Raw genomic sequence first — 72,089 nt, 5'->3', positions numbered from 1 at the left:
AAGAGAAAGCTTGTCTACTGTAGTAAGGAAAACGACTGAAATCAAATGGTAAAACACACCATTTTCTAACTAACTGTTGAGAGACTATGCTTCAAAAAGAATGCTAAGTTAACATGTTTGTAATCCTACTGTCTTAAGCATGTAAATTCAAAACATCAAACATTCTACTACTGTGCATATAAATGGCTAAAATAAATCTATTTTTCTTTTTCTCTTTTTTATGGAAAAGTGTAAAAGCTAATCTCTTTTGGTGATGTGGAAGGTGGCTTAGGGATGCTGGTGAATGGTTAGAAGGTTGGGGAGACCATTAAGTGACATTTTTTAGCTTCCTAGAGGCTTTTCCCTCAATTCAGCCTCAAAACAAGCCACTACAGGAAAACCTACACGATGTCCTAAAAACCTACAGGATTCCCTGTATTTCTATAGGATACAACCGAGAGCAAAATGATGGGTGTTGAAGGTGATGGAAGGCTTAGGGAAGGTGGGTGGAGGATGGAATGAGGCAAGGAAATACCTAGGATCACTCAGAACTCAAAACCAAGGTTGGAAGATGGTTGGATTTTCTCAACAAGCTTGGAGAAGTTTCCTTGTAAAATGATGAAATTGGTGAGGGTCTTAGTGAAAGCAAGGAATGATCATGGATGGATGAAGTTGGAAGGAGGTTTCTGACTATGAGATCTCTTTGTACTTCTGAAACACCTACACTGCATCAAACATTGACATTTACCCAAAAATCATGTAAACAAGAAGAATTTCAATGATCTAGGAAAACAAAGTTTAATGAGCTAGTTGTCTACTTCATGCATGAGGAAAACTTGTAGAATAAAATGGAATCATTGATGGGATCTAATGTAAGACTAAATATGGAAGAAATGATAACTAAATCCTACTCTTGTAAACTTATCAAATGCTGGCTTTAATACAGAAAACCCTAAATTCTATGAGAAAGTAGAATTCTGTCTTTTTGGGGATGCATAAGAGTCCTTTCCTCAAATCATGATCCCTGAAGGAAGAAGTGAGGTCAAGACACCTATTGAAAACTTTTTGATGTTCCTTTATCTCTTCTAAACTACTGTTGAAGTAAAACACAAATTGAAGCAAACTAATAAGCAAACTTATCAAATCTACACTACTTGCAATGAAATACTTCTAAGGACAATTCAACTATGAAATCAATCTAAGTATGCAGATACAAGAAGAGGAGCCTTTTCTGCTAGGGTTGGGCCCTAACCCAAGAGCTTCAGCCCTCTGAGTTAACTCATTGCTAGATCAAGAAAATTCTCATTCTCATTATCAAAACAAGAAATTACATAGCAATGTCTTCCACAAGTCTTGAACTCGAAAATGACTAGTGTTTTTACATCCTAAATTCAAATCCTAATGAGGCTCCAGGCCTCTTTATTTATACAACAGAAGTCTCCAATGAATTACTTAAATATAGGGAGGCTCGGCTCCCAAACTCAAGATAAACTAACTCTTTGATTGTCACTTGCTTGGCTGCCTCTTGATCTCCATGACTTGGCTACTTGTACTCGGAGCTACAGTGATTGATGGAGGAATATTCGAATGAGGGAGGAGTTAATGAGGAGGATTTACCTCCTACAATCTCTCATCCTTGTCCCATTCGAGTTTCAACCCTTAATCTTGCCAAAATTCCTTGATTTTCTCTCACAAACCTGCATTCAATGCACATTAGTCCGCTATGCATAATATCTCACTTTGACTCATCTCATTAAACAAAATACAATCAAAATATGTAATAAATTGTGAGAAGAGTTGATTTGATCAAGCTAGGAGGGGAATTAAGGTCCATATAGCTACCCAATGATGAGGCTCATCATCAACCCCCTACTGAAAGTGTTGCTGATCCTCTGAGAAACTCAATCAATATCCATGTCTTTCATAGCTCTAGTGGCCTCCTTGATATCCCATGCTTTTGTTCTTGTTTCCTCTTCTTGCGTATAGAATCCTACCTTCCTTTATATCTCCTCCCACTGCTTTCTTACTTCTTCTTCATTCATTCCTTCTAACATCCCTAAGAGTAGTGGTGGACTGAGTTTCAAGCCAATCCAATTGACTTTGAGTCTTTGGAGGGTTTTCTTGTACATGGGTGTCCTATTCAGTGCTTCTCTCAGTCTTTGAAAAGAATGGTACTCTCTGATTTTCGAACTGTATAGCAAAGTATTCCATCTCCTTTGGCAAGCTTGCATGTTGTCATCCCGTAACAGCTTGAACATATCCTCAAAATGTGTAATTTCTTGCTCTTGGGCATCAAGATACCTGGGTGCAAGTTGAGGATCATTTGCAATTAAGTTATGTGTGCTGATGACATCCATTAGATTTGATTGCTCAGCTCTTATCGTGAGAGGCTCTGTTTTTTCCCTTGCCATTATCTTCTTCATTTCTGCAGGATTTGCTTTGTCATGGTTCATCCATGATACCAAATCCATCAATTTTAAATCCCCTAGTTTTTCATTAGGGTCCCATACATTCAGATCTGTCATGGCTAAGTTATGTAGGTAGAACTCAGACATCTTTGCCCTATCCTCCAGTGTGCTTTGATCACAAATATCAATGAAATGTCTATAATCCTGGAATGGCATAGTGCCTCTCTATGCTAGGGTCTTGATTTGGAACTGCATCCACTATTCCTTAAGGTATAATGCATAGGACTTAGCTGGCATCCTGCACTAGATTGCCTCTAAGGACAGACTGGCCATGGATGCCAATTGATTCTCTCTTTCTTGTACTTTCCTTTCAACCATGCATTCAATGCCTCCAACTGAGCTTTCATTATGGCCTCTCTGTCCCTCAGGTTGCTCAGTTCTCTGTCCATCTCCTTAAGCTTTTCCTCCATGTGATCTATGTCCTCCACTATCTTGGACTTGGAAATATGCAACCATCTATGTGTTCTTTCTCTCTCTTTCTCGAGCTCAAAGAATAATGGGATGGAAAATTTTTGTGGAATGACCCTACCCCCGTCAATAAACCTATAGTAGGAGTCAAGGTTAGGTTGAGGACTAGGTTCCCTTAGCTCTAGATCCTCCTTCTTTGTTTCTTTCTGCATACTCCCTTATTTATCCAATTTCTAAGTTTCTTGTAGGTTTATAAGAGTTTCCTATAGGATTGCTTCTGTTTCCTGTAGGTCCTACTATGTATCCTGTAGGATGTCGTTTCCTTTGGATGAGGCAAATCTAGTGTTTCCGGGAAAACTAGTGTCTTTTCGATCGACTAGCCCTCTAGGATTGGCAGCTATCCTAGAAACAAATAGTTTAAAGCAATTTGTGATTTACTCTATGTATGATAGATAAGAGAGAGGCAAAGGAACCAACCTGGATCTTCGGCTTAACTCCTTGCTTGATCTCTCTCCTCCTTGAGAAAGCTTGCACCTCTTCTCCTACTTATCCCGCTTAGAGAATACCTATAGAGACAAAGTAACAAAACACTATCAAAGCAACTTGATCTACTATATCATAAGCATTGTAGAATCAAAAATACAATGAACATATAATAGCATGCACAAATAACGACATTCACAAATACACAATTGTATGGAGGAAAACTCAAAGAACTTTATTAAAATAGAAGGGAAAATTACAACCCAGCTATCTAATCCAACATCATCCTCCCAGCATCAAAGCCCTCTTCACCTCATGAAAAGCAAGATCACCCAACAATACAATGCTCTTTCTCATATACAAACTATCAGCACTTCCTTACAAATTACAATATTCCAGCCTCTAGATCTCTCAAATGAGGGATCCATTTATAGATGTCTGCAAGGGTGTGAGTCATCTCTGGGTTTTTGATTAATGTCATTCCACTTGTTGTTTTTGGTTCCACTTGGAGATTTCTTGGATCTCTTACTCATCCTTGGGCGAATTCAGAGAAACAAGTGTCATAGGAGAAGTTTCTAGAAGATTCCATGAGCATCCACTTAACAAACTGTCTCGGACATTTGTCCATTCTCACTCATCGCATCCTACAGAAGGCCTCTTCAGTATGCATCGCACTTGGCTAGTGTAGAAGTCAATATGCATCGCACCTTGACAGTGGAGCTTTCAGTATGGTCCAGTTTAAGCCAGTTCTGGATGGTTTTTCAGGTGGAGCTTTTAGGGCATGATGTAATCAGTTGACCATGATCTTTTAGGGTATGAAATAACACTTTTAGGGGTTAAAGAGCCCTAGTTTATTGACATATAAGATTGGGGTTGAAGTGCCCAAATATGTCTATAACAGTTGCCCCCTAAAGCATGAAGTCGTAAATATTTGATATTGGGTGAAATGCTTTAACATGAGGATCCGAGGGTTCAACATTGGAAGCTGACCTATATAAGATACAATACAATACATCATCATCATATAATTTTCATGATCTAGCTGAGGTGGGCATTCCCATGCTCAGCTTTATAAATTCATTTCATGTACATAGAATAGATAATCGTCTGTAGTTGCAAACTGGTGATTCTTCATATGTAGGGTCATCGTCCCTGGCTTAGATGACCATCTGTGTAGCTTCTGTGTACATTTGATGTCTTTATATTCCTGAATATATCGCAGCCCGGATGGATGAAACTAGATCCAGGGTCTTCAAACTCGTTCAATCTTCGCCCGATGTACAAGTCGATCCATGTGAAAAGATGTTCTAAAGTCGAACATGGAAAGACATCGCCTGATTACCAACCAATAATGTGAGTTGTTAACAGACGCGAGAGGAATCACCGATAATGATAATGACCCTCAAGGTACTACAGTACAATTCACGTGGTGTGAATATATGATCTGATGTCGAACACCATGCAAAATCTTTCGGTCGAAGGCCATTGATGTCAACCTGTCGCCGGAAGTGAGAAACTTGCCATTAAGGCATGCAAGCTTCAAAGTAATGAAAGGGTTGTTTCTAAGTCAACTTCTTGGATAATGAGCTGATGTCGACAATAAGTGACCCGTCGTAGGAGGGCATTAATGTATCCCACATCTACGACACGAAACGAAGAAAATGATTTTCTGGAGGTGAAAACGATCGACGATACAAGGTTCAGGAATGGCGGTCATGAAAAATGGAGTTTGAAGGTATTGCAGTGGATGAGACATTAACTGGATGGTGAAGTCTCAACTCAATGACTTCTCTTGAACATATCGGCGACACTGAGATGGATTGGTAGCGTTAACCCCAAAAATGGATGGTGTGAAAGACCAATGGTGAAATGACCAGTGAACGGAATAACCCAACCCGACTCAATCATGGTGATGGAGTAAAAGTGTCATGTTCAAGAGCGACCTGCTACCATAAAATTCTTCAAGTTTTCTTCCCTTTTTCCCTAGTCATTGCTGACCAGTACCTCTTTATTTTTGTCAAGCTTGAGGAGGATAACATGTGCTTGTTCTATAATTTTCCCTTCGGGCAAACCTGTCGCTATGTTTTAGCGAGTCTAGCGACAGTGAAACTCGTTCTTGTCTGGGTGGACAAGTTTGTTGCTATTGTTTTAACGAGTTTAACGACAAAGATAACTCGGTCCTTTTCATGTTTAGAGAGTTTGAAAAGGGATGAAAATAAAACTCCAGCAGTTCTTTTTCGTAGCATAATCCCTTAAGTCCGAAAAAGATTAAATAATACAAAATGGATGACTTTTGCGATCGCTTTAGTGAGCCGAAAAAGACAAGCACTCAAACTTTTTCGTGAGATAATCCCTCAGGTCCGAAAAAGATTAAAATATACAGGAAGGATGGCACTTCCAATCACTTTAACAAGCTGGAGAGGCCAATTGCTCGACAATCTTTTCATATTTAATGATTCTGAAAAGGGTTTAAAGGAGACTCGTTTTTGAGGAATGAGTGGCATCCGGGGTAGCAACTGGTTCCGGGTAATCTTGGAACTTCTCAAAACATGGTGGTGTGAAGAGGGTGGCTAATAGGACCACTCATCACAGCTGTTCCTCAAAAGGGTAAACAATCAAGTGGAAGCGTATGATCGGCCAAAAGAATGGAGGTGATGGCAGGAACACAACTAACACTCAAAAGGCTTATGTAATGGCAATCACAAAGGTTATTTACCGAAGGTAGGTTCATTTTTTAAAGAGCTTGAACTCTGGGGGAACATATGCTCTGTTTGGGTGCGGGTTCATTTTTTAATGAGCTTGAACCTTGCGAAAACTATGCTCAGTGAAGTGGTTTATCTTTTTATGCGAACTAGAAATGACCAAACTAAAAGCTAGAAAAACGAAAAAAGCTAAGGAACTGCTAAAGTTAGGTAGGATGGTTTCATCAGTGGTTAGACAAAAAAATTCTTTTGCTTCATCCGCAGAACAGATGAAGGTGAATGGTGTGTCGGACCAATCACCTGACCTCAGGAGTAAAAAAAAAAAACTAAAAAGCTAAAAATATAAAAAGAGAAAAAGCTAAAAAGTAAAAAAAAAAACTAGGAAATGAAATTGGTCGTTTTTAGCTTGCATAAAAAGGTTTGCATGCCCCCAGCATGATGAAAAGGAGAGTCTCGAGTAGCCATATGGAAACTTACTATGGTTAAGCAGGATGGTTTTTTGTCAGCGGTTAGACAAAACATTTCCTGCACTTCGTCCGCAGAATAGACGAAGGTGAAAGGTGTCTTAGACCAATCACATAACTCATAGGGAAACTTATTTTTTCGGCTAGGTTCATCCGCCAAATAGACAAGGGTGCATGCCCCCTAAGCTTCGTTACATTCACCAGACTACTCGCGGTAATTAGGCGGACGAAATGAAGGTTGAAGATACACCGTGGATATAAAAGGACCATTTAGGGATGATGGTTGACTTGGAGCTATGCTTGAACTGGGAAATGAAAGCTGGTCAATGGTGACAATTTTGCCTTCAAGCGGGAAACACATCTTTCGGAAGAGTGTTGAAACAATAGCTTCCATGTTGTAAACATAGTCACGTCCAAGGAGTAGATTGTAATCTAACGGTCCTGGGACTACCATCACGTTTAGGTGAACGATTTTCCTTCCTAAAGTTATCGGTAACTTAGGAAGGATCCCTAACGGTCAACTGGTTCCTTTGTTAAATCCTGACAAATTTTGTGTAACAGGCATAAGCGATGGCAAACCAAGTGCTTTCCAAACAGTTTATGAAAGGATACTCACTGACGCACCCTCATCTATGATAGTGCTTGACACGATCATTTTTTAAACTTGTACTATGATCCGGAAAGGTACATAAGAAGGAAGGTGAGATCTTGCTAGTCGATTCCAATCAAAGGAAGCAATTAGACTGCTTGGAGGGGGTACCGAATAAACGGGTGAAATATCCCCTTAAGTAGTGGGAACTGGGGGATTCTCTTCCTGTTGTGAAGGAATGGGTGGATTTCCCCCAAGTTCATCAGACTCTGAAGTAACAAAGAGAATTTGAACAGTATCGTTCTCACTCTCTTGAGGATGGATATGATCTTCTGAAGGTAAAACTGGGTCGACTGCCATCTCGACCTGTTGACTTTGGTTCGATATGGACTCAGAAGATTCACTTTCAACGATAGGTGTTTCGACCGACGGTTCAGTTAAGTCAGTCAGATTTTCAACTAGTAAAGGACTTGGGGAGAGTTTCCTGTATCCAGGTGGAAGTCGTTGCGGTGAAGCAGGACGGTTATGCAAGACTCTTTTGGCCTCACCCAAAAAAGGACAACAGGGAAGTGTATGGTTCCCTTCACATAACTCACATGGAACTTTGACTTTTCCTTTCTGTCCGTGGACTTCACTATCACTAGTTGATGGTGTATTATCAACATGATCAGCAGAGGTTGATGACACCAGTTGGTGTGAACGGGGGGACCATTCTCTCAAGATCCGAGGAATGCATGGACAATCTCGATGAAAATGGTCTCCTCTACAGATTATGCATGGATATCTGGGTTTATGAGCTTTAATGCGCGGATTTTCACTAGCTGATGCATCCAAATCTATGGTTGGTTGGTTGCCCCCTTGCTGAATTGGCTTCTTCTTCTTCTCCTTACCTTTCTTCTTCTTCTTAGCCACTTGGTTATTAGCATCACTACTTTCACCAAGCAAAGAGGAAGAAGGGGAGGGAGAAACAAACGAAGAAGAAGGCGAGGGGTCAACCTTAGCATCAACTGGATGTTGATTCAATTGCTGAGGAATCACATTATTTTGAACCACAGAGGTTGCGAATAGCCATACTGTCAGGCCAATAGTGAGTCCCGGAAGGGAAAATGTGGCCATATGAGGAGCACCAATATTTCCCAAAGATGCAAAAGGACTAGGATTCCCCTCAACAGGGATTCCATGATTGGTGGACTCCATTATCTCAACCTAAGATCAACGAAGGAACAGGGATGTTATTCTGAAATTAATAAATTTTAATGACGCTTTGACACAACTTTGCTTTTTCAATTTTTAAGAGTAAAGAAAAAGCTAAAGATGACTCTATTCCCCTTTGATTTTTAATGAGCCTGAAGTTAGAAGTGCTCAGATGGACCTTTCTTTTAAAGAGTCAAAAAGGAACGAAAGTGACTGCTCTGGAGATCTAGACAGAGGGATTACCAAACCAATCGCAAAACTGCAAAATACACCTTGGTGATAAATTAAAGAGAAATTACCAAGGATTTATGTACGGCAGTCAATATTCCCGAATGCTGTGTTCAGTGCATTGCGATCGATAGGGCGGCAGGCACGGATTCCTATGGATAAAGGATATAAGCCTATTATGGTCTCCCAATATATACGTGACGGTACGGGGAGCACAAGTCCGTGCTAGCACTTGTCGTATCAAGGAGGAGGAATCACCCAACCTTCAATGAAAATGACAATTACTAGATTTTACGACGCCAGAACACGTCTCTAGCCTAGACCTCTAGATGTGTTGCGTTAGGTTCCAAAGCGTTGTTAAGTTCATTGAAATTTATTTTAGAGTTGATCTTGTTTAAAAGTTTGCCTTTCAATGGTTCACCGCGTGATGTAGATTTAAAATTCCTAAATATGCAGTCTACAATGATAAACAATCGTTGTTTATTTTGATCAATGAAAATCCTAGCTACTAAGGAAAGAAGATTACGATTCTTTCAAACAAAGAGCAAAGAGCACACACTAAATGCACTTTTCCTAAATCATTTTTCGCACACAGTCTAAATGCAAATGCAAATGCATGTATTTGTTTTTTGTTCTCTTTAATGTGAAAATGCCAAAAAAGAAAACTAAATGTAGTAAAGATCTGAAATATTTTTACTCAAAGCGACATTTCGACAATTTCTTTTTCAAAATAGAAAGGAAGACTAAACGACACTTTTCGATTTCGAATAGAAAATGCTTTCGACACTTCAAATATCAAAAAATCAAATCAAATACATGACAAAAAGTTCAATCGACTATCCAAGGAAGGAAGACTCAACGACACTTCTCTTTTTGACACAAAACGACAGTTATGACACTTTTTGCACCAAAACGACAGTTCGATTTAAGCAACTTTTCAACAAAGGATCGTAAATGATGGAAAAATACATAAAAATACTTACTAATCCTAATAAATGGAGGCTGATCTATCTGACGCAAGGAGGCTTCAATAATGAGGTACTGTTCATAAGTAGGAAAACAACTAAACAGAGCTGAAAACAAGGACAAAACCCCCAAATTTCAAGAAGGGAAATAGGCTCAGTCAGTCATCGCACTTGGGCTTCACAGAAACAAGGATGCATCACACTTTTCAGACTCGGGAGGAGTGATGCATACTGGCAGACAGTGATAGACAGTGCGATGGGCCAGGGAGCGCAACTGAGATGGGTTTTGGCTCAGATTTGCAGCTGATTTCAGTGAGTTAAGCTGAGCTATGATAGACAGTAAAAAGCAAAGTACAAAGGTATGATCTTGGGAGGTTACTGAGCTACCACAAGGGCATCTAGAATGTTTGTAAGTCAGATGTTCAGTTCATAAACTAAACCGGAGATTGACTGAAGCAACATTCATCTACTATGCAATTGCAGAGCAAAAGCAGTTCGAAGGCTATCTGGCTAACTTCAGGCTCCGTCTATAGTTTATAAAACAAACAAAAATAACTAACAGACATCTATTTGATCCCCAGTGGAGTCGCCATTTTGTTTCTGGGAAAACTAGTGTCTTTTCGATCGACTAGCCCTCTAGGATTGGCAGCTATCCTAGAAACAAACAGTTTAAAGCAATTTGTGATTTCCTCTATGTATGATAGATAAGAGAGAGGAAAAGGAACCAACCTGGATCTTCTGCTTAACTCCTTGCTTGATCTCTCTCCTCCTTGACAGAGCTTGCACCTCTTCTCCTACTTATCCCGCTTAGAGAATACCTATAGAGACAAAGTAACAAAACACTATCAAAGCATCTTGATCTACTATATCATAAGCATTGCAGAATTAGAAATACAATGAACATACAATAGCATTCACAAATAACGACATTCACAAATACACAATTGTATGGAGGAAAACTCAAAGAACTTTATTAAAATAGAAGGGAGAATTACAACCCAGCTGTCTGATCCAGCATCATCCTCCCAGCATCAAAGCCCTCTTCACCTCATGAAAAGCAAGATCACCCAACAATACAATGCTCTTTCTTAGATACAAACTATCAACACTTCCTTACAAATTACAATATTCCAGCCTCTAGATCTCTCAGATGAGGGATCCATTTATAGATGTCTGCAAGGGTGTGAGTCATCTCTGGGTTTTTGATTAGTGTCATTCCACTTGTTGTTTTTGGTTCCACTTGGAGATTTCTTGGATCTCTTACTCATCCTTGGGCAAATTCAGAGAAACAAGTGTCATAGGAGAAGTTTCTAGAAGATTCCATGAGCATCCATTTAGCAAACTGTCTCGGACATTTGTCCATCCTCGCTCATCGCACCCTATAGAAGGCCTCTTCAGTATGCATCGCGCCTGGCTAGTGTAGAAGTCACTATGCATCGCACCCTGACAGTGGAGCTTTCAGTATGGTCTAGTTTAGGCCAGTTCTGGATGGTTTTTCAGGTGGAGCTTTTGGGGAATGATGTAATCAGTTGACCATGATCTTTTAGGGTATGAACCAACACTTTTAGGGGTTAAAGAGCCCTAGTTTATTGACATATAAGATTGGGGTTGAAGTGCCCAAATATGTCTATAACATCTAGTCACAGGCCTTCTCACATAAGTAATAGGAGACTTATGGGAGGCTTGTCCGGAGGATCCTTCTCCTCGAGTCTAAATAAGAGGAGCCATCTTCTCCTGCTGCTTAGGTGAGTCTTCAATAACAATAGGAACCTTGGTGGGAGTTTGAGGTTTTCCCTGCCTTATTCTTGTACTTTTTCTTGTCCTAAAGTACAATGGAGTTTGTCTTTGTCTTTTGCCTTTTTGTTTGATAGGGGTGCTAAGGGCAGTGAGGGAAGTTGCTGCCTCTCTCTCAGTGGGTTCTGGAGACACCCTGGGTGACTCCTCCTTGTCTTCTACCTCCTCTTTTCCATTCCCCTTTTCATCTTTGTCTTTCTCCTCTTCTTCTCCCTCTAGTTCCTCACTTTGTTCATCAGTTTCCTCCTTGGCATCTCCTTCTGTCTCTTCACCACTTTCCTTCTCTTTTTCTTCTTCTTCTTCCTCATCTATTTCCTCTTCATCCCTCTCTTTTTCTTCTTCCTCTTTTTCAGTTTATTCTTCATCCTCTTCACTGGAAGTGGGGCTCTTTTCATATTCAAGGGCTTTTATATCTCCCTCTATTTGCATGTCTCTAAAAGTTTCCCATGTGATAGGAATTTTGAGGTGTTGGAGGGCATCTTCTATGATGAGTCTAATTAACCCATGATGGGCTAGATTTTGATGGTTTCCTTCCTTAATCTTCATGCTCATATCTATTATTGATTGGAGAAGGAAGTAGGGTATGCTGAGTCTATGTTGAGGAGGTGTGTCTACCCCAAACCTCAATTCTTCAAGAAGCCTAAAGTGGTATCCATATACCACACTATACCTACCTTCACATGATATATATTTTATAAGGTGGTAGCTTATTTCATTCCAGGGATATGGTAGGCTGGCTCTTCTCACTCCATTTTTGTCTTCCATGGCCTCCTCTCCCTCCAAAAAGAATTTATTCTTTGTAGTTTGGCTATTTCCCTTGTCCTCCTTTCTCCAAGGCGCTCCTAAGGGAAGTGTGGTAATTCTTCCTATGATTTCATGGGTGAGTTCTATGGTGAGGCCTCTCACCACAATAATGGCATGGGTCCTAGTCAGTGGAATGAGGGAGAGAGAAAAATCTCTGGCTACTTCGTCATCATACCCCTTCAATTTCTCAAAGATCCAATTATGCCTTGTGAATATATCTTAGCACAGGAGGGTGCTGATGAATCCTCACGATGTTGATGGTCTCCCTTATATTAAACCTCCCATGTAATTTTGTCTGATGGATGGAGGAGTATATATGTCTGATACAAAATTTTAATGAGGAAATTTAACTAAAATTTATGTGGATACAATTCCCTTGTACTGCAATCAATTTCAACAACTAGAAGATTTGTTATGTTCCTTTCACTTGGATAAATGTGGGGAAATGTAGAGCCTACCTCCTTAAAATGCTTGATGTAGCCAACCCCTATTTTCCTCCCTCCTAAACTGCTCACTGCCAATCCTGTAGAATGCCTAACTGTACCCTGTAGTATCCTGTAGGTGGTCCTGTGTAGGGAAAAAATGAAATTTGTCTCTCCTGTAGATTGCTTCAGGGTTGATAGCGAATTCGATAGTGTGAGCCTCGATAATGTGAATGCTTCTATGCATAAGGATCAACGTTTATTTCCTATTATGGTTGATTTGAGTGAGGTGGTGTGTTGGTAGTCGAGGTACGAATATCTATTTTTGGACCGTTGTTCCCACTACCACATCATCATTCTCCTCACCTCGTAATCAACTCCCACTTTGGGCATCTGTAGCTTAACTGCTTTCAACCTCATCCTCCTTTTCTTTGACTTGAATGCTACCACGTGTGTGAGGACTAACTGTTTTGTCCTCATTGACTGAATGAAGGTGGCCAAGTTAATTGGCCACCTTTCGCTTATAAACCAACTCGTTCACAACTTTTACATCTTTTGATCACATTATGCTAATGAGAGAGTGGAAGCGAGATACTTACCTATGGTAATAATACCTTGTTGTAGTTTGTTGAAGAAATGAAGTCTTTGCTGTGTGTTGGCTGCATGTTATTTTCTCCCCTTTTTTATTTATTTATTGTCCTTTGATGATTTTCTTTGATGTGTAGGTACCTGGTGTTGATGATGATGATGTTGATGTTGCTGCTAGGCTCTGGAGGAGCTTCTTCTACCTTTGGATCTCCATGCTTGAAGTTGGCTGCAACCTATGATTTCTGTTTTGTGGGATAGGCTGCTATAGGATTTCCTACAGGATGTCCTGTAGCTGCTTCTCCCTCAAAAATTTTAGTCATTTTCTACTGTTGGGACCTGAGGATGATTGGCATGGGTAGAGAAGGGGTCTAGGGATTTTTGCATGAGGACAAATAAACTTTAGGTGTTTTCCCCTTACTCTCTATCTTCATCCTCTTTCCTCTATGTTTTTTCTTGAAAACTGTAATTTTTTTGAAAACTGACTTTTGTGATGAATGCAGGGGTGATCATGGTGGAGAGAGGTATGGTGAGGAGATGGTGAAGTAGGGATTTATTTTTTTGACATGGGCAGGTCATTCCCTTGCTCTAGGGTTACTTCCTTTAGGATTCCCAAGCCACTGTAAATCCTACAGGATCATCCTGTAGGTTTTCAGGGAATCCTGTAGAAAACACAGAACCCTTGTAAACTGAGGCAAATGAGTGGAAAAATGGAAGGAATGATGGAATGATGAAGGATAATGAATGGAGAAATAAAACATGATCTGGACATGTCCATTTTGATTCTCCATTGTTTCTCTAATCGTCCTCCTGTTAACCCTGCAAACAATACTTTATTAATTTTTCTTTTCTCCCCTTTTTTATTTTTTTTTCTTTGAAAACAACTAGTCTGCCTCCAAGATGTTTTCATCCTAGCTGCTCGCCCTGGGCGCCTCAAGAGAGGTCTTCACTGAGAGATCTTTTTATTTCTCTCTTTTTTCTTTTGTTTTGACACCATTGGGCCGCCTCAATAGGTTTTCAACCCAACAGTGGGACTCAGGCGCCTCATGGAGGTTTTCACCTGAGTCTCCTTATTTTTTTTTCTCTTCAATGACTTGATGAGGTAGGAGCATCTATGGTTCTAATTTGCACTGAACCATTATCATGACATTTATCTTTGACATAAGGCCCTAACCACCTAGTCCTTAACTTACCCTTAAAGTCTTTATATCTGGAATCATATAACAAGGGCCAATGACCTTCTTGAAATTGCTTGTCCTTAATGTTCTTGTCATGCCAGATCTTCCTCTGAATTTGAGTCGCCTTTGTGTGTAGGAGGGCTTGCATTCTAAACTCATCTAACCCATTCAACTGGAGCAATCTCTCTTTTTGGGCACCGCTCAGATCTAGATCTAGTTGGGCTGCCATCCTCAATGTATTGTACTCAAATTCAATGGACAGCAGGGCCTTCTTCCCATAGACCAAATCATTGGGTGTGAATGCAGTGGTGGTCTTCTAGGTGGTATTGTAGGTTGAGGTGGCCTCAACTAATCTATCTGCCCAATCTTTTCTGCTGCTGCTAACCACTTTGGTCAAAATGCCTTCCAGCGCTCTGTTGGTCACCTCCACTTTCCCATTATCTTGTGGGTGATAGGGAGTGGAGGTTCTGTGCTTGATCTTGTGCTGGCTTAACAAGTCTTCAATCATGTTGGATGTAAATTAGCTGCCTTGGTCAGTGACCAGTTCTCTAGGGTACCCAAACTTGTAAAAGACATTTTCCCTTAAGAACTCAACCACCTCCTCCTCTATTTCTACCTTGATTTCCTTGGTTTCAGCCCACTTAGTCAGATAGCCAGTGCACACAATGATATACTTCTTTTGCTTGGAAGGAGGGTCAATAAGTCCAATGAAATCCATGCCCCACTTGTCAAATGGCTCAAAAGTCACTTGGGGTTGCACAGGCATTTCTTCCCTCAGAGTAGGCTTTTCCATCCTTTGGCACCGATCACACTGACTAGTATATCTTCTCACATCCTGATGAAGAGTAGGCTAATAATAACTAGCTTGTAACACCTTGAATGTTGTCCTATTTTCTGCAAAGTGACCTCCACAAGGCCCAACCTGAGAGGTCAGAAGGATGTCAAAGACTTCCTCCTCCTTGACACATCTTCTCAGAATTTGATCCGGGCCTAGTTTAAAGAGGTTGCCCCCAATCCAAGTGAATGGGGCGCTCTTCCTCACAATCTTGCTTTTCTCTTTAGAGGACAAATTCGGTGGGAACTGTGAAGATACCAAATAGTTTTCTATGTTAGAAAACCATGGAGAGAGAACTGAAATGGCGAATAAGTGTTCATCTGGTAACTGATCTTCAACCATTCCTTTCTCATCTGTAGGCAAAGTTAATTTGGACAAAAAATCTGCAACAACATTTTCCTTGTCGAGTTTATCAACAATAGTTAGATCAAACTACTATAATAAAAGTAACCATCTAATAATCTGGGCATTCACATCGAGTTTATTCATTAAATATTTAATTGTAGCATGTTCAGTATGTACAAATGTTTGATAACCTGTAATGTAATTCCTAAATTTGTTCAATCAATGCACAACATCTGGGAGCTCCTTTTCAATCACAATGTAGTTTAGTTCGGCCTTTCATAGATTCTTACTGATAAAGTAAATGGCATAAGGCAATTTCTCATCTATCTGGCCTAGAGCTATTCCTATGGATTTGTGTGAGGCATCAACATGTATATGAAAAGGAAGGGCACAATTTGTGCCTCAGAGAATTGGTGCAGTGGTCAACTTGTCCTTAAGGGTGTCCAGGGCCTCTTGACAACTTTTTGACCATACAAACTCAGAGTCTTTGGCCAAAAACCCAAATAAAAAAGAAGCTAACTTGCTGAAGTCTTTTATAAACCTCTGATAGTATCCGGCTAAACCTAGGAAACTTCTAACATCTGTATGATTTTGCGGAGGTGGGACCCTTTGGATGATAGCTTTTTTTTTGGGTCCACCTGTAGTTCTTGTTGGGATATTGAATGACCTAGCACAGTCCCTACAGTCATCAAGAACTCATATTTTTTGGGACTAAGAGATAGGTTCATTTCAATGCATTTGTTCAACACCTTACCTAAGTTGGACAGAGCCTCCTCGAAATCACACCCATAAGTTGTAAAATCATCCATATAAATCTCTACTACATCATGGACTAGCTTGGCAAAGATACTCAAGACTGCTCTCTAGAAAGTGGAAGGAGCATTGCATAGGCCAAAATGAAGGACCCTATAGGTGAAAGTACCCCAAGGACAAGTGAAGGTGGTTTTATCCTGGTCTTCCGGGCTAGTTTGGATTTGATTGTACCCGTTGAATCCATCTAGGAAAGAGAAAAACCTTTTCCCTGTCAGGCCATCTAGCACTTTGTCGATGAAAGGTAGAGGAAAATGGTCCTTCTTTGTGGCTTTGTTTAACTCTATGTAATCGACACAAATCCTCCACTTACCAATTTTCTTTGGAATGATCACTAAATGAGAGACCATCTCACTGTCTGAGATAGGGTAAATGAATCCTTCATCTAGCAGCTTTTGTAGTTCTTCTTCGACTATATCCTTGAGAGATGGATTCATCCTCCTTTGGCGCTATCGGATTGGTTTGCAACCTTCTTTGATGTAAATGTGGTGAGTACACACCAAGGGGTGTACTCCCTTCATTTCTTTGTAACTCCAAGCAAAGGCATCCAGATGTTCCTTTAGCATGTTGTACAACTTTTGTTCCTGGTGAACAAAAAGAGATGGGTTGATTTTCAAAGTTCTCTCAAGGCTGAATTCTATGGTTTTGACACAGGGAGGGTTGGAATCACCTAAGCATAGATCAATCTGATGGTTGTTCTGGGTTTCCTTTACTACTTATTCTAAGGACAATGTAATTGGAGTTGGACTTTGGAGTATGTGTTCAATAAAATCATCTTCATTTGGTTGTCCCCCTCCCATGGCTGTTTCTAAGTTATAGAGTTGGGAGGAATAAACTTCATCTTCTTCCTCCTCTTCCAGCCATAAAGGTAAGTCATGTTCTAGATATGGCTGAGTACGAGGGATTAGGAGTAATTTCTTGGACATATGTCCATTTTTTATAGTCATATTTCCAACCCTGCAGCTAATGTAGTCATCGACAATGGCTAACCAGGGCCTCCCAAGGATGAGAGGGTAACCGGTAATCTTAGCCTTAGGCTGGAGAACTAGGAAATCTGCAAGGTATTCCCAAGAGTCAATGGAGACCATCACATCCTCCATAATCCCCTCAGGGGTCACTGTGGAGCGGTCTGCAAGTTGCAAGACTGTTGTGGTCTTTCTCAATGAACCCTGAAGGTTGAGCTTGAGCATGGTGTCCTTGATCATCACATTAATGGTAGTCCCAAGATTAGTCAAGGTGTGTGGGACAATGGTGCCATTGATGTGCACATATACTACAGGACTTCTAGGGTCCAAATACTTTGGACAGATTACCTGCTCCAACATTAAGTCAGACAACTGTCCAATGAGACTAATGGTAGGGGCATCTCTTTTTCGCCTCCCCGGATGCTTGAAGAACTTCTCCTTAATCAACTTGTTGTAAATAGGTACATCTTTTATAGCTTGGAGAAGTGGAATTTTGACACATAGATTTTTCAGTTCTCCCAGAAGTTCAGTCTCTTTCGGGGTAGGCTGGAGTGGTTGGGTTAATCTCTCAAGAAAAGGTGGTGGATTTACTTTAGGCATGTTTTCTTCTCTTTCTTCCTCAACCTCCCTAGGTGGAGGTAGAGGTTGGTTGTTAGGGAGTAATCTCCCATATCTTAGGTTTATTTCATGAATCTCCACAGCATAAGCAGGATAGGATGTCTCTCTATTATATACTTGTTGTGCCTGTCTGTTGTTCAGGTTCGGATTTGGTTGGGCAGGCATCTGGGGTTGTTTAGGTGGAGTAGGGTGTAAATGTTGTGGTCAAGCAGGTGGTGAAGTCAATAAGGTTGGAGAATTATTGTATGGGGGCCTCCACCCCTGGGGCGGTGCATTCCATTGAGGCTATGGCGGAGCATATGGTTGAAATGACTGGCTGGTCGACTGGGAATGATACTGAGGTGTAAAGGACAAAGGAGGAAGTGTAGACCAGGAAGGATGAGCAGGGGGGCCCCAAGAGGGAATGGATGTGGTCTGGTTGTGGTTGTAATATGCATGGGGTGACCCTTGCATGCCCTACTGGTATGGCCTAGGCCCATGAGGTCTCCTTTGATTTATGTAGTAGAGTTGTTCAGTCACCCCTTTAGCTCCTTGATATACAACTTTTAGTCCAGGTAGAGAAGGGAACTTGTCTGTGGAGTGGTTTTCTTCATAGAGTAAGCAGATTTCAATCAAATTCAATGTACATTCATTCCTAGGCTACCTCCTTGTGCATCTAGGTCAGAAAATGGCTAAGGCTCTCTCTACTTCCTCATTTTTTCTCTTAATGTGCATAGTGTCCATCTGTAGGGCAAGGGTTTGCAGCATCTCACTCTTGAAATCCTCCAACATGTTTCTAATTTCACCCTTGATGGATGTATTGGAAGAGGATGGACTGACCATAGGTTCACTACCCCTACCCTTTTTCGTAGCTGCCCTAGAATGGTTTCTAAAGATAGTCTTGATATCCTCATAGGGAAACTAGTCGATGTCCCCTCCTACTAAGAATTTTAGGGCATCTAGAAGATATTCCCTTACCGCTCTAGCAGGACTAGCTTCAGTGACTCTGGGTCAAGTGTGCACCTAGCGCTTTTGTAGCTAAGCTGGAATCTTTCTTCATAATCCTCTAGGGATTCATGATGCCCTAAGGTCATCCTAAAAATTTCCTCTTTAGTGTATTTAGAGCTACAATAGTCTCGATACTTGTTGTTGAAGGCTTGCTGCATCTGAGCCTAAGTTGTGATGCTATCCCCAGGTAAACCCATGAACCAGCACAATGTTGCATCCTTGAGAGTGGATGGGAATAGTTTCAACTTCTTCTCATCATTTGTGTAGTCATAAGTTCTGCATATGACAGTAAACTCAAAGAAGAAAGTGTCTGGATCTTCTGAGGTCAGGCCATGTAAATGAGGAAGGGTAGAGGGGCTTATATTCTTCATCCTAGTACCCCCATTGGTTTCCCTGATGGGGAACGAACCCTCAACTCTTTCTCTATTTCCTCTGTCATTTCTATTTTCAACCATTGGGTCAATAGGAATGGGTTCTTCTTCTTCTTCTCCTGTAGTCTCTTCAAATATCTCTTGTTTCTCACCTAAGGGTTACTCCAATTCATAGCCACCGAAGAAGAGGGAAGGTTGGATATTTGAAGTAGTGGGGGTATTTGGCAAAAATTTCCCTAAGTTATCCCTATTCCTACGAGGCATGAAAAAAAATGTTTTTGTTTTGTTTTGTGTTTTTTTCTCAAACTCTGAAAATGATTGCAGAATTCAAATTGTAGACTAAATGAAAACTAACTAACTGAATGAAACTATCTGCTTGAATGAAATCCTACTTATAGAATGGAAAAGAAAGAAAACTAAATTGCTCTTGCAAAAATGAAACTAATAGCAGAATATCAGAAACAAGAAATGGAAAAAAGAACACAGTAATCACATATTACTCAGACACCTCTCCGGCAATGGTGCCAAAAAGTGATGAGCACCAGTATTGCAGCAAGAATGCTGCAACTCCTAGGGCTACCAACTTTACATTATCAACCGGGGGTTCGTACAAACTTGGAGGTGACAATGTTGTATACACAAGTAAAAGTGATGGTTCTGCCCTTTGTCACTATTCAGCTGGCGATAGACCACTAGGGTTTTTCAAGCCAGACTTCTATGGTTTTAGAAGAATCTTGATTACTGATGAGGGAAAGAGAAATCTACTCTAAGAGAAATCTTGTCTACTGCAGTAAGGAAAAAGACTCAAATCAAACAATAAAACACACCATTTTCTAACTAATTGCTGAGAGACTATGCTTAAAAAATAATACTAAGTTAACATGTATGCAATCCTCTGTCTTAAGCATGTAAATTCAAAACATCAAACATTCTACTACTGTGCATATAAACGGCTAAAATAAATCTATTTTTCTTTTTGTCTTTTTTATGGAAAGGTGTAAAAGCTTATCTATTTTGGTGATGTTGCAGGTGGCTTAGGGATGATGGTGAATGGTTAGAAGGTTAGGGAGACCATTAAGTGACCTTTTTTAGCTTCCTAGAGGATTTTCCCTCAATTCAGCCTCAAAACAGGCCACTACAAGAAAACGTACAGGATGTCCTAAAAACCTATAGGATTCCCTGTATTTCTATAGGATACAGTCGAGAGAAAAATGTTGGGTGTTGAAGGTGATGGAAGGCTTAAGGAAGGTGGGTGGAGGATGGAATGAGGCAAGGAAATACCTAGGATCACTCAAAACTCAAAACCAAGGTTGGAAGATGGTTGGATTTGCTCAACAAGCTTGCAAACGTTTCCTTGTAAAATGATGAAATTGGTGAGGGTCTTAGTGAAAGCAAGGAATGATCATGGATGGATGAAGTTGGAAGGAGGTTGCTGACTATGAGATATATCTGTACTTCTAAAACACCTACACAGCATCAAACATTGAAATTTACCCAAAAATCATGTAAACAAGAAGAATTTCAATGATCTAGGAAAATAAAGTTTAATGAGCTCGTTGTCTACTTCATACATGAGGAAAACTTGCAGAATAAAATGGAATCATTGATGAGATGTAATGTAAGAGTGAATATGGAATAAATGATAACGAAATCCTACTCTTGTAAAATGATCAAATGCTGGCTTCAGTACAGAAAACCCTAAATTCTATGAGAAAGTAGAATTTTGTCTTTTTGGGGCTGCATAGGAGTCCTTTCCTCAAATCATGATCCCTGAAGGAAGAAGTGAGGCCAAAACACCTATTGACAACTTTTTGATGTTCCTTTATCTCTTCTAAACTACTGCTGAAGTAAAGAACAAATGGAAGCAAACCAATAAGCAAACTAATCAAATCTACACTACTTGCAATGAAATACTTCTAAAGACAATTCAACTATAAAATCAATCTAATTATGCAGATACAAGAAGAGGAGCCTTTGCTGCTAGGGTTGGGCCCTAACCTAAGAGCTTCAGCCCTCTCAGTTAACTCAGTGCTGGATCAGGAAAATTCTCATTCTCATTATCAAAACATGAAATTACATAGCAATGTCTTCCACAAGTCGTGAACTTGAAAATGACTAGTGTTTTTACAAACAAAATTCGAATTGTAATGAGGCTCTAAGCCTATTTATTTATAAAACTGAATTCTCCAATGACTTTCTTAAATATAGGGAGGCTTGGCTCCTAAACGCAATATAAACTAACTCTTTGATTGTCACTTTCTCGGCTGCCTTTTGATCTCCATGACTTGGCTGCTTGTACTCCAAGCTAGTGTGATTTATGGAGGAATATTAGAATGAGGGAGGCGTTAAATGAGGAGGATTTACCTCTTACAATCTCTCTTCCTTGTCCCATTCAAGTTTCAACCCTTAATCTTGCCAAAATTCCCTGATTTTCTCTCACAAACCTGCATTCAATGCACATTAGTCCACTAGGCATAATATCTGACTTTGACTCATCTCATTAAGCAAAATATAATCAAAATATGTAATAAATTGTGAGAAGAGTTGATTTGACTAATCTAGGATGAGGCTCATCAACATAAACGAGGAATAATGTAATAACTTCTTTAAAAAAATGACCAATGGTTAGATAGCGAGGAGGAAATCAAAGGGTTCATGAAATTAATAAGCATGCAAACCATGTTGTTACAAATGCATACTTGTATATCTATTTCCATAGCATTGTGGACTGAAAATTTTACCTGTTAATAAACAATTCATAGTCAGACAGTAGCATGTAGAGGTCAAGTAAAAATGCTAACCGAGTTCCTCTATTAGCCAATCCTTCTTATTACTTTGGTAAGCGTAACTTCTGTGATCATTAAGTAATAATGCGACCTTCCAAGCTCAAGTTGGGAGATTTGAGAGGTCATGAGTCAAGTTAGAAAATAATCGAACACAGATAAACTAATTAAAAGAGATTAGCACTACAACCTATAAATCAATGCTTACCTTAGAAACTAAGTGTTGGAGTAGAGCTCTATAGCAACGAGTTCCATTAACGCCCCTCTAGAACTGACCAAACCCAGGAGATTCGCTGTCAAGGCCTTGATGGAGAGTGATAACCAAACCCTGAATCGTTTGGGAGGAATAAGGTTCTTCGAGCGGGTTAGGGAAAATAATTGCCTTGATCCAAATTTGAGTGATTTCCATTGTTGGATAAGCATCTACCCTCTGAACCGTTGATGTGTTTCGAAGTTCGAGACCCTTGCCAAGTGTCAAGGGATAAATACTAGATCCAAATTTTTTCATTATTTCTTTACAGCTAACCGAAAAATTAATCTTATTAAGTATGGATTAATAATATCGCACGACATGTTCATTAACATAATCAACTTTGCATGTAACAAATTTGTAGCTCTTTTTATATAGTTTGTTTGATTTTAATATACACATAACTTATAATGGTAATTTGTGTATAATGTTAATATGTTGACCTTTAGAACTTGTAGTTATTTTTGTTTTTTGTTTTTTTTGTTTCCTATGTTGATGACTAGGAAGGTTACAAGTGGTATCAAAGCCATGGTTGCAAAGTTGTGGCCTCTCGGATATTGGAGAATTAATAGTGATTGTAATGTTCACAAAGAGAGAAAGAGAGGGAGATTAAGAAAGCATAAATTTTAGTTTGAAGTCATTATGAGGTGAATAGGATTTACTCTCGTCGGTACAGGTTCAACACCTTTTCCGGAGACTAATCCAGAATTGTGGGTGCAACTTGGAGAAGAACCACGTCATACCAATGCTGCAATATTGGAAACGGTTCAGGAACTAAAAAACGAGTTGGCACGGTTATGAGCCGATAATGATAGGTTGATGTAAGAATGGGAGAAAATCATGAAAATTTTATCTAATCGTCAAAATCAGCAACAACCCATTCCTATTCTGGAACATGAAAATGGGACGGGTCAACAGGATATAGGAGGCGACAACCCAAAATCTGAGGGTAATCAAGGAAACTAGGAAGAAGAGTAGGATAATGTGTCAGATCATAAAATGAATAGGAGACAGAAGATTGAATTGCAAGTATAGTTTAATAAAATAAAGCCTCCAGGATTTGATGGTGAGTAAGAAGAGGTTGTTGAAGCCTAGTTAATTAACATGATTAAGTATTTTCAATTGTATGAATATGATCATATCCTGAAATCTTGACTGGAAATCTATCAATTGCAAGGAAATGATACTCTCTGGTGGGAGGAGATAAAAATTTTGCAGGGCATTAATGAACAAAATCTAACCTAGGAGAAATTCCAGAACCATTTTAAGGATAAATACTTAACTGAAATATTTTATGATGAAAAAGCAAAGGAGTTTCATGACCTTCAACTAGGATAGTTAACAATGGACGAGTTTATAACCAAATTTACGTCTCTCTTATGATATGTCCCATACATAAGAGAAGAAAATGAAAAGGTTCAACGATTTATTAGCAGCTTACATGCATTTATGAAGGAATGACTCGAGTTTGACAATCCAAAGACCATGGACGAAGTCATAAGAAAGACATGTATATGTTATCAATAAACAAGGAAAGTGGGTGATGGAGGAAGAAGGGGTCCAAGTTTTCATCATGAGAAAAAGTAAACAGACCTGCCAATTTTAAGGGATCCTACAAAAATCAGTCAAATAAGAACATTGGAAAATGCCAGGAAAAGTTGATATTGCCGAATGAAACAAAAGCCAATGACCAACCAAATAAACTAGAAATGGAATCCACAGCCAGACCCCCAGTACAGTCTTGGGGATGTGGGGGACCACACTATGTTAAAAATTGTCCTTAATGCAAAGGAGGTGATCAAGTTGCACAAATTCAAGAAGAATCAACTGTGGGAGAAGTGGCATTTAAGGTAATTTCCCTGATGGTTTTCCGGAGGAAATTCCTGGTCTGCCCCCAAAACGAGATATATACTTTACCATTGGGCTAGTTCCTAGGGATGCTCTAGTATCCTGAGAACCTTATAGTATGAGGGTACCTGAACTAACAGAACTTTAGATGAAATTACAAGAATTAGTAGACAAAAATTACATTCGCCCAAGCGTATTACCTTGGGGGGCTCCTGTGCTTTTTGTAAAGAAAAAAGATGGAACCTTTCAACTATGTATTGATTATAGACAATTAAATAAGTTAAGAGCCAAAAATAAATACCCCTACCCCGTAATGATGAGTTGTTTGATCAAGTTAAGGGAGCTAAGGTGTTTTCTAAGATTGATCTTTGATCGGGTTACCATAAGATAAGAATAATAGATGAGGACATTTACAAAACAACTAGATATATGCATTATGAATTTGTTGTCTTACCTTTTGGATTGACCAATGCCCCTGCAACTTTTATGTGCCTTATGAACATTATTTTTCATCAATATTTAGATAAGTTTGTATTGATCTTTATTGATAATATACTAATATATTCCTAAACTATGGTAAAGAGCATTTACGAATTGTATTACAGACCTTAAGGGAACATCAGTTGTATGCAAAGTACAGTAAATGTGATTTATTTAAAGAAAAAAATTCAATATTGGGGATATATCATAACGAAAGACGAAATTGGAGTAGACACCGAGAAAATAAAAACCATAATGGAATAACCAATTCTGAAAAATGTGGCTGATATCAGATCATTCATGGGGTTAGCAAGATATTATCTGAGGTTTGTTAAAGGATTTTCAAAGGTAGCATACCCCATCACCTCCCTGCAGAAAAAGGGAAAAACATTTAAGTGGTCCGCTGAATGCCAAAAGTGTTTCGTTCAATTGAAGCATTTACTGACTACTACCCTATTTTAAGCATTGCAGATCCGAACAGATAATTTTTGGTTTGCACTTACACTTGCAAGGAAGGTGTGGGAGGTGTACTAATGTAAGAAGGCAAAGTGATAGCTTACGAATCTCAGAAAATGAAAGAGCATGAGAATAAATATTCAACTTATGATTTGGAGTTGACCGGAGTGCTCCATGCATTAAAAATGTGGCGACATTATTTACCGGGGAAGAAATTTATGCTAATGATTGATTATCACAGTTTAACTAATTTTTTTAAACATCCTACCTTAAACTCTCAGCAAACATGTTGGGTTGCCGTTTTGAGTGAATTTCACTTTGAAATTAAGCATTTAAAAGGAAAATAAAATCAAGTAGCGAATGCGTTAAGTATGAAATTAAACTGTGTTTATGAACTTTCATTTAGCAAGGTAGAAGTGACATTTAAAGAACATAACCAAGAGGCTTATCAAAGAGATCCGGAGTACAAATTTTTGGGGTTGCGAGCTCAAATTATGAATAGAAGTGAAAACCAAATAGGATTTGAAATAAATAAAGTAAATTTATTATTTTATCGGGGAAGAATGTATGTGCCTAAAAAAAACAATGTTAAACAATTGTTTCTTGATGAATATCATAGAATTCCTTATGCAGCTCATCCTGGTTATAAAAGAAATGATCATTGTTTTAAAAAAAGAGTACTTCTGGCTAGGCATGAAGAAAAAGGTGGCTAATTACATGGCTCGTAGTTTGGAATGCCAACAGGTAAAAGCAGAGCACTGACATCCAGCGAGGCTAATTCACCCATTACCTATTCCAAAATGGAAATGGGAGACTATTACAATTGACTTTGTCACTGGCTTACCAAAGACTAAGAGACAAAACGACTCTATAATGGTAGTGGTATACAAACTAAGGAAATCTACCCATTTTATTCCTATTCAGTCAACTTTTAAAACAATCCAAATGACTAACATATCTATGAAAGAGATTTTGAGATTGCATGGAATACTGAAAGTAATAATTTCTAACTGAGATGTAAAGTTTAAATCCACGTTTTGGAAAGCTCTATTTGTAGGTTTAGGCACTTAGATACAGTTTAGTACAACCTATCACCCTCAAATAGATTTACAGACGGAACAAGTAAATCAAGTGATCAAAGATATACAGTTTAGTACAACCTATCACCCTCAAACAGATTTACAGACGAAACAAGTAAATCAAGTGATCGAAGATATGTTGAGAATATATGTAATGCAACAACCATCTAAATGGGAGGATTACATACAATTAATAGAATTCGCGTACAACAACAATTATCATGCATCTCTGAAAATGAGTCCCTTTGAGATGTTGTACAAGAGAAGGTGCAGAACACCCATCAATTGGGGAGGCCCGAAGGATAAATATGTGGTAGGACCGGAGATGTTAAAAGAAATGGAAGAGGCAGTGAAGAAGGTAAGGGTAAATCTAAAATCTGCTCAAGATTGACATAAGACCTATGCCGATAAGAATTGCAAACATCAAGAATTTCATATTGGGGATCACGTATATGTCTGGGTTAGGCCCAAGAAAAGTATTTTGCAATGGGGAATTTGTGCTAAAATAACACCCCATTTTTATGGCCCCTTCCATATTTTAGCTCGTGTTGGACTGGTAGCTTACCAGCTAGCACTGCCAAGTCACATCCGTGTACATAATGTTCTCCATGTTTCTGTATTAAAGAAATATGTATATGATCCTAAACATATAACCAGTTGGAAAAATATACAGGTAGATTGGAAAATGATGTTACATGATTAGAATAATTCTACTCTTATACGAGTATAGACAAAAGTATAATATAATTATTGTTGGGTGTGTAGGTCGAACCGGACGGTGAATTCTTAATCAAGCCTTTGCATATATTCGATTAGAGAGAAGTCACGCTGCGGACGCGAGCTATCACCCAAGTTAAAGTGCAATGGCGACACTTTAGTCCATAGGAAGCTACTTGGGAAGATGAAAAGTTAATGAGAGAAGCTTACCCTAGCTTGTTCAGATGGGAATAAACATCGAGATGATGTTTGGTTTCATGGGGGAAAGATGTAATATCCCTTGAAAAGATTGTAGTTACAACAATAAAAGTTTTAACTATGTTAATGAACTTTTAAATTTTATATTTATATAGTAAAGTTATTTTTTAATAATAAAATAATGTTCATGGAAATATTGCCGACTATATTTCACATATTAGGATGCTTAGTTAGTTATGGTCAGGCAGTTACCTGCCCCTAACCTCTCCTTTGAAAGAAAAGGAAAAGGAACACCAAGAGGGTAGAGATACCACAGGTGGGAAGGAGAGAATAATGGAAATTATGCTGATAGGTCAAACAAAATTCCTTTGCATCTAGCTTGAACCAAGTCTAGATAGGACCAGATACTTACAAGTCTATTGTGCAACCCTCTATGTGAATACTGCACAAGGGGAGATGCAGCTGAAGTTTGGTCTCATGGTTGGGAGGATTGAGGCAATGATTTCTTAAGTTCAGAAAGAAACTAAAGTAATTGCAGTGGCAAGGAAAAGAGATAAGTAACTCTTTTATATTTATTAAATAGATGTCAATAAGATAAGATTGGCTAGAAGTTTTATGAATGTACAATATTTTTACAGATGACAAGGTTTCACATCTAGCGTTTAGTTCTGAATTTATACAATATTTATAAATTATATAAATCAGTTAAAAGATATGGTACAGAAATTTATATTTACTGTTGAAAGGAAAACTATAGATACCGAAATATCATTATTAAGGGAATATAGTGAGATGGATTAAAGAAAGAATGTCATAAAACATAATTTAACCAACAATGTCAGATATTGTGAAATGGGATACTAAACTTGGTGTTATATCCGGCTAGCCAGGTATTACGGAATATGCAAGTAACATGCCGCTTATGCAGAAAGAGTGCATTAAAATACAAGAACTGCTAGCACGACCATTCACTCCATTAAAAAAAACTAGATATAGTCCTTTCCATATAAACTATTCCGACGAACATGAAACCCTCAAATTCGCCAAAATGATTCATTCAATAAAATTGCTCTTATTGTAAGTCTGTCTATTTACCATGACTACATAATCTATTGTAATATGTTGGGTTAAAACCCCAATATCCAAACCCTCTAATTTCCCAACTCTAAGAAGAGGAAAATCGTCTTCCAAAGGTATATTCAGGTCTGTACAGTACCTGTCAGAGAAGATAGACTCCAGTTATACCCAAACTATAAATCCTTCAACTGTGATGACATAGACGAGGAATAATGGAATACCTGCTTTAAGAAAAATACCATCGGTTAGATAGCGAGGAGGAAATCAAAGGGTTCATGATATTAATAAGCATGCAAACCATGTTGTTACAAATGCATACCTGTATGTATATTTTGATAGCATCGTGGACTAAAAACTTCACCTGTCAATAAATAGTTCATAGTCAGACAGTAGCGTGTAGAGGTCAAGTAAAAATTCTAACCGAGTTCCTCTATTATCCAGTTCCTCTTATTACCTGGGTAAGGGTAACGTTTATGATAATTAAGTAATAATGCGGCCGTCCAAGCTCAAGTTGGGATATTTGACAGGCTGTGAGTCAAGATAGAGAAGAATCGAACATAAAGCAACTAATTAAAAGAGATTAGCACCGCAACCTGTAAATCAATGCTTACCTTAGAAACTAAGTGCTAGAGTAGACCTCTGTAGAAACGACTGCCATTAATGCCCCTCTGCAACTGAGCAAACCTGGGAGATTCATTGTCAAGGCCTTGGTGGAGAGCGATCACCAACCCTAAATCACTTTGGAGGAATGAGGTTCTTAGAGTGGGTTAGGGAAAATAGTTGCCTTGATCCAAAGTTGAGCGATTTCCATCGTTGGATAAGAATCTACCCTCTCAATCGTTGATGTGTTTCGAAGTTCGAGACCCTTGCCAAGTGTCAAGGGATAAGGACTAGATCGAGAAGTTTACATGGTTTCTTTACAGCTAAGCCAAACATTAATCTTATTAAGTATGGATTAGTAATGTCGCATGATATGTCCATTAACGTAATCAAATTTGCATGTAACAAATTTGTAACATATTTTATATAGTTTTTTATTTTATTTTAATATACACATAACCTATAATGGTAATCTGTGTATAATGTTAATATGTTGACCTTTAGAACTTGTAGTTAATTTGTTTGTTTGTTTGTTTTTTTTTTTTTCCCTATGTTGATGACTAGGAAGGTTACACAGGGAGTTATGTGGCCTTTTTTAGCTAAATTGATTAGGGAGTTCATAATAAGTGTGGATGTACCAAAATTCCTCATCGATTTTCTCGTCTTCTCATGTTCGATATTCTCTCCCTAGAGGAGCTAGATGAAGTAGGGTTTGGTTCCGCAACAAACCCTCCACCGGTTGCATCGTAGCAAGCTAGAAATCCAAAGTGTTTTCGCCAAAATTAGCGCAAGATCCAAAATACTAAGTAAAATCCGATAATATATCTAATATAATCATAATCATACTCTAATTTGCAAATTTATTGAATTATAACCCTCTAAAAAAATTGGATTAAAAAAATTACAATTTTATTAAATAAAATATTATCCGAATTAAATTAACCTGTTTTTAAATTTTATTGTTTATGATAAATTAAAATTGTTTTTTGTTAACAATTAAGTTAAGCTCTTTCTATTTCTTTATTATAAATTAAGATTAAATTAAATATTTTAATTTAATTAATATAATTTACTTCAATTTTTATAAACCAAAGTATTTCACTTTTATATAATTTCAGATCTTTTTTTAGTATCATGCACTTCTTCTGACCTTCATAAAACGAAACTATCCAAAGGCCAATTATGCACACTAGACTCAGAAAAAAATTCATGCATTAAAATCCATTTCTTTAAACCCTCAACACCAATTGATATAAAAATTTGACTTCATAACTTCTGCTTGAATATCTAGTACTGGTATTCATTTAAATAACCGTTCCTCCACTTCAATTACGTAAGGACCCGTAACTGCTACAATCTGAGCGATGACTCCCAATAATTTGTTGTTGGTTATCACTTTACTTATAACACTATGGGCTACAAGATCAATGGTTATGATAAGAAGGTAGTAATTTCACAAGTTATGTATTTTCTAAACAAGCTCTAACTTGCAGTATGTAAGGCTTCTCTATAGTTATTTCCAAAGAGAAAGCAACTGCTATTTTGGTATATGATTAAATTCAGGCCTCATTTTATATTGTTAATGGATTGGAAAGATATTAAAGAATATGTTTTAATGTGAGAGTGTACTTGATGGTTCTGATTGGTTCGATGAGAAAATCTTGGGGTCGTATCAGTTTTCCCTCATCCAGTGCTCAAGCAGCGCACCATGTGTTCCAGGGACTTCCTACAATTTGAATCCAGCTTCGTGGCACCTTCTTATAATATTACTAAAGAGTCCATAATTGGCATTTTGGATACAGGTATGGTATATACTTTTTTTATTCAAAGTTTTGAATTCAATTTTGGTGAAATAAATAGAGTTCATTCACGGTTTCATATATTGATGGGCCTACTATATATTGGGATCATTCAAAGTCTCAGATATACATCTGGGTTCATGGGAATACAGTTTGTTCAAGACGAACTTATTTTATGGTTTTCTTTTTCCTATAACTAATGTGTTTATTTCGAAGTGGAGAATGTGTTTTGTTTCCAGGAAAGAAGCTAACATGGGCCAAACACAAGAATTTGGCCTAAATTGTTGGAAAGGAAAAGGAGACAAAACAAATAATTCACACACAATTCACATGAGGTGCGGCTCTTTTATTAATCACACAAAACATGATACTTACAATGAACCTGGTGAAGGGTATTTATCCTTTTACAACTTGCGACTTTCCTAAAATATCTTGACATGCAACCACACACTAAAAATTGTCTATCACTTAACCCGACTTGACTCAACACTCATCACTCACTTAACTGACTCTCTAAGTTTAGACAACTCCTCATGCAAGAGTAATTATCTTATTTTAACACTCATCCTTAATTACGACCTGTTGAGGGCCCCGAAATCGGGTCGACAACAAGGGGGATACCCACCCAGTCCGGAACCTGGTTGGCGGCTCCTTGCCCGTTTGGAGTAGCGGGTCCGACTGGGGGTAATGGGACCAGTTTCCCAGTGTGAAGGGTGTGCGTGTGTGTGTAGAGTTTGATGGTATTGATCTAAAGGTTTTTCTAAGCTAGTCTTAATTCTAACTGCTAAACTAACTCTATACTAATGTAATCTAATGAAGAAAAACAATACATCTAATCTACGCTAACCCGGGGTGTTTTCTTTTGTTATGCGATCTAGAAAGATTTCAAACAACAGCTGGTAATAAAGATCATTCAGCTATTATCAGAATATAAATTAATAAAGATAAACCATTCTACATAAGAAGTTAGGCAGAACAGTTGTGAACAGCATATTGCATAATTAGTTATTCATATGTCAAACATAAATAAATGACTCCACCGTACAGAAGTGCCAAATGGTAATACACACATTCATACAGTAACATATAAAGAACTCAGCTGCATATCACTTTAGGAATACTAGCAGAATTTAGTCAAGAGATAAAAGTACCATTTATGACTGACTTCACTAATAAGCTTCAAGCAATAATGATTTATTTCTACTTGTTCTAATATCTGCTAAGAGTACAAAAGTGCAACATCGGTAACAGACATTAAAATGCAAACATAAATAAATCCCGATCCATCCATTCATCAAAAACCTCCTCTGAGGGTGCAGAAGTGCATGTTCTGAGGACAAGTTTTTTGACAGATTTCCGGACCCTTCTCCAAATGCCGTGAGAAGGGTTAAATACTACTAACTAATTAATCTTAATTACACGAATTTAGGGAAACGGCTTCAAATGACCACCCTTTACTAAAAGCAAATTTATTTCTAAAAATTAAATCTAATTTCTGACCGTTTCTGTATATTCTCTTTAGTGCTGTAAACAGTGCAACGTTTGCCTGGGAAGAGTCGGCTGGCTGCCTTCTTCTTTCGCTCGGGAGATAAAAGTGGAAATAACAAGAGCTGGCACCTCCTTCTGACAGACCAGAAGATATTTTCGAAAACCTTTCTCTAGCTGGGTGTATTCGCTGCGTATATACTTAGCACAACCCAGGTTCTTCTCGAACTGATTTTGCTGTTGCTATTTTGGTTTCTGGTCGTGCGAATGACTGAGTGAGTTAGGAGTCGCGCTGTATGGACAATCCCCTGTTTCGAGAATTGTTTCCGTTCTTGGTTCCAGGCTTTTCTGGAGCGTCTTCCTTCTCTTGCGCTTCTTTCTCTGCTTTACCAAGTCTGAGCTTCAGGATCTTTTGTGAACACGCTGCTTTTGTGCGCCTTTGACTCTGAGTCTTGGATAGTCTAATTTCATCAGTGCCGGTTGGCTGATAGTCTGAAATCCGCGGTCCTGCTGCATGCGGCATCCATTTGCGGAGGCATCTTCTCTCTGTTATCTGATTGGCGCTTTCCCCTTTTCCTTAGATGTTTCCTGCATATAGATTTATATCAGTTGCGTGTCTTGCAGTCTACGCAAAGAAGAAGAGAAATGAAAAGATTGACATGAAAGCATTAAATTCTAATGAATGCATAATCCTGACATTCATCATGACTTGACTCTTCGAAGAATGCGATGCAATCATTTCTGGATACTCAAGCATGCGGTCATTAATTTCCTTTAGGGCGTGCGCTTAATCTTGGGTCATATCGCAGATCGCATATCACAGATCGCTGGTCACGGTTCACCGATATCGCAGATCGCTGACATCGCAGATCGCAGATTTCATTCAATGGTTTATGCTGCTTAGTGCGACGTTTGCGATGGGTGATGTCGCATATCGGCGATCGGCGTTTCTTGAAGATCTTCTTTTTAAGAGCGCTTGGAATGCATGCGACGCGATGAACTTCGCGTCGCTCTTTCGCAGTTTTGATTTTCGCGTTTGGATAATGCTTCAGTCTTTCCTTGTGATGCGATTTAAGCCTTAGGGAGAAAAATACAAAAATTTTAACAAAATATTTTTTGGATTTTTTGTTCAGGGTCCCCCCTTTGCTTGATGTTATTGCTAATATTAAACAAAGCGGGGGGGTTGTTGGTGACCACAACACGACCGCTAAGCTAAAACATGACTCATGACAACTCAAACGTGCTTGCTGGTCTATGTCCCAGCTAGGCTTACAACACCCAAGTTTCTTCTATGAAACTCAAACACATCTTCTACTAATGACTTAGTAAATATATCATCCAATTGATCACTAGATTTACAAGGCTTCAAGTGAACTTCTCCATTGCTCACAAGTTCTTTAATAAAGTGATATCTAGTATATATTTTTGTTGATCCTTGTTGTTTCTACTTGAGTCCATAAGATACTCTTCTTAACCAAACTGCTTGACATGTTGTTGATGTTTCTGCTACATATTCTTCTTCCGCTAACGAAAGTGTCACAATGGGATGCTTCTTAGATGCCCATGAAATCACACCTGAACCAAGATGGAACATAAAACTAGAAGTGCTCTTCCTATCATCCAAAACTTCATGAAAAATCAATGTCTGTGTATCCAGTGAAATGTTCATAATTGTCATGTTCTTTCTCTTTACTACACCATTCTGTTGTGGTGTGTATCTGGTTTTAAATTGTCTTCTGATTCCATGTTGTTTGTAGTAATCATGGAATTCCTTTGAATCATATTCTCCACCATGATCTGGCATCAATACCTTGATATGTCGATCACTTTGGTTCTCTACTAAGGCTTTGAATTCCTTCAATTTTGCAAAAGTTTCAGACTTCTACTTCAAGAAGTAAACCCAAGTCTTTCTATTATAATCATCAATGAAAGTGAGTAAGTAACAACTTCTACCAATCGGTTGTGTCCTCATAGGTCCACACAAGTATATATGAACTAGCTCAAGAGGTTTCTTTGTTTGGTATGCAACTCCCTTTGGAAAAATTTCAAGGTGTTGCTTTCCAAAGATGTAACACTGACAAGTACTAGCAAGTTCTTTGATGGGAGGTAATCCTCTGACCTTCTGTTTCTGTTGTAACAATATTAAACCAGAAAAGTGCAAGTGTCCAAACCGAAAGTGCCATAACCAATAATAATCATAACATGCAACTGTAAAAGAACTGACCTGATCATTGTAATTCATAACTAGAAGAAACAGTGTGTTCCTCATCATCTTCACCTTTGCTATCAGTTTCTTTCTTAGAGGCTTGTTATATATAACACATTCTTGACCTTAAAAAATAACTTTGTATCCTTTCTGTGTCAATTGACCAACACTTATCAAACTATGTTTGAGACTAGGAACATAATATAACTCTGACATTGTCTTCATCTCCCCCTACTTGGTTAGAATGTTGACCACTCCTTTGCCATCTACTTCCATAGCCTTGTTAGTCCCCAACTTTACCTCTGTTTTCACAGATTGATCGAAATTTGCAACCAAATTCTTATTTCTTTTCATGTGGTTACTCCAACCACTGTCTAACAAGCACACACTAGCATAAGGTTCATGCATGGTATTGCAAGCTAGGAACATGGAGTTAGTACTCTCTGTAGTGACATTAGCTCTCTGATTCCCTTGATCGACTATTTTCTTTCTGCAATCACTTGCATAGTGACCAAATTTATTGCAATAATAACATCTCACATTTGATTTGTCAACGATTTGATTATTTTTTAAGCTTCTGTAGTTACTTCCACTTTCATGTTCATGCTCTTCTCGGCCATCTCTCTGACCACCATATCTTCTGCTTCATCCTCTGCCTCTCGTTATACTTCTACCTCGACCTTTGTCTCTTGAAATAGAAACTTGACTTTTGAAAGCAGTCTCTAAAGTGGAATCCTTATTTCTGTTTATCCTTGCCTCATGTGAGAGAAGTTATCCCATCAACTCATCAACTGCCAATGATGCCAAATCCTTGGCTTCTTCTATGGTTGTTATCAAAACATCAAATTTGGTAGACAAATAGCTGGGGACCTTCTCAACCACTGTTTGATCTTTAATTTCTTTGCCATAAATCTTTAGCTGATTTATGACAGTTATGGCCTGATTCATGAAAGAATCGATGTCATCTCTCTCCTTCATCTACATACTTCCAAAATCTCACCTAGTATCATGCAACTTAACAATATTGGCTTTGGCCATACCTTTATAGTTTGTCACCAAAGTATCCCATGCTACTTTTTCTCACGACGTTATCATAATCTTCTGGAACACTGCTCTGTCCACTCCAACTAGATAAGCTACAATGTTTGTGCATTTTTCTTCTTGTAATTCTTTCATTGTTCCCTCTCTGTATTATTGAGAGCTCATTATATTGCTTCATCCTTACGTTCTGAAAACCCAAGATGGACATAATCCTAGACATCATGTTCCTGCAACGTGGTCGCCATCTTAATGTCCCACACATCATAATCCTTCCCTATAAACCGTGGGAATTGGGTTTAGAAATTTGAGAAAGCCATCTTTCTCCAAAAATTTCTCTTCAAAAAAATTTCTCCTTTAATAAACTTTTTCAAAAATACCCCTTTCAAGAAAACCCTAAGTTTTTATTTTATAGAAAAAAACCTAAAAAAACTTTTGAAAAAACACCCTCTTTGAAAATCTCTTAATTATTTTCTATATATAAAATAAATCTTTATAAAAAATATTTATATATAAAAAACAAAAAGCTTTATAATACACCCTTCAGGAATTCAAAACACATTCTTTTTACGTGGCTCCTTTGATATATTAAAAGGCCTTTTAAAAAGGCAATCTCATAAACTTGAATAGCACCACGTGAACGAAATTCACAATTTATAAAAATCAAATGTATGTTTGCTTTATTAAACGAAATGTATGTTTGGTTTATTAACGCTTCCGTTGCGGTGATGGAAGGCGTGCTAACACGTTCCACGCTGACTATCTTCTTCGTTAGTCCGTTAACGCTACAAAAACCAGATGGACAAGGACCAAAGGGATGATTAACCCGGCTCTCTGCTGAGCCTTAATGCGTTATAATGCCGTGTGTATAACTTACAAGGTGCGTTGCGTTATAGCACTGGCCACAGAGAAAAAAATATTTCTCTCCTCTCACATGGAGGGTTGCTAATCTGTTTTCCATATCTCTTTGTAACCTCGCTCTGATACCAATTTGTTGCAAAGACGGACGAGACAAAACAAATAATTCACACACAAATCACATGACCGGCATCTTCTGTTGATCACACAAAACATGATACTTACAATGAACGTGGTGAAGTGTATTTATCCTTTTCCAGCTAGCGACTTGGCTAAAATATCTTGACATGCAACCACAATCAACCAAACACTAAAGTCGTCTATCACTTAACTCGACTTAACTCAACACTCCAATACTCAACACCCAACACTCATTTAACTGATTTAACCGACTCTCTAAGTTTAGCCAACTCCTCATGCAATCATAACTATCTTATTTTAAGATAAATCACCAAGCTTCAATAATAGCGGGATTGGTCGAGTTCCTTCTCGGTGGAAACGACTATGTGACAGAATTTCCAGTGCAACAGGTATGTAATGCTCAACCTTCCACCACTGCGTAACCCTGGATGCGTTGTCAATCCAGGGTACCTGATCACTCAGACAAAGGATATTCAATCAAATATAATCGCTACTGTCCATTTATTAAAAATATAAAAGGTCAACAGTGGTAAATCACACGGGGTTGATATAGAGATGCCTTCGGCTAATTATTGACCAAGTTTGGATACATAATTTTTTTTGGCTATAAAAAACGTCTAACGTTTGGATACACTCTACAGAAACTATGACCAACTTCCATCCTTCAAACAATTATCAAATTTAAAATAAAAGAATTCACCAAAAGCATCGTATAATTCTCATTCTGTCCCAAAACCACTATGTATTTGCATAGGAAAATTTCCAATTAAATAAAAAATGCTGGCTACATTCGGAGAACATTCCAATTTAAGTGATATCAATGTGATATCATCTTCGGCCGTTTGTGTGATATCCATGTGACAACATCTTCGGCCTTTTGCTTTCCATTGACTGCTACCTAATCGAGGTTTCAAAGAAAGACGAAGGCAGGAGTTGAAAGAAGATCAAGAAGTAACCATGGCTTCAATATATACAAATGATAAAACAACACTAAGCATGCCACCAAATTCCCTCATTCTGATAAATGAACTGACATCCACGCAGAGATATGTAATTCACAGGCACCCAAACACGTGATCAACAACTCCCACATTGGCCCACAAATACGCAGCAAAGCATTTCCCATCCAATAACAGATCTGAGACGCATTTGAAAAAATCAAATAGAAACTACCCCTATGAGGGAGATTCAAAGCAGAAGAAAACGATGAAAAAGGACAAAATCCTCTTCCTCCTAATCGCCATCACTCCACAATCATTCTCTTCAACTTTCTATCTGCTCAAAATTTCCATTTTTGGAATTTTTTTGTTTAGGAAAAACATAGATCTAGGAAAAATAGATTAGAAATAGCGAACAATGGATCCCATTTCCGATCATAATTAATCTACCACCCCGTTCCATGAAAGCGGTCCTCTGTTTCATGTCTTCTGAAGTGTTGTGCCCCAACATGAACAAGCATCACGAAGATCTGAAGTGGAAGCGAAGCACAAAGATCTGAAGCGAAAGCCATCAAATGAATTGGCCACCTGTCTGTCAAGATAACCCTCTCTCCCTACCCAATTATATTTTAAAAAATTACCTATAATATTTTTTTTCGGTCCCTCCACACCTATGTTACAAGAAACAAGAAATGAAACTAGAAACGACAACAAACAACGGTATGAGAAATGTAGTTTGGAAAGTTCGCAGTCAAGAAATGAGGAGAGAAAAAAAACAACAAAATTATGAAAAACACAAATTTAGTTTTAATTTTCAATTTAGTTTTTAATAGATTTACAACCAAATTTAATTAAAAGACTAAATAATTTGAGTACCGTTTATCACATATCCATACTGATGCTTAGCAAATTGACCATTAGGTATATATTTCTCTGGCCAATTATTGCTCTCTTGCCAATTATTGCTAATTATTGATGCTTAGCAAATTGACCATTAGGTATATATTTCTCAGGCCAATTATTGTTTCTTATGCCTTTTGCTAATTATTGTTTGTGTATGGAAATTTCAAAGAATTGTATATATATATGTCACCCAAGAATAAGATATATCGTTGGAAAGGAAACCATATATACCATTTGTAATCGAATCTACACTTCTTAAACCAGGTATAGAATTATGTTTATACCATTGGGAAGGAAACAATAAGTAGAATCTGTAATTAAATGTACACTTATTAAACCATATATGAAATTATGTTTAAGTTATGATTTTTACCAATATACATTAAATCGAGGGATCCTTGATAAATTATTAAGGAAAGGAAAATACTTTTCACTATCTTAGATATAAGATATCGGATGTTCATGTTGGGTATTTTTCAATGGGGAAATACCAAAACCAGACAAACAAACACCACAGAGCCAATGCTCTGTTTCCACTGTTCCAATGTTCCAGGATCTTTTGCACAGGGAAGCCTTTTAAAAGAAATTACTCATAACAGAGTATTACACAGCCATAAAATATTTCTATTCATTAAAACAAGATTTCTAAAACAACATTCATCCTTTTTCACTCAGAGGGATTTACAAAAATTACATTCACTCAAAACTCTATTTTCACCTGAGAAATTACTGTGCTGGGTTTACTGATGTAAAACCCCTTTTACATTCACTGCGGTGAAAAACACTTTACTGCTGTAAAACAAAATTTACATATGCATACAAATGCGCTCCACCATTTTCTTTATGCACTGCGGTGCAAAACCACACATGGTTTTTCTTACACCTCTGTTTTACAAAAATGCCACACAAAATTTTACAACATATTCAACCATTTTTCTTTATGCACCACTATGCATTCACTTCGTTGTTCCTTCCTTTTTATGATGGCCAATCACATAAAAAAAATTCTATGCTGTTCTTTTTCATGCACTGCTGTGCACACACTTCTTTCGCTCCCCCAAAGCTCTCATATTACAAAACAAAATGGTCGACGCATGTTACAACACTACGTCGCCATCACATACAAAATACTACACTCTAAAAAAAACTACCGCACATGAAAAAAACTACATAACTCTTACTGCACGTAGGCTTACATAGTGATATATAAAAACATATAAAAAATAACGTGACCCATAACCATATTAAATGGCCTCCAACAAACACTACGACCAACCATTAAAAACCATTGAATTCCCTTCTCGGCGGTCAACGGGAAAACCAAACACTGCACGCAAAAAATGATTTGACGCAGGCGATATGCATCTTCGGAAAGTTGACGGCTGAGATCACGCGATCAAATCGCTGAGCCGATCCTACGTGGTTCGCACGCCAACCTCCAGCAAACCGAACGAACTTTAATGTCCGGGGAAAGCAGTTTTGGGTTCGTACAGCAGACGCGTGGCAGCATGTGAATGTGTTCGGAGGGCTCCAAGGAAAAACAGCCTTTGCCAAAAGGCGGTGCGATAAAGATAGGTGGTTTTCGGGAATGGTTTTGTGTTGCCGTTTAATGCTCCCGTACGGCAGGTGAAATTAATATTTCAACACTCCCCTTTAATTTCAGCTGCTGGGCATTCAGTCATACCCAAACACTTCCTCTCGTAGAGGGATTCACCAACTGCTGTTGCAATAACATCTTCCTCACATAGAGGGATTCACCAACTGCTTCTGATGCAGTTCACAAACAAACAAAGTTGTCTTCCTCTTGATAGAGGGATTAACCTGAAACTGTGCTTAAGAGCACCTTCCTCATGACAGAGGGATTCACCATTACAATGTGCTGAAGAGCACCTTCCTCATGACAGAGGGATTCACCATGTAACTGTGCTTAAGAGCACCTTCCTCATGACAGAGGGATTCACCTGTTATAAAAAAACATCTTCCTCTTAACAGAGGGATTTACTAATGACTATGCTGAAAAGCATCATCCTCTTGATAGAGGGTTTCACCAAATGACTGCTTCAAATGCAGTTCCAAAACAAACAATCATTGCACTGCTGTGTGTGCAAACTCATTACAATGTTCTTTTATGCTGATGCATATTCTCTGCTGCACTGTTGTGCCATCTTCTTTGCTGCATCTACCCCACACTGCTGTGTCTGCTCCACGCTACTGCGTTTACACCTGCACTGCTCTTACATTTCTTTACAAACTCTGCATTGCTGTGCATTCTTCAAAGACAAAATACTCTGTCTTTTCTGGAACAATTACACTGTCCCAACTTACAAATTTACACTGTTGTGTGTAAACATTTCTTACACTCACTGCTGTTGCATATGTTGCATTTCAATTCAATGAACAACAAATTCATTACATTTACCTTTACTGCTGTAAGGAAAATTTCTTTTGCATGTGCTGCTGTCCATTACATCTCATTTCTTCAACAAAACTTTAATGCTGTTGCATCTTTCTTGTTTGCATTGTTGTGTGCTTCTCCTTCTTCACGATGTGAAAAATTTTCTTTAAGCTGCTGCTGTCCATACACTTGCTGTTGTGTTGTTGCTGCAATTCGCACTGCTATGTGCACATACACTTGGCACTTCATTCTCCACGAAAAAAAATTAACACGGGCTGCTGCCATTTCTTATGCACCCTTGCTTCACACGATCTTCAGCTTCATTCATTTTATACAATGCACTACTGTGCAATTCCTTTCGTTTTTCTGCTGCCATACACATTCTCATTCATCCATGTGCTTTAAAACTATGCTGTCCCTGTTTTTCTTTATGCATTTCTTTGCATGTGCTCCATAACAAAAAAAATTCAAAAACTGCTGTTTTATGTTCTATCTTCCCACTGCTGTGAGGGTCTCCATGCTTTGCATTTTTTTTCTCTTATCTCGCTGCTGCTCTTTACATTTCAGCGCTGGCATCTTTTCTTCCTTATGCATTTCTGTGCATATTGCATAAAAACAAAGCAAAAACATTGTTGATTTCATCACTACTGCATATTACCTTTCAGAGGGATTAACAAAGATTTCATTTGCAACTGCTGCGCTGCAATACATCCTCCATCAACAAATGACTGTTAATACAGTTCAGCAAATAAAAAACTACAAGCTCCCCTTTAACTTTCTTCTTTTGCATGGGTCTAGCTTGCATAGGAGCCCATATTAAGTTACAGTCACGTGCCATATGCCCAATGTTATGACACTTGAAACATTCAACATTTTTCATGAATGACATTTCATGATTTCTTCTTGTAAAATTATTTGTTGGAGATTGTCGGGGACCACAACATCTATCTCCATGAAATGCTCTACAGTCTTTTGCCATATGACCAAAGTTTGAGCAAGCATAACAATAACCATAAAATGAACTTTGGTACCTGGGAGACGGAGGTTTCATTGATGTACTTCTGAATTCTTGCTGCCTTGAGATCCTTTGATTATTACCATTGCCTCTTGCCTCTTTGACATCAGCTACATTTCTTCTTGGAGCTCGATTTCTTCTATTGCTGCCTTCATTTTTCTCCTTGCCTTTGCTGGAACTAGGAGCATCATACCTTCTTTCTGGCTTCTTCACATCTCCTTTGCTTAAAGCATCCTCATCCTTGTTTGAGGGTTCACCTACATACCCAAGTCCTGATTTATCAGATGGAGATCTGTGATAGCTGAGCATGTCATCCAAAGCTTGAGAGCTCTTCATCATTTTGTTCATCCCTTCAACCTTCTTCCTGAGGAGGACAATCTCTTCTTCTAACTTTTCACATTCATTATTTTTCTTTGCTAGTTGTCCCTCAGTTTCTTCCTTGCTACGAGTAGCTTCAGCTGCTACTATTTTAAGAGAGATGATGTTTGTCTTCATTTTGGAGATTTCTGCTTGACTGCTCTCCATTTTCTTTTCAGCTCCTTGTGCCTGCTTCCTGGCTTCTTGTAGTTCAGACTTAAGGGAGGTGACCTCTACCTTGTACTGTCCAATCTCTTCTACAAGTTTGTTCACTATCTTGTGCCTTTGTTCAAGTTGACTTGACAAGGCGTCTTCCTGCTTCTTTGCTCTGTTCAACTGATTTGTCATAGACATGACTTCTTCATGATGCTTCCTCTTGCATTGATCAAGCTCCTTCTTAACCTTGGCAAGCTCTTCATCTCTTTCTTTTACTTGAAGCTTGATGAGGTCAAGCTTTTCATTCTCAGCTTCTATGATGGGTTCTTCTTGACTCATTGTCATGGTCAGTGCTCCCTTTGCATGAAGGTCATGCAGTCTGTCCCATATATCCTTTGCTGATGTATATTTTCCAAGGTTCCTCTTCACTGAATCAGGGAGACCATCCAAGATAGTCTTTGCTGCTTGTGCATCATACTCCATGGATTCTTTATCCATCTTGTTGTCATCAATCACTGACTCCCAGACTTCAATCCCCTCAGACATTAGGAAAGCCCTCATCATTATTTCCCATACATCAAAGTTTCCATCAAACTTTGGAACCTCAAATACAATGCTTTCAAACAGATTGCCTTCTAATTTAGTAGAGGAGGGAGACACATTTTTAGCAGGCTTGGAGGCTTTCTTCTTTGACCTCGCCATTCTTATCTAGGCTTTAAATACTTGACTGTGTTTTCTTTTAAATCATTGACTGTTCTCTTAACAGTAACAGAAAGGAAAGCTTTGAAAAATACCTTAACTCTTTTGGCTGAGTCTTCACACTGCTGGAGAAGTTTGACTGCTGCAACCACACCTTCCTTCAGCTTCTTTGAGTCTTCAAAGAGCCTGGACTAGCTCTGTCACCATCAAAGAGCCTGGACCAGCTCTGATACCACTGTTGGGTATTTTTCAATGGGGAAATACCAAAACCAGACAAACAAACACCACAGAGCCAATGCTCTGTTTCCACTGTTCCAATGTTCCAGGATCTTTTGCACAGGGAAGCCTTTTAAAAGAAATTACTCATAACAGAGTATTACACAGCCATAAAATATTTCTATTCATTAAAACAAGATTTCTAAAACAACATTCATCCTCTTTCACTCAGAGGGATTTACCAAAAATTACATTCACCCAAAACTCTGTTTTCACCTGAGAAATTACTGTGCTGGGTTTACTGCTGTAAAACCCCTTTTACATTCACTGCAGTGAAAAACACTTTACTGCTGTAAAACAAAATTTACATATGCATACAAATGCGCTCCACCATTTTCTTTATGCACTGCTGTGCAAAACCACACATGGTTTTTCTTACACCTCTGTTTTACAAAAATGCCACACAAAATTTTACAACATATTCAACCATTTTTCTTTATGCACCACTATGCATTCACTTCGCTGTTCCTTCCTTTTTATGATGGCCAATCACATAAAAAAAATTCTATGCTGCTCTTTTTCATGCACTGCTGTGCACACACTTCTTTCGCTCCCCCAAAGCTCTCATATTACAAAAAAAAATGGTCGACGCATGTTACAACACTACGCCGCCATCACATACAAATTACTACACTCTAAAAAAAACTACCGCACATAAAAAAAAACTACATAACTCTTACTGCACGTAGGCTTACATAGTGATATATAAAAACATATAAAAAATAACGTGACCCATAACCATATTAAATGGCCTCCAACAAACACTACGACCAACCATTAAAAACCATTGAATTCCCTTCTCGGCGGTCAACGGGAAAACCAAACACTGCACGCAAAAAATGATTTGACGCAGGCGATATGCATCTTCGGAAAGTTGACGGCTGAGATCACGCGATCAAATCGCTGAGCCGATCCTACGTGGTTCGCACGCCAACCTCCAGCAAACCGAACGAATTTTAATGTCCGGGGAAAGCAGTTTTGGGTTCGTACAACAGACGCGTGGCAGCATGTGAATGTGTTCGGAGGGCTCCAAGGAAAAACGGTGCGATAAAGATAGGTGGTTTTCGGGAATGGTTTTGTGTTGCCGTTTAATGCTCCCGTACGGCAGGTGAAATTAATATTTCAACAGTTCACGCTTAATAGACCGCTTTCTCGTCCAAGGCCAGTGAGAAACAGAAATGTAAAATAAGACATGTAGTAAAATGATACATTAAAATCAACTTTCTGGCCACGTGTCATACTCCTCTAGAGTATTAAATAAATATATGCAAAGAGCAAAAAAACATAGCTGAGAACGAACTCTAAACGAAGGAATTACAACGAACTGAGCTAGAACTCATGGAAAAATACATTTTATTTGTTCACAATAAAATATATGCTTCCTCGAGACCTGATAAACTGAACCCATAGATTTTATTTTCACTGCAGGGAATTCTTGATCTGATCCTCCATTGGGTAGTGGTTTAATGAAAATTTGTTGTTACAAGACAATCGAATGCCATGGAATGAAACTTTTGCATTAATATCAGATTTAGCCCTCAGTTTATCTCTTGTTAACAAAAACTGCAGTAGAAAACAGAGTTTCCGTGCTGTTGTGTTTCTTGTGCGTCTTTTCCCAGGAACGGTGTTTACTGTCTTGGTTTTGGTAACAAGGCTCCACACTCCCTTGCAGTAGAATTGTAGATATACGACTTGGACCAAGTATATTCGGGGCATATTCACCTCAAATTTAATCTTGTTCATAAAAAGTCAAGTTAGCTTCATCTAATTGAAACTCAAATAAGACACTTTCGGCTAACAAAATTTATATTTTAATTTATATGGGCTTAGAAATTATAGACAAATTGCCTTTTTAGAGCATTTTTCTAGTTAATTTTAATCAAAATTTGGTAGTGATTATTAAAAATTTGAGTTTAAGTTGCTAATGCCCCAAAGTTTTTTCAAGGTGTTAAATCCATTTATATGTTCAAAAATGTATTTTAAACAACAAAAAATCACAATCTTACTTGAGATTGCCTCTATAACTAAGTGCTCTTCCTAGTGTTGAATCCATTTATACATTCAAAAATGTATTTTAAACAACAAAAAATCACAATATTAATATTGTATCACCAAATTTTAGTGAAAAAGCCATTTCATATATAAATTAGACTATGTCATTTATATATATTAATTACATTGATAGGCACTTTCTTTGCTAGATTGGGATGGGAAAACACTGTTCACCCGACCAATCAAAAGTTCCCATTTTTCTCCTTCAGGAAAATAAAAATATGACATGTGGCACAAGTTGAGTGGAGGTCGCGATGCCTCTACCTAACGCCTCTTCGAACCAGCCTCCTAACTCCCATCTGCTAAAATCCACCCTCCACCCTCCGCACTTTGAAGCCCTCAACTGGGCAAAGTTCCACAGAGTCGAAGCAGTGACAGGAGGAGGGGCAGTCCAGGTTGGTCGTCATCTTCCAGATTGTTGAAGGTTCTTGCTATACTTCTTGAGAGATTTGCGTAGTCTAACCTTCAACATCCAAGGAGTTCCTTCCACATTCAAAAGACAATGTACCTGTGCATGTTTTTTTTAAGATTCACTGAGACTTTGTGTGATTCATCTTGTGCCTTGTGAGGGTTCTAATTTTTGTTCTAAGGTCATTTACACAACAATTTATAAGCCTTGTCATTCGGCTTGTAGGTATTGTAAATTTTCCTTGAAGGGCTTTATTTTCGCAACTTCAATCTTTCTTTAGATTGCATAGATAATTTCCACTATGCCCTTGGTTTTTCTTCCTATGGTTTTGAGACCTAATAAACTGACATGGAAGATTTTACTCAGTCGAAAGGTGACCTTTAGAGACTTTACTCAGGTGTTGGTTCTTTATTTTTAATAAGGGAAGGACACGACAAGAAGTGGCATTCGCAGTGCAGCTAATGAAATGGGATAGTCGCTTTTACTCTAGGGAGGGATCAGGTTCTTGAACCAATACACTCGACCCAGAGGTATAAAATCCTTGGAATCCACTGAGAATTGATCAAAATACAAAGGAGCGAGAGTTACATACTATGTGTAAGGTCACAAGAAACACAATAATGAGTTTGGGATCGGGTAGGGGGTTTCTAGCATAGGTTCTAATTACTTCATCATATGGGAAGGGATTGAAACAGGTAGAAAAAAAGCTCTAAATTGGAAAGAGAATTACGAATATGAATATTAAGAAACGTCTAGAAAGAAACGTTATCATTTCAGTTTTTCAAAAGATGGCCATCATGACTACTAATGAGGTAATTTTTCAAAACCTTATTACAATTAACCCTTCAGAACAATTATTAACTTGGATAGAAATTTCACCAAGCGCATTTTCTTGCACGGAAATTTCATTATCTAGGCTACACTTGGAGAAATTTCACTTCACCAGGCCTGGTCTTCCACCTCAACTTACCGTTTTGATCATTGTAAGCCATGGCTACAGATTTCGCTAAAGTGTACTCTTTTCTTGTTTTACCTGCTTGTTGGAAAAAAATTGTTCAGTGCTCAGCTCATCACCAAGCGCATTTTCGTGCATGAAAATTTCATTATCCAGGCTACAGTTAGAAAGATTTCAATTCACCAGGCCTAGTCTTCCATCTTCTAGCTTAACAGTACCATTCTGATCACCTTTTTTATATTTAGCACTTGTCACTTTCCTTGGGGGTTGTAATTGTGGGTTAGTAGTTGGATTTCACCTGGAAGTATGGTGTCCTCCTTTACTCATGTCTAGTTGTTTAAATTGCTAAAAGAAAATTCCTTATGGCATAGTTTCCATTCCTCGTTCTAGTTCTTACAAGGGTTTATATAGAACCTAATCCTATATTGTTTCCTTGGTGTAGGTATGCCTCCATGAGGGTTTGGATACATGCATACTAATATTATGTAGAAGAACTAAATTACTCAAAATTCCCCTCTCTCTCAAACGTAGGTGCTCATACCATCTTTTAAACTCTTGAGAGGGCTTGCTTCAAGTTATTTTAAAGAATTAGTTAAGCTTCACGGATTCGAATCTAGAATGGACCAGGGCACGCCCATTTTCATTTTAAATGTTTTAATAATTATCTCTATTTTTTATAGGATACATAGCCCACAATGTGGCCCATAACAACATAACCACTCATACTCTTGGAGAAGATGGCCTTGCACAAGTGCTTATAGATGATAGGTTCCCTACTGATGGCCTTGGGGAATATGATGAGTGGACCACTGAATTAAAAAAAATCAACAGTGGTCCTCCTTTTGCACTGTAGGAATTTACAGGGTAAATTCATTAGATAGAACACCAATGGACACCGCTCACAAACAGATCATAGATCAATACACCAATATTCTTGATGTGGTTAAAACCCTCAAAGAGGGAAACAATCCATGGCCTGAGCCAATGCGGTCACTTCAGGCAATTTATTAATGTAAAATAAAGAAAATTTACATAAGATTCTCTCATGAATGGTCACCTTACAAATGACCCTCCATGCTCTTTAAATAGAGATCAGGGACCAATCGGGTGCTAAGCCATGGATCAAGTGTCGGTAATACCAAGGAGAGAATGAACTGTTGGATCACTTCATGTCTAGAACATATCATGACTGTCAGATTGTAAGTTACAAAATTACATGGTAAAGAAACACACTTTACCTAACTCTACACTAGACCAAGTTATACTTAACTATTTCCTATGTGTTGAAATATCCTAACATCCCCCCTTAAGAACAACTTGGGATAGGATTGAAGGATGTACAAATATGACACAATAGGAGAAGGAAGGAGGCATTAGAGCCTATCCCACTTTAGTGACAACGTCTTGAACTCCAACCATAAATTGAAGTTTAGTAAACTTTGCCTCTATGAGAGCCTTTGTAAAGATGTCTGCAACTTGATCATCAGTTGAACAATATTGCACTTCAAGAACATGGTCATGAATGAGCTTTCTGATGAAGTGCATGTGTAGTTCAATGTGTTTTTTTCATTGATGTTGGACTGGATCTTTGCATACTTTAATGGCACTTTGATTATCACACCAAAGTGTAGTCGGATGCTGCTGCTGAAAGCCAAACTCTTATAGGATCTGACGAAGCCATATGACTTCCTTACTAGCTTCTATGTCGCCACGATACTCTACTTCTAATGAAGAAAGAGAAATGGCACTTTGTTTCTTGCAAGCCCATGTAATAGGTCCAGAACCAAGAGTGAAGACATAACCTGCAGTAGACTTCTGATCATCAGGGTCACTAGCCCAATCGGAATCAGTGAAACCAACCAATAGAGGAGATGCTTCTGCACTACAATGAACCCAAAACTGAACTGTACCTCGAACATAATGAAGTATTCTTTTAGCTTCTTTCTAATGAATTTCATGTGGGTTTTGCATAAACCGAGAAATAAGGCCAACATGAAAGGAAAGGTTAGGATGGGTATGGGTTAGATACAAAATTTTTCCTACAAGATGATGTATAAGGTAGCATCAACTTCAGGGGAAGTACAAGTGACTGAAAGTTTGGCTCCAGAATGAAAGGGAGAAGGGGATGTCTTACAGTGTTCCATGTGAAAGTGGTGTAGATGATCACATGCATACTTGGACTGGGAAAGGGAAATACCTTCCTCAGATTGAAAGACTTGAAGACCAAGAAAATAATGCAAGTGTCCTAAATCTGTCATTTCAAACTACTTTTTAAGGTTGGGCTTCACATGGTTTATAAGGTTGGGATCACTACCAGTAAGGGTAAGATCATCAACATAAAGAACAAGAATGATAAGAGACTTACCCACTTTCTTGGTGTAGATAGTATTGTCAGAATGACACCTAGAAAAGCCAATATCTAAAAGAAAGCTATCCATTTTGGAATACCAAGATCGAGGGGCTTGCTTGAGACCATAAAGGGATTTCTTAAGCTGACATACAAGGTTAGAGAATGTTTGTATAAAGCTAGGAGGTTTTCACTTAAACTATCTCTCCCTTCAAAATCTATGTATAGAAAATATGGTGTCAGGTCTTCCATATATGGTACTTTATGAGCTACCCACTAAATTGTAACTTACATAAAAGATAAAGAGACTTTAGAATTATAAGTGAATCACATTTTATAATGGGTGATAACACTTTTACATAAAGTGACTTTAAAACATAAGCTACATGTGCTTTTTGAAAAAGTAACTCAACAAAAGGAAAGACTTCAACCCAGGACCTTTATTCTCATAAAGTAACTTTTGACCAAGTGAACTAGTTTAAAATGTTAGTAATTTTTGGAAAAGAGGAAAGGGTTTTTTTTTTTTTAGTCACTGAAGCTTTGGAGTGTGTGCTTACTTGAAAAATCCATTTTTTTCCTGCAAAACAAGAAACCACACAAGCCAAAGGGGACATGCAAAAAAAACCAAACCTTATGGCTTGAAGTAAGATTTGACTGGAAACTAAATATTTTCCTCAATGTTTCTAATTTTCCGAGATCACACTAAGGCGCGACAGAAAAGAGCATACGGATGAGAAAAACCATTCCTTTCTGTTTCTAATTTGCCCAGATCACACAGAGTTGCGGGGAAAAGAGCATACGTAGAAATGAAAGGTATATATCTGGTAATAAAAAAAGAGAGATAAATAAACTAAAATAAACAAAGAGATAAATAACTAAAACTACAAATAAAGATTGTATACCTCTACATCTTAAAAATGATGTAGTTATGGCTACCAGAAACCTTATCATGTGAAATGAAAGGGGTTCCTCATTCGAACAGATGCTCTTAACATAATAGAGCATTCATCTCAACCTGAAAGTGGTCAGAAACCCTACATATAGTAAACAAGAGTCAGATGCAGTTGTACCGACTTCGGATTTGGATCACCAACAAATGCAGTCCTCAAATAGCTCTGATACCATGTAGGAATTTACAGGGTGAGTTCCTCAGATAGAAAACCAACGGACATCTCTCATAAATAGAGCACAGATCAATACAACAGTATTCTTCATATGGTTAAAACCCTCAAATAAGGAAACATTCCACAGCCTCAGCCAACGCGAGTACTTCAGGCAATTTATTAATGTAAAGAAACACACTTTACCTAACTCCAAACTGGACCAAGTTATACTTAACTATTTCCTATGTGCCGAAATATCCTAACATGCACGTGGGACATTTGGTAAAATTTATAAAGGTGTGTACGATTGTGAGGATGTTGTAGTGAATATCCTTGAGAGACTGGAGGATAATATAGAGAAAGCCCAAATTTTGGCTCTACAATTCACACAAAAAGTCTAGGATGTTGCCCACCCTGATGCCTGAGAATGTGGTGAGATCCATAGGGGGTTGTAAGAAACCTATGGTTCTGTGTATTGGAGTATGCCAAGGGGGCTTTTGTGAGGCTGTCTCTGGCAAAGAGATAGAATTGATGAGTGCCTTTGAAATTAGCAGGAGACAGAACCACCAAGTGCCTTTCAAATTAGTAGTGAAGCAGGCATTGGATGTGGCAAGGGGCATGGAGTATTTGTTGAATATTTTGTTTATTCACAGGGATCTCAAGTTTGGTAATCTTCTCATAGCTACAAAAAATTCTATCAAGATTGTTGATTTTGGGGTAACTAGAATTGAAGTGCAGACGAAGCGCGTGACCCCAGAAACTAGAACGTACCGTTGGGAGGGTTTATATGGTTTTTTTAGTGGTTTTCAAAAATAATTTTGAGGTGTTTGGGTTGCAGTGGAAAGCAGGGATCCTGATGCCATTTAAAATGCATCTGTGCTTGCCAATTGAAATGTAATATTGGACTCTAGAGAAAATTCTAACGCTACCTTTTAGTTGTTTTGTTAGAGGATCCAAAATACATAATTCATAGTTCACAAAGTTAGGATAGAATATTAATTTATTTAGAATACTTAATTAAGTATTGGAGACACTTAGAAATAGAATATTGTTGTAAAATATATGACATATATAATAATGCTGTATCTGAGGCTCCAATTTAGGAGTAGAGTTAGTAGATTGGTTAGAATTGCATTTATTGTAAATGGACACTTGTTAATTTACGAGTGATGGACTGTGTGTGTAAACTCTTGCAAAATTATTATGTAATTTCTTTTCTTGATTAATAAAATTGTGTGTCTGAGGACACTTCTGGCATTATTGTGGTATCAGAGCTTCAATAATGCAGCTAATGTGAGGAGGAGATTGCAGCTCTACAAGTTCTTATAAAACTCCAATGAATTGATCAACAAATGATTGGTATGAAAATTGTCCAGTTTTTTGTTTAAAAGGAAAAGAAATTTTATTATTGATTTTGGATTTTTAAATCTGAAAATCATTTTTTTATTATTATCAAAATTTGCGTTTGTATCTTGAATTTTTGTTATCTACTGCACTTCAACACATTGTTCGGCCATGATAAACACATCGTCCACAGTCATATCTAGCCCACTTTCGACTGCCGTATCCCTTGATTTCCTTAGGCAATCCTCATTCTCAAACTGTTGTCCTTTCTTTCTCTAGCTCTCAGCCTAGCCATTTTGACTGTTGAAACAGACCCAATCTGTTTTCTTCCCAGTTCCATCCCTTAATCTCACAAAAACCGGAGTCCATCCATCCTTAGAAAATGAGAATCTCACCTTGATCCAGGTGGCTCCAGAGACACACACAAGACAAAGAGGACTCAGGAAAGCTCAAAAATCAAAGTGTTTGGATTATGATCAAACCAGGTTCATGTTAAAGATCTCGTCGTTGTCATCGTGGTGGTGTGAATGGTTCGTCAATCTAAGTCCATATGAGGAAGTTAGAAGCAATCAAAGTTTAGTTGACTTTCACTGACTTGGCATGTTAAGGGAGACACAATTTGAATTTTTTTCTAGCGGACGGAATCTGGCCAACATCGGCCAGATTCTGGGAAAAATTCTTGCCTCGATAAAATGTCTCCTTCGGTCCAGATTTCAAATTTTCAAAAACGGCCCATATTGTTTTAATAAAAAAAAAGAAAAAAAAGAAAACGGGTGGCGGGCCACCAACCTCACCACACCAACTGAATCCATGTGACATATTAGTGGAGGGGTGGGCCATGACCCCCGACCCCTCCCATGGGACTATTGTAACCAACATAAAAATGCAGCGGAGTTGGGTGGGCCAGCCCTTGGGGCACGGACCCAAACTCGACACGTGCCCCCAAACAACAAGCACCAAACACACTTAATGAAATACGCCGAGGAGGTGGGTATGGTGGGCTGGCCGCCCAAGGCGGGCCCGGCCCAACCAAAACTTAAATTTAAATTTTTTGGTTTTACAATGTATGAAAAGTGGAGGAGGCGAGGTTTGACCACTCGACCTCCTCCCTATTAAACAAGATCTCAACCAATGTGCCATAATGGATTCATTGAGAAATCTTCTGGAAATATTTTATTTAAATGCATTTTGTTAGTGCGCTCAGAGAGGAAGACAGTGCATGCAGTTCGAGGCAAAATTTCACAGGAGGGATGAATTTTCACTTTGTCAGAATTTGACAAATTTTATATGGTTTCAGCACTTCTCAAAGCCACGAACACAAAGGCATTGTCCATTTCTCCATCAGAGTTCTACATTTTTCGGCCATTTTTCAGTATGCAGGTGGAAGCATGACTGTTGCAGAAACAGTGAGCGGAACCATGATCCTTGAAATTTTCTTGAGGAGGTAATTTTTCTCCATGTCGGAATATAGTCAAGTTTATAGTCGGTTTTCATGGTTTTCCACAGGGATCGCAATGGCGAGGTTAGATTTTCCTTTGGAGTTGCAGATTTCTAGTCCACCTATGGAGCAGAATCTTTGTGGAAGCTAGGGGGAATCTAAAAGATTCCTTGAGCCCTCGATTCTCAACTTCTCAGAATTCAAAAATTGGACAGTCAATTTTGCACTATTCGACGTCACAAATCTGATGGTGCATTCATATTTTTCATTTTCTCATTCTATTCTTCAGCCACTTTTCTAAGTGGAATGCAGGTGTCAGCATTCATGTGTGAGCAGTCATTTCCATGCGATTGATGTCGTGAGATTGATGGCACGAACAACTTCAGCAGTTTGACATCCACTTCTTCAGATGGCCCTTGGTTGTGAGGTATATGCAGTGTGTTCATGTACTTATTTTGCTATGCATTGTGCTACACAGATCCCTGTTGATGCTTGATGAGAGATCTTGTTTATTACTTGTTTTCATGATTCTTGCTTGAAGTGATGCGAAATTGTCTATGTGATGTACTTGTTGTCATGATTTGTCATGTTATGTTTTGAGATCCCTTTGTTGTATGTTGATGGGATACTCTTGTTGTCGTCATGTATGTTTACATTGAGATCCCTTTCATGCCACTTTGGCGGGATGCTCATCATGCATGAGTTTGTGTCATACTGATAGGAGTCTTTTGATTGAGAGTTCCTATAGTGTAACATCTCTTGGAGCCACTCCTGCATGAGGGCTTTTTCCTTGTATGATAACGACATCACCTCTATGTACATAACCAATATTGACAACACTTAATGTAGCGGCCTACACCATCTTGACATCGGGGCCCGGAGACGTAGCCCCTCCTGGACAAACTCCGCTATCAACAGCTTATGTTTTCATGTGCCGATGATTGTCATGTTCCTCTTCTTTACAACATGCAGATGTATTCATTTATGTTCTCTTCAAAATGCAATTTAACAGATCACGCAAGTAAAAGGTCTTGGAAGGGTCCTTCACCATACCCGGACCTGGATCAAGTGGTATCAGAGCGGTCTTTGCGTGGAAGTGAATTGCAAGTGTGAATAATGGAACGTGCATCGATAGAGGATGAAAAAGCGATGTACGAGACCATGCTCAAAATTTCCAAAAGGGTGGAAATAATGTATGAAACTCTATAAGAAGAGACAGAGGAAAAGGAGTGATTGCAGCTTTAGTTGCAAGCCACGGAAGAGGCCCTGGAAGAAATAAAGCACAACAAACATAATCTTCAAACAGAGAACGCTGAATTGAAGATGTGTCTACATGAAGAGAAAGAGGAAAAACAAAGTTTGCTAAGACAGCTGCAAGAAAAGGACGAGGCCTTGGAAAAGCTGCAGCATGACCCATGTGCGGTAAAAGGTAGCTCTCCGAATTAATGTATGTTTCCTGATGATGATTTTGTTGTTTTTGAAAATCATACCACAGGAATTGGCTCCAAACTGTTGAAGAAAATGGGGTATGAAGGAAAAGGCTTGGGTGTTAATGGCCAAGGCATTGTCAACCCCATCAAAGTAGAAGAATTACTGTGTCGAACAGTACTTGGTTATGTCAGAAGGGAAGTTGGGGAATGCGCCACGACAGTTAGCGAACCACCAACAACAGATGATGAGTAGCCCTCACCAATTCTTTCCAAATGGATAGAGGAGGTAAAATATGTTGATTTCCTTTCGGTTTCGTCATCACATAGTATTATTTCTGTTGGAGATGTGGAGATCGCAATTACAGGGAAAAACATGAGGCTCCTTACAAGGACGAGGCACGAGGAGGAAGAAGAACTTGGTGTTAATAACCAAGGCATAACTCAACCATTAGAGGTTGTGTAGAGATCTCAATTTGCAGGCTCGAGATACATTAAAGGAGAATTCTCGAAGGTTTTCAGATTCGTCCGAGACACCGTCGAAATCGTTGAGGAAAGACAATGATGGGAAAACATCCCCATCATCCAATGGCAATTTCCATTGCAGGGAAAGAGTTGAGGCAAGCTCTCATCGCCATACTTACACCAAAGATAGCAACGAAAGGTATAATAAATTTTGATATTCGAATGGTCATTTCGTTTATAATCATGTTTTCAATGATGAGCGTAAAACATGGCATCGAAAAACATGTACCTTTTGTGGATTACATAACCATACATTTTCTAAGTGTTGGAAAATAATGGCAGCAAATAAAAGGATGAGGTATGAAAGACCCTCTCAACAACAGGGAAAGAAACAAGTTAAGCAAATCTGGAGGAAGAAGATCTATTGTAGTCATTGTGACAGATATGGACATCAAAGAGCCACATGTTGGAGGCTCCATCCATAACAACGCCTTAAAGACAAAGCATTGATGCATGAACCAGGTGAAGTAGTTGTTTGACAAGAAAAAGCACCACAAGGAGGTGACCCATTCACATTGATAAGTGAAAAATGGTTTCTAGATATGTTAGCATTTCATGGTCATGCTTTTGTAAATCATTTGTTGCATTCTAAAATGTAAAAGTGATGATGTGTTTTCCATCACTTGTTCGGCAACAATGATGTTGGGTATTATTTTGAGTCACATTTTAAACTTTGAAAGTGATGTTGTGTTTCCATCACTTGTCAAAGAAAAACAAATGGTGTTTGGCCTTATATTTGTAAATCATGTTTTTCAATAATGATGTCTTTTCCATCACTTGTTGAAGCAACAATGATATGTTGGCCTTGTTTTCATAGCTGAGGTATTGTTTCCATTTTGATGTAAACTTGATCGTCGAGTATGTGTTATAAACTCGTGGCAAGTATGGGATGCTTCGGTCATTAGTTGGTCATGAAAGTCAAGCATGTAATTTGCAAAACAATGTACGACAGGTTGCAAAGGTTGCAAGTGTTGGCTCATCACTTAAGGCTTCGAAGAACAAAGGTGAAGGAGATGGAAGAGAGACCTTTAAGGACGCTTGTGATGCAGCAAGGTACAACGAAGTTGCATATTATTTTTCATGCTTTTGGAAGACCAAAAGCTCCCCAGTGGGGAGGATTGATCCAAGTGGCTCCAAAGACACACACAGGACAAACAGGACTTAGGAAAGCTCAAAAATGAAAGTGTTTGGATTTTTCTCAAACCAAGTTCATGTTAAAGATCTCGTCGTCGTGATCGTGGTGGTGTGAACAGTTCATCAATCTGAGTCTGGATGAGGAAGTTAGAAGCAGTCAAAGTTCAGTTGACTTTTGCTGACTCGGTAGATTAATGGAGACACAATTTGAACTTTTTTCAGCGGATGGAATCCGGCCAAATTCCGAGAAAAATTGTTGCCTCGATAAAATGTCTCCTTCAGTCCAGATTTCGAATTTTCAAAAATGGGCCATATTTTTCTAATAATAAAAAAATTATAAAAAAAAAATGGTGGCGGGCCACCAACCCTGCCACCCCAACTGAATCTATGTGACATATTAGTGGAGGAGTGGTCCATGACCCTCGACCCCTCCTACAGGATAGTTGTAACCAACATAAAAATGGAGCAGAGTTGGGTGGGCTGGCCCTTGGGGCACGGTCCCAACCTCGACATGCGCCTCCAAACAACAAGCACCAACCACACTTAATTAAACATGTCGAGGAGGTGGGCATGGCGGGCGGGCCACCCAAGGTGGGCCCAGTCCAACCAAAACTTAAATTTATTCTTTTTTGTTTTACAATGTATAAAAAAAGGAGGTCGGGTTTGAGCACCCGACCTCCTCCCTATTAAACAGGATCTAAACCAATGCGCCATAATGGATTCATTGAGAAATCCACTGGAAATATTCTATTTAAATGCAGTTTGTCAGTGCGCTTGGAGAGGAAGACAGTGCATGTAGTTCGAGGCAGAATTTTGCAGGAGGGCCGAATTTTCACTTTCTCAGAATTTGACAAATTTTATATGGTTTCAGCACTTCTCAATGCCACGAACGCAATGACACTATCCATTTCTCCATCATATTTCTGTATTTTTCAGCCATTTTTCAGTATGCAAGTGGAACCATGAATGCTACAGAAATAGGTAGTGGAACCATGATCCTTGAAATTTTCCCAAGGAGGTAATTTTTCTCCATGTCGAAATATAGTCAAGTTGACAATCGTTTTTCATGGTTTTCCGCAGGGATCGCAATGGCAAGGTCAAATTCTCCTTTGGAGTTGCAGATTTCTAGTCCACCTATGCAGCAAAATCTTTGAGGAATCTAGGGGGAATCTAAAAGATTCCTTGAGCCCCCGATCCTCAATTTCTCAGAATTCAAAAATTGGACAATCGATTTTGCACTACTAGATGTCACAAATCTGATGGTGCATTTAGATTTTTCATTTCCTCATTCTATTATTCAGCCACTTTTCTAAGTGGAATGCAGGTGTCAACATTCATGTGTGAGCAGCCATTTCCATGCGATTGATGCCGTGAGATTGATGGCATGAATAGCTTCAGCAGTTTGAAATCCGCTTCTTCAGATGGCCCTTGGTTGTGAGGTATATGTAGTGCATTCATGTACTTATATTGCTATGCATTGTGCTGCACATATCCCTGTTGATGCTTGATGAGGGATCTTGTTTATTACTTGTTTTCATGATTCCTGCTTAATGTGACGCGGAATCATCTATGTGATGTACTTGTTGTCATGATTCATCATGTTATGTTTTGAGATCCCTTTGTTGTATGTTGATGGGATACTCATGTTTTCGTCATGTATGTTTGCATTGAGATCGCTTTCATGCCATGTTGGCAGGATGCTCATCATGCATGAGTTTGTGTCATACTGATAGGAGTCTTTTGATTGAGAGTTCATGTAGTGTAACCTCTCTTGGAGCCACTCCTGTACGAGGGCTTTTTCCTTGTATGATAACGACATCACCTCTATGTACATCACCACTATTGACAACACTTAATGCATCGTTCTGCACCATCTTGACACCGGGGCCTGGAGACGTAGCCCCTACTGGACGAAATTCGTTATCAACGGCTTATGTTTTCATGTGTTGATGTTGTCATGTTCCTCTTCTTTATAGCATGCAGATGTATTCATTTATGTTCCCTTAAAAATGAAATTTAACACATCACGAAAGTAAAAGGTCTTGGAAGGGTCCTTCGTCATACTCAGACTTGGATCAAGTGGTATCGGAGCGGTCCTTGCGTGGATGTGAACTGCAAGCATGAACAATGGAACGTGTAGTGACAGAGGATAAAAAAGCGATGTACGTGACCATGCTCAAAATTTCCAAAAGGTTGGAAATAATTCATGAAACTCTACAAAAAGAGACAAACAAAAAGGAGCAATTGCAGCTTCAGTTGCAAGCCATGGAAGAGGCCTTGGAAGAACTGAAGCACAACAAACATAATCTTCAAACAGAGAATGCTGAATTGAAGATGCGTCTACATGAAGAGAAATAGGAAAAACAAAGTTTGCTACGACAGCTGCAAGCAAAGTACGAGGCCTTGGAAAAGCTGCAGCGTGACCCATGTGAGGTAAAAAGTAGCTCTCTAAATTCATGTATGTTTCCTGATGATGATTTCGCTGTTTTTGAAAATCATACCACAGGAATTGGCTACAAACTGTTGAAGAAAATGGGGTATGAAGGAAAATGCTTGGGCGTTAATGGCCAAGGCATTGTCAACCCCATCAAAGTAGAAGAATTACCGTGTCGAACAGGACTTGGGTATGTCAGAAAGCAGGTTGGGGAATTCACCATGACAGTTAGCGAACCACCAACAACAGATGATGAGCAACTCTCATTAGTTCTTTCAAAATCGACAGAGGAGGTAAAAGATGTTGATTTCCTTTTGGTTTCGTCATCACATAGTATGATTTCTGTTGCAGACAAACATGAGGCTCCTTACAAGGACGAGACACGAGGAGGAAGAAGAACTTAGTGTTAGTAAGCAAGGCATAACTCAACCATTGGAGGTTGTGCATAGATCTCAATTTGCTGGCTAGAGATACACTAAAGGAGAATGATCGAAGGTGTTAGATTTGTCTGAGGCATCGTTGAAATCGTCGAGGAAAGACAATGATGGGAAAACATCCCCATCATCCCACGGCAGTTTCCATTGCAGGGAAAGAGAGGCAAGCTCTCATCACCATACTTACACTAGAGGCAGCGAGGAAACGTATAATCAATTTCGATATTTGAATGGTTATTTCGATTATAATCATGTTTTCAATGATGAACGTAAAACATGGGATCGAAAAACATGTACCTTTTGTGGATTACATAACCATACATTTTCTAAGTGTTGGAAAAGAATGGAAGCACACAAAAGGATGAGGTATGAAAGATCCTCTTGACAGTAGGGAAAGAAACATGTTAAGAAAATCTGGAGGAAGAAGATCTATTGTAGTCATTGTGACAGACATGGCCATCAAAGAGCCACATGTTGGAGGCTCCATCCAGAGCAGCACCTTAAATACAAAGCATTGATGCATGAACCAGGTGAAGCAGTTGTTCGGCAAGAAAAACTGCCACAAGGAGGTGACCCATTCACATTGATAAGTGAAAAATGGTTTCTATATATGTTAGTGTTTCATGGTCATGCTTTTGTAAATCATTGGTTGCATTTTAAAATGTCAAAGTGATGATGTGTTTTCCATCACTTTTTTGGCAACAATGATGTCAGGTATTATTTTGAGTCACATTTCAAACTCTGAAAGTGATGTTGTGTTTCCATCACTTGTCAAATCAAAACAAATAGTGTTTAGCCTTATCTTTGTAAATCATGTGTTGCAGTAATGATATGTTTTCCATCACTTGTTGAAGCAACAATGATATGTTGGCCTTGTTTTCATAGATGTGGTATTGTTTCCATTTTGATGTAAACTTGACCATCTAGTATGTGTTATAAACTTGTGGAAAGTATGGGATTCTTGGGTCATTAGTTGGTCATGAAAGTCAAGCATGTAATTTGCAAAACAATGTATGACAAGTTGTAGAGGTTGCAAGTGTCGGCTCCTTGCTTAAGGCTTTGAAGAACAAAGGTGAAGGAGATGGAAGCGAGACCTTTGAGGATGCTTGTGATGCAAACAAGGTACATATAAGTTCAGATTATTTTTCATGCTTTTGGAGGACCAAAATCTCCTAAGTGGGGAGGATTGATCCAAGTGGCTCTGGAGACACACATAGGACAAAGAGGACTCAGGAAAGCTCAAAAATTAAAGTGTTTCGATTATTCTCGAACCAGGTTAATGTTAAATATCTCATCGTCATGATTGAGGTGGTGCGAATGATTTGTTAATCCGAGTCTAGATGAGGAAGTTAGAAGCAGTCAAAGTTCAGTTGACTTTTGCTGACTCGGCAGGTTAAGGGAGACACAATTTGGATTTTTTCTGGTGGATGGAATCCGGCCAACTCTGGCCAGATTAGGAGAAAAATTATTTCCTTGATAAAATGTCTCCTTTGGTCCAGATTTCAAATTTTAGAAAATGGCCCATATTGTTTTAATAATAAAAAAATTAAAAAAAAAAGGGTGGTGGGCCACCAACCCCACCACCCCAATTGAATCCACGTGACATATTAGTGGAGGGACGGGCCATGACCCCTGGCCCCTCCCACGGGAATGTTGTAACCAACATAAAAATGGGGCAGAGTTGGGTGGGCCGGCCCTTGGGGCACGAACCTAATCCTGACATGTGCCTCCAAACAACAAGCGCCAACCACACTTAATGAAACGCACCGAAGAGGTGGGTACAGTGGGCGGGCCGTCCAAGGTGGGCTAGACCCAACCAAAACTTAAATTTAATTTTTTTTGTTTTATAATGTATAAAAAAAGGATGAGGTGGGGTTTGACAGCCCGACATCCTCCCTATTAAACAGGATCTCAACCAATGTGCCATAATGGATTCATTGAGAAATCTATCGGAAATATTTTATTTAAATGAAGTTTGTCAGTGCACTCGGAGAGGAAGATAGTGCATGTAGTTGGAGGCAGAATTTTGCAGGCAGGCCGAATTTTCACTTTGTCAGAATTTGACAAATTTTATATCGTTTCAGCACTTCTCGACGCCACAAATGCAATGGTGTTGTCTGTTTCTCCATCAAAGTTCTACATTTTTCAGCCATTTTTCAGTATGCAGGTGGAACCATGACAGCTACAGAAACAGGGAGCAAACCATGATCCTTGAAATTTTCCCGAGGAGGTAGTTTTTCTCCATGTAGGAATATAGTCATGTTTACAGTGGTTTTTCATGGTTTTCCGCAGGGATCGTAATGGAAAAGTCAGATTTGCCTTTGGAGTTGTAAATTTCCAGTCCACCTATGGAGTAGAATCTTTGAGGAATCTAGGGGGAATCTAAAAGATTCCTTGAGCCCCTGATTCTCAATTTCTTAGAATTCAAAAATTTGACAGTCGATTTTACACTATTTGACGTCACAAATTTGATGTTGCGTTTAGATTTTTCATTTTATCATTCTATTCTTCAGCCACTTTTCTAAGTGGAATGCAGTTGTCAGCATTCATGTGCGAGCAACCATTTCCATGCAACTAATGTCCTGAGATTGATGGCACGAATAGCTTCAACAGTTTGACATCTGCTTCTTCAGATGGCCCTTGGTTGTGAGGTATATGCAGTGTGTTCATGTACTTATTTTGCTATGTATTGTGCTACACAAATCCTTGTTGATGCTGGATGAGGGATCTTGTTTATTACTTATTTTCATGATTCCTGCTTGATGTGACGCGGAATCGTCTATGTGATATACTTTTTGTCGTGATTCATCATGTTATGTTTTGAGTTCCCTTTGTTGTATGTTGATGGGATACTCATGTTGTGGTCATGTATGTTTGCATTGAGATCCCTTTCATGCCATGTTGGCAGGATGCTCATCATGCATGAGTTTGTGTCATACTGATAGGAGTCTTTTGATTGAGAGTTCCTGTTGTGTAACATCTCTTGGAGCCACTCCTGCATGAGGGATTTTTCCTTGTATGATAACGACATCGCCTCTATGTACATCACCACTATTGACAACACTTAGTGCAGCAGTCTACACCATCTTGACACCGAGGCCTGGAGACTTAGCCCCTCCTGGATGAACTTCGTTATCAACGGATTATGTTCTCATGTGCTGATGGTTGTCATGTTCCTCTTCTTTACAACATGCAGATGTATTCATTTATGTTCTCTTAAAAATGAAATTTAACACATCACAAAAGTAAAAGGTTTTGGAAGGGTCCTTCGTCATACCTGGACCTGGATCACACCTGGTGGTCTGAGATAGCAACATATTCTCTTTTGCCAAGCCCTTTGTTGGAATAAGGGTTTGACTTCTTCACATGTTTTTGATACAACCTCAGCCTTGGTGATGCCGCGTTTTTCTTCTGCTTCACCTCCCACTGAAATCCTTTCACAACGCATGAATTTTGTTCAATAGAAGGAAATGAGAGGCTGAAGCAATCGAAACCCCTTTGAAAAATGAACAACAACGCAACTTGTTTTTAGCAACAACAATCACTATTTCAGACCTGCGTTGGACAGAAATTACATTGCCTCAGGATTGTGGATGTGGGTACCTTAAGAAACGACTGGATGTGATGGGCGAGTGGTGTTCTTGGTTTATTTTTATGCTCGTTTAAGTATATGCATGTGGATTTTGAAGGAACAACCAGGCAGTCCAGAGTGGTGTGAACTGGATCCAATCTGGTGGCAAGAAGGCCTAATGTTTCATTTTTAGAGTAATTACCTTTTGTTGTCTGCAATAATATTGAAGAAATAAGTATTGTATTGTGAGAGAATTGAAGATGGTGTCAAGGACTAAAACAACGGAATACATGCTTTAGGTGGATGCAAGAAGGTTGTGGAACACCACAATGAAAGACAACCACAATTAGGTAGCATAATTGTTCTTTCGTGCTTCAGGTGGATGCAAGGAGGTTATGGAACGCCACAGTGAAAGACAACCACAATTAGAGAGCATATTTTTTCAGAACAATGGATGGCATCAAGCCAGCTTGAAACTTGAACGATTTGAAATAAGGTTTGTGTTTTTTTGTTAGCCTCACTTTGATGTGATAAAAACAATTCTAAGTCCAAAATAATTAAATTAATTAAAATCAAGAAAGCTGGATTTAATCCTATTTTTCTATATTGAGTTTGTTCCTCATGGTTAGGAGTCAGTTTAAGCCTACCTGGTTGAGAGATTCTCTCCAACTAGTTAGGCTCCTATATTCGTGTTTGGTTGAGAGATTTTCTCAACCATAGTGTCCAAGATAGACGTACTATCTTGAGACAAACTTCCTCATGTATTTATTTGTACTATTAACATTATTTGTACAATATATTGCATTATGAGAGGAATACAATAAGGTTGAAGCCTTTTTCCGCCATGTCTATGTCTCTGGTATATTTTGTGTGTTAGTTTTGTTTAATATTCTACATGTGGTATTGGATCCATGGAGTCAGAGTATGGAAATAACACCGGAGTTGGAATAAGAAGTGCATTTGGGATCACGTTGGAATACTGAATCAATATCATGACACGTTGAATGAATTAAGTTAATGATGATGGAGCCTGCATTGAAGATAATACTTTTGGAGTTGCGTGAATGAGAAGAGATCTGTGAAAAGGAGTACAATTTAGTGTCTGGGGGAGAGCCTGTTATATGTTTTCTCCACTAGTGCGGGATCAACTTCTTGAAGGAAATCGAGCATGTATATGAGAAGTTCATGGGAATTAGATATTGCTCTGCATTGAGCAATAGTTCAACGGAATATTGAATGGAATCAAAGATTGAGTTGAGCATTATTAATGGAGGAAAACCCCCAGCAAGTAGATTGTTGATCCAATCGTGGAGCAATTGGGGATTTGCACCAGACCAATCTGGGTTATCAATGGTGTTGTTCATGCCTCTATGTGAGGGCAACATTGCAGCGTGGAACGATCTGGGTATTAAGCCTTGGCATTGTTGTGGATCTTCTCTGCCGCATTCTGATTGTTAAACAACGGTGGTGTGGATCAATGATAAGCGTGCGTTCTGCAGGTTATTCCTTTGTGACTGGTGGTGTGTATGCGTTGATGTTGTACATGACCAAGGTCAGAGAATTGAGGGCCAGGTACTGCTACCAGGCCCATTTTCAATAATTCCAAAGAAGTTTGTGTGTCGGATAATCTGGTAAGTGGATTTGTGTATTTAAATAGCATGAAATCCAAATGATTAATTGAAACCTGAGTAAGGGGCGATGGTAATGGAGAAAAACCCAAAAATTAAATTTCTAAATGAAGTATGGTTAATTTGTGACATTTGAAATTGCATTGCTTGAATTCTGGAATGGTAACCTGCGTTAAAGGCAAGGGAATTATTGGTGTTGAAGTCATGTTGGCACTTTGCATTGGGATAATTCAATAACGAATTAAACTTTTGGTCAAATGTCGACAATACCCAACAACCAAAACGTGACAAGGCATAGTCAAGATTTGAGTTGAAAATCACTGAGGAGAAATTCACTCAATAGAAATGCAGCTTCATTGCATACTCTATATTGATTTGAATCTGAATGAAATTGTTGGTATTGAGAGCATGGGAAACTTAGTGAATGCACCTGACACATTGAAGATCCAGTGAAAAACATATGAACAAAGGAGAAACCCATTCTTTCACTTACAGAATGTAACCTGTCGGATTGTAGTTTTCTCCATTTTCTTTATCTAGATTTTCCCCCGCCCCATCGCTTCTGGTTTCTTTGAAATCCTATCCTTACTATGGTTGGAAGGTCTACAATGGCTGGCTAATACTAAAACTTGGTATTCTTCAAACTTACTGAACTTGATCAAAAAATGCTACGGAAAGTACATAGGCCGAGGATAGTGGTGTTTGGCGTGAGGACTAAACCCATTTCGAAGCAAATGAGGAAAGGTATGTGTGAAGCTTGGAATTGCATGGATAAATGTAAATTTTAAAGAAAGACAACCGTAATTCACTTTTGATAAAGTGACCATAAAATTCATTAAATTGTTTTCTAATAGAACTTAAGAAATAAAAGGGGATTAAAATTATTAAAGTGTTCTATGGAACTTTAAAAAGTGAGCTAAAAGCAGTATGAAAAGGTGATTTTTTTAGTGGAGAGGTAGTATATTTTTTTTTCAAATAATTTGTTTTTTTTGGAATGATAAGTTGAATGTTGAGAGTCTTGAAGTGATTTTGTGGAGTGATAAGGTGAATTTATTTTTACTTTTGTACTTTTGGAGTGATAATTTTTTAAATTTGGAGTGATAAGTGAATATTTTTAAAAGGGAGGCTCATTGTTGTATTTTGAAGTAATTTTTTATTTTGAGAAAGATTGAGTCAGTGAACATCCAGTTTTTGAAGACAATTTGCTTCCAAGGAGTTTTGGAACTTTGAGAAGTTTCAACGACGACCTTGTAAATATAAAAGGCTGATGTACTCAATACTTAATAAAAACATATCTTTTTTTGGTGTTGATGTGTCCTAGATCCGCTTGAAATTGAATAAGGGGATCTTCGGTACACCTTGTGTAGTGATTGATTGTGCATGTTTTGTATCTAGTTTTGACATTACAATTATCTTATTTAACACACACAAGGAGTCTAAAGCAAGTAAATGAAACAAGCACGTTAATCAAAGCACCTTAAATTAAGAAGTTGCAACGAGCATTCAATCAAGCACAAACAATCACATGCATTTGCGCAGCTACAACACATAATCAAAGTTGGCAACATAAGCATTTTACATCAACAAGAAAATTCACACAAAGCAATCAAGTTAATGCAACTACAAACTCATGCATTTCAAAAGACTACATTAACATTCAACAACAATTGGTAATTGTGTAACTTGCAAAATCATACTTTGTAAGTTAACTTGTAAACAATTTCAAATCAAATTGAGTTGAATTGTAAAGGTGCATTCTCGGTCAAAACTGACACCCAAATTGTGAATTTATAGGAGGTAAAGTGAGTGAATTCTCCTCAATTGAGTCAATTAAGTGAGTCAATTCTCTTCAAGTGACTCAATATCATTTGAACTTCTAATTGTAAACATTGGGTGCATTTTTGGTGGTATCCGAAACCCTCATCCTAGTGTAAAATTCAAGTGAGCGTGAGTTCAACCATTCCATTGATACACTAAATTAGGCACACAAGTTCAAGAGTTCAAGCGAGCTAGATCTCCAAATCCCGCAAGTGTTACAAGCAAACATCAAGAAAAATCAAGCAAGCAAGCGAGCTGCTACAAGTGAGCATGTCAAAAGTCATAATGTGTAAAGGAGGAAAACATCTTCAAAGTGCAGAACTAGAGATTAAAGATTTGCAAGATTGCTATCATGAGTTACAGAACAAAGTTGAAATACTGGAATGGAAGTTGAAGAAGAATCAAACCTTAATCAGTCAAATGACAAGTACATTAGAAGCAACGAAAGACTTTCAAATTGAGCTCGAAGTGAAAGAAAAACTCATTCATGCACTTCAAATTAAGTTAAGTGAAAAGAAAGATTTACTAGATGCACAATGTATAGAGAAGATAGATGCAAGTTGTGACATAGAAGGCCTCATCACAACAACAAATGAAAGTTGTGATACAAGTGATCCTATTTAGCATATTAATGGAGGTTGCAACACAGATGATCTAATGAAGCAAGTTGATATAAGTTGTGACACAAGTGATCTCAACCAGCTAGTTGTACTACTTAATGATGCAACAAGTAGTACCAAAGACCAAATTGATCAGTTTGATGCAGCATGTCAAACCAATGAACCATTAATAATTGATTCCTAGTGTGACACATAAGGTTTAATAACTCAAGGACATGATGTTAGTAGCAACAACAAGTATGAAGAACAATAGCAGGATAGTCTTTCCAAGAAGGTGATCAAACCTTGGGAAGAAATCTCCTTCAACAAAGATCGACATGGCCTAGGATACAACAAAGAAAACACTTTGTTTGTTCCAGATTTCTCAAAACCAGTTCAGTTTGTAAGTGCTGGTTTTCTTGACAATGCTCAGAATATGGTTGAGTGTAACCATTGTAAACAAAATGGCCATATGGAGAGTAAATGCTTTGACCTCCATCGTTGTCACCATTGTGGCAAGAAAAATCATTCATCTGAAAGACGCTGCAAGCTAAATCAACCACCTAGAGTGAGCATCAATTATGCATGGATTGATCCTTGGAAGTGGTCAACTACAGTCAAAAAGTTGTCTATGTGCTACCGAAGGATTCCTCTCACATGAAGACCAATTCTACAGTAAAATGAAGATGGTGAAACTCTCCTACACCTGAACGGGAGGGGGGTCAGAAATCCAGTGCAAATAATTGTCTCTCCTTTCCGCTGAAAAAGGGGGGAAATGATAATGGAATTGAAGGTGGTTTTCAGACTAAAAGTCTCGACAACATTAGAAAAAGTAGCCAGTGGGAAGTCTTCATCAAATCAACTAGTGGGCTTCCTAATCAGCCAGTGGGCGATCAATGATTTTTGTCATCATCAACATCAAGTAGCCAGTGGGCAGTTTTGCATTAACAAATTCGCTAGTGGGCGTTCAACAACAAAAGCAGCAGTGAGTAGTTTTCAACAAACCACAGTGAGAATTTTTGACATCAGCAAATTCACCAGTGGGCGTTCTCAATATTTTGTCAATAGACAAAGCAAATTCGCTAGTGGGCATTCTCAACATATTGTGAGTGAACAAAGCAAATTCACTAGTGGGCGTCATCAACATTTTGTCAGTGGACAAAGTATGTTGATTCAAAGCAAAGAACATATGGATCCTTTTGCAGCTTGGCATGTGATGGAGTCCTCAACAAAAATTCAGAGATCAATCAGACTTGCATTTGATTCATGTTCTCTTCAAATTGGAGTTTTTTTTTAGCATCCATCTTTGGCGGTTTTTCGGGCAGTCTTTTTGAGGATCAACAGTTTCAGCATGAGAACTTGGAAGATGGTTCCTGGTTCTTATTTTGGACTTATCATTGGGGGGGGGGATGTTAGCCTCACTCTCATGTGATAAAAAAAAATCTAAGTCCAAAATAATTAAATTAATTAAAATCAAGAAAGTTGGATTTAATCCTACTTTTCTACATTGAGTTTGTTCCTCATAGTTAGGAGTCAGTTTAGGCCTTATTGGTTGAGAGATTCTCTCCAACTAGTTAGGCTCCTAGATTAGTGTTTGGTTGAGATATTTTCTCAACCATAGTGTCCAATATAGATGTACTATCTTGAGACAAACTTTCTCATGTATTTATTTGTACTATTAACATTATTTGTACAATATATTGCATTATGAGAGGAATAAAGTAAGGTTGAAGCCTTTTTCTGCCATGTCTATGTCTCTGGTATTTTTTGTGTGTTAATGTTTTTTAATATTCTCAATTTTGTGGAAGTAATAAGGGAATTTTAAATTTTTAAACTTTGTAATATTTGTAATAAGGAAGAATTTTTATTTGGAGAGATAAGGAATTTATTTGTAATTTTTGGAGTAATAAGGATATTTTATTTTTTGTAATTTTTTATTTTTTTTTATTTTTATTTTGGAGAGATAAGAGTGACATTGTAACTCAAAGTATTCTTTTACTTTGAGGGGGGGTTAAAGTGCATTTTGCATAAAACTTTGCAAGGGATTGTAAATCAATCAAATTTTGAAAGATTTCATTGTAAAATTCTTAAGGGAAATTGACTAGAGCCAAGTGCAAAGCTCAATCATTTTTCTCCCCCAACGACTATACGAGGGTCAAGGCCAAGCCCTGATAGATCGTTTTTGTGTGGCGTGTTTTGTGTGACGTGTTCTCATCTTTTTCTTATTCTTGATTCTTTTTGGTGGAAAGCTTCAAAACTACAATGTCGAAGTTAATTAGTCTGTTCTCTGATTCTGATAAGCTTGAAGGGGTAAAATTGTACAAGACATCGAAACGTCTCATTGAAAGCACTCTAATATATAATGAATTGTGGCAAGACATATGTGATGGATACATTAAGACTAATAAACCCATATATGTAACTTCACTTGCAAAATGGGAAGTTAAAAATGTCAAGGCACTAGCTCTTATTAAGTATTCAGTTAATGATGAGATGTATATTCATATTGAAAACACCTCAGATGCATGGTCTGCTTTGTGTACTTTCAAAGATCTATTTGATACACAATCTGAATTAAAAAAGGTTGATATACAACTTAAGTTTCTTCAACAAAACCTAACTGAAGGGGCAAATGTCCTTGAGTATATCTCCAGGCTTAAAAATATTAAACAATATATAGTAGAAGTTGGATTTCCAAGAGTAGATGATAGTTTCATGACCACAATTCTAATTTCTGGATTACCTTCTTCTTACACGCATTTTTTGGAAACTCTACAAGTGACCAAAAAGTTAGATAAATTAGAGTTTGATGAGCTAAGTGAGATGTTGGCTCAACACAACAAAACTTTTGGGAAGACGAAACAAGGGGAAGATGTCTTCTTCACAGAGGCCAACACAAGTAAATCATCAACTGACAATTCTAGAGACAGAGGAAGAGGACATTTCAATCAACATCCACTAGCACATAGTGGGTAAGGTCGTGGAAGAAGCCAAAGTAGAGGAAAATTTCAAGGAAGAGGAAACAATCAAGGCAGAGGAAACTTTCAAAACAGAAGCAACTTTTAAGGCAGAGGAAACAATCAAGGAAGAGATCAAAGCCAAGGTAGAGGGAGAACTCAAAGAAAAGGTCAAAGTAGAGGTAGAGGGCAATATCAAGGAAGAGGCAGAGACTTGAATCAAATTGTTTGCAGAAGATATAACAGAGTGGGCCATTTTGCAGAAGACTGTAGAACTTCCATTGATAAAATTCCAAAGTTCCATCAAAGCACAACTCAATTTTCCACTGATCTAGATAATGATGGTTTAGAATATGTCTTCACATCAAGTCAAAGATCAGAATCAACAACATTAGTTTCCACTTTTCTTAAAAGTGATTATGAAGATGCATGGATTTTAGATACAGGAGAAACTCAACACATGACTTTTCGACAAAGCTTCTTTTGGAACTTCCAACCATGCCAACTTAGTTCAATCTTTCTTGCTGATGATACAAAACATACTCCTTATGGAAAAGGTGTCATTAAAGTTTATCTTCTTGACATTGGAGAAATATTGATTTCAAGTGTATGGTATGTACCCACCTTTAAAAAGAATTTGTTGTCTTTAGTCTCGATCTGACAAGCTGGAGATCAAGTGGTTTTGGATGATGCCCTAGTTAAAATTAAGATGATAGGATATGAAGATGGAAAACTGTTAAGAATGAAAGGAACAGTTATTCTAAGGAATTGTGACTTTGCAGGGGCAACAAGCACAAAAATTTCACCTATTATATTATGGCATGTGAGATGTGGACATCTAAACTTTGATAGTCTCTCTCAACTGCAAAAACAAGGAATGGTTAAGGGAGTTCCTACCTTCAAGAAAGAAAATTCAAGATGTGAAGCTTGCATTTATGGAAAACAAAGTCAAGAGATTTTCCCGAAAAGTTCATGGCAAGAAAACAAGTGTTTGTAATTAGTACAGAGTGACATTTGTAGACCCTTGCAAGCTTCTCTAGGAGGTTGAAAATATTTCTTACTCTTTATTGATGATTTCAACAGAGTGACATGGGTTTACCTCTTGAAGCATAAGTCAGAGGTATTTGAAAAGCTTAAAACTTTTCGTCAACTTGTTGAAAATGAAGTCAAAGAAAAGATTGGAACTCTTAGAACTGATAATGGAGGAGAATTCACTTCAAATGAATTCCAAAGTTATTGCGGAGACAATGGGATCAAACGACATATTAGAAATGTCTACACTCAACAACAAAATGGAGTAGTAGAAAGAATGAATCACACTTTGTTAGGAATGACGAGATCTATGTTAACTTTTAAAAAGTTATGTCCTATTTATTGGGCAAAAAAATCCATACAACTATTTAGTTAAGGAACAGATCTCCCACTGCTTCTTTGGATGGAATCACACCTTATAAAGCATGGTTTGGTTTCACACCTAAAGTTAAACACCTTAGAGATTTTGGTTCTGTGTGTTATGCCTTAGTTCCAAAATAAAAACGAACTAAGCTTGACTCACGAAGTTTGAAATGCACAATGATTGGATATTCGGATGAGAAAAAGGGGTACAGACTTCTGTCAAATGGAAATTTTTTTGTTAGCAGAGATGTAATATTTGATGAAAATGAGAGTAAGAGTGCTGAAGAAATAGAACATCTTCTTCAAAAATTGGAAACAAAAGCAGATAAAAGGAAATGAAACAATCAAAGTCAACCAAGTTCAAAAAATTGGTATGAACTTTATTTTCATTCCTCTGAAGATGATTCATCCATTCCATCTACTTCACCAACACAGTCTGGGTCTTCTGGCAGTTCATAAGAATCTCCTAGTAGTAGTAGTTCTTCTGATAGTGATTCTCTGTCCCTAGAATCTACAATTGATCAACGTACCTTTGTTTACATTAATCCTCTTTATAATGATCGTGACTTTTCAGAATCTCAAACAAGTGAACATCAATTGCCAAAATGGGCTATTCAACTTTTGAAAGATGTAAGGCCTGATGAGAAAAATAAAACAAGAATAAGGGAGTCAACCAGGAATGAAGGAAATTTTGCCTTGATCACGAATGATTTTACTGAACCCTCCACATACAAAGAGGCAGTAAAATATAAAGTACGACAACATGCTATGGTTGAAGAATATAGGGCAGTCAAGACAAAAACACTTGGAAACTTGTTGATTGTCCTCAAAGTGTTAAACACATCGAATGCAAATGGGTTTACAGAATTAAGTACAACCAAAATGGAGAAATCGACAAGTACAAAGCTAGACTTGTGGCTAAGGGTTTTGTGCAGTAGGAAGGAATTGATTATGAGGAAACTTTTGCTCCTACAGCAAAATGGAACACCATCCGCTTAACACTCGCATTAGCAGCACAACAAGGATGGAAAGTTCATCAGATGGATGTAAAGAGTGCTTTCCTCAACGGATATTTACAGGAAGATGTATATATGACACAACCGCCAGGTTTTAAAATTGAAGGGCAAGAACATAAAGTCTGCAAACTGATCAAGGCTTTATATGGGTTAAAACAAGCTCCACAAGCTTGGTATGCCAAAATGGATGAATACCTTCAGAAATTTGGCTTTCAACGAAGTGAATCTGATGATACTTTGTATGTACATCAACATGGTAAAAATCTGGTGATTCTTGTTATGTATGTAGATGATTTAATCATTACATGAAACAATGATGATCATATTGTACAAGTGAAAAAGGCGTTACATGTAGGATTTAAGATGACAGATTTGGGACAACTTCACTACTATCTTGGGGTTGAAGTATTCCAACGTCCACATCATATTTTCATTTCTCAGAGTAAATATGCATCATAAGTTATTAAGCGATTTGGAATGCAGGATTGCAAGCCCATTCTTACCCCCATGGAAGAAAACTAGAAACTTTCAAAATTTGAAGGGGGAGGAAAGGTG

At 38.2% G+C, this 72,089-nt stretch overlaps 1 pseudogene; it reads left to right on the top strand.

Moving 5' to 3' along the window:
* The first annotated feature begins 23,067 nt into the window (after positions 1 to 23,067).
* Positions 23,068 to 50,630, top strand: LOC149218671 (serine/threonine-protein kinase STY13-like; annotated as a pseudogene).
* Positions 50,631 to 72,089: the final 21,459 nt, after the last annotated feature.

This window comes from Pinus tabuliformis, chromosome Q (genome assembly GCF_031772625.1).
Source record: "Pinus tabuliformis cultivar Carrire ecotype Pingquan chromosome Q, CPIR1, whole genome shotgun sequence".
Classification (NCBI taxonomy): domain Eukaryota; kingdom Viridiplantae; phylum Streptophyta; class Pinopsida; order Pinales; family Pinaceae; genus Pinus; species Pinus tabuliformis.
Note: the sequence above shows the minus strand (reverse complement) of the source record. Positions and strands in the feature narration are given on the sequence as shown.